The following is a 63,204-nucleotide window of genomic DNA, read 5'->3' as shown; positions in this document are numbered from 1 at the left end:
GTATTGAGGTGCCTAAAAGTATTCTGGACTAAAATACTTTTTTTGTGTGTGGCCCTCAACTGCATATTTATGAATATCTTTTTTTTTTTTTTTTTTAAATTTCACACTCCTGTGCTTTTGAAAGGGTCTGTTTGAAATCTACAAAACTGCAAACAAAACACTCAGATACAGCAACTTTTGTGTCATCACCAAATGGAACAAGCAGAAATAAAAACAAGTGGCTATTTCTTTTCCCTCCTGTGCATATATTAAAACTTTATTGGTTCTCCAATGGCATATTTTAGGTGTGCTGGTGGCAGTATGATCACAGCAGCCGCTAAAGGTGATGTGAGGATTAAAGGAACTGGGCTGATCAGAGTTACCTCCTCATTATTAGGACCATAATTCCTTGTTACTCTGCTGAAACACCCTAGTGTGTTTCTCCAAATCTCCTATGTGGGACTATAACAGACAGGGGCGTAGCACAAAATTCTGGACCCTGTACATAAGCATTCTCTTTATGGACCCCTCCCCACATCAATGGCTGTTCATTTTAGTATCTTTGTGGGCCTTCCTCACACAAGGGCCCTGTATACTATATATGTATAATCACCTTTTCCCTTCCAGTCCGATGCCACTGTAACAGTATCTACAGAGCTAGCAGTGTCTGTGATATGGACTCAGCTTGACTTGGTGTGACTTACAAAAACAAGCGACAGGCTTTGAAATCGGAGTGAACTATCCATTTCAGACCCTCAGATGCAAGTCTGCCTTGATGACTGCAATGCTTTTTTCTAAAGGAATATGTTTCTAATCCAATTCCTCAGCACTTCTTGCAGTGTTAAACGAGACTTGGAGCAGCATGAGACAGCAATTCAGGCGATGTCCTAGGAGGGATGCTTAACACAGAGGATGAATAGACACTCCGTTGTCAGAAAGCATCAGGAGAGAAGGGAGACCTTTGAGTCTATGCAAATTATCAACCCATCTGAATGTAAAGCCAACAGACCAGAACACTAGAAAAAGGATGTTCACTATCAAAGTGTCACACATTAAAAGTGGATGAAAGTAAGGGAGAAAGAAAGGAAGGAAGGAGGAAGGAGGCTGCTTTGCTTTACTGCCATGTGAAGTGTGACTGACTTTAGCTCGTTTGTGTCTGGTTTTGGTGTGTTAAAATAAAAGCCAGTCTCATAATCCTAACTTTGTCACAGCTCGCAGTCCAGTACGCAGAACCAAGACCCCCTGCCTGTACGGCACACATGGGATGCATTTAGAAATGCCTTTCACACAGGGAGCTCACTTTAATGTAAAGGGCCATGGGTCTGTGAAGCTTCAACCAGCACACTGAAAACAGATCTGCTCAGCTCAACTCAACTGGAGCTTATTTGCACTCAACAGCCGTAACTTAAACATGGTGCAAGGTGTTTTGAAAGATGAGAGGTGTTTAACACTAGAAACGCCCGGCCAATGTTAACTGATTCCTGTTTTTGAAGATTAGGGCTGCATCCAGAAAGTGACTTTTCTGAGGCCAATTTAATGTATGAATCAATGTAAAATATCCAAAATCAGGCATTAAATTATTTTGATGTATGTTTACCTCTTTCATGTGACATCTTGTTCATCTTTTTTAGTATTAAAAGTTAGTGTTTGCAATGTTTTTCAGAGCATCCTTGGATTTCTGTGTATGCACAACATGTGAAATTAATGGATTTGAATAAGAACACATTCACAAAAAGGTTTTGCACATTTGTTGACGTAGCTATTGACAAGCGAGCCTAACGTCAAAACAGCTAATGTGTTTTCACCTCGTTTGTCATATTCTGGTTCATCCACATTCATCACAGTTTGCGTGACACGCTGGAAGTGCCTGCTTTGTGAGCACACAGTAGAAATAATTGCACTGTTATTGGCTACCTGACACATGTAGCTACAGCCAAGCAGACACGGTTCGTTTAGATTTTATTTAGAACAAACAAACTCTGCTTACATCCGAAAAGGAAGTATTGTAAAAGCCCCGACTAGTATTCATAACCTGGAATTTAAATAACACACAGATTCATCAACACTGCATAATTATTCAATAATAATCATCAGAGGCTTTTGCAACCCAAAGTTTCACACATACGATATATTCAATAACACATGAAAACTCATTGGGAACCATGTGTTGCAGTGTGGTGTAGTCTAATGTAATGTAGTGGGTATACTGTACTGTATATATTGGCCAGAATCTGCCTTTGGGGGAGGGTGGGCCATATCATAGTGGGGGGTCTGGGTGTCCTCCCCAGGGAAGTTTTGAGCATCAACGACTTAATTTCCTGTATTCAGATACACTTTTATGCACCAATTTATGGTGGAAATACCTTTATTTTGCCTAAGAAAAACACAGATGACAATTCAAAATATATATTTAATGGAAAGTATGTTGTTGCGTGTCATTGGGCATTTTTAAGTGGGTATATGGAAATCCTTTCTTAGTGGGTATACTGTGTATACCTGCGTATCACGTAGACTACACCACTGATGTGTTGTTTTTGATGCTTCTAACAGAACTCTTATAGTAAATAATGCATTAGTAAACCACTAATATAATAATATTTAATATAATCAAATTTGAATAGCATTAAAATAAATTTAATTTCCCAAATCTGGGTGTGTTGTGATGTGGAAGCTTCAGTAATGAATGTGTTAATGCAAATGTGTTATTTCAATTATAAACTCTTTTCTTCAAATTATTTTTGGTGATATTTAGAATTTGCAATTTGAATATTTAATATATAATATTTAAAAATATGTGATTTTTTGTGGGAAGTATTGGGCTGTGTAGTGTTATTATCAGAGTCAAACTTTTAAACTAGCAATAATAATAATTTAATCATCATAATCACATCATAATCTGTCATAATTACTTAACAAATGAATAATTACCTTACTACAGCTTTAAAGCTTGAGGCTGTCTGCATCTGTGCAAAGACTACAAACACTTCAATTCTCTTTTTTCTACAATTGTGGTTGCACAGCTACTGCTGTTTTACTTCCCTCTCTCTCATATATATATATATATATATATATATATATATATATATATATATATATATATATATATATATATAAGGGTGCTCCCACCATAAAGACATGCATGCTAGGGAAGTCCTGCCATTTGCTCTTGATGTAGGCACTGGCATTACAACTGGAGTTGGCCCCCGGGCGCTGGACCATGACTGCCCACTGCTCCTAATTAGTTAGGATGGGTTAAATGTAGAGGACACATTCCTTGTATGTGTAAATGTACTTGGCAAATAACACTTTTATATATTATAAAGTTTGGTATATTGATCAGCTGTGAGGGCCATATTTCTAAATGCGTTACTTAAACTAAAACTAAAACAAGTGAAGTGAAAACTCCCAGAATAATAAAAAAACTGAACTGAATTCTGAAGACTCTAAAGGCATTTATGTGGAAGGTCTGCTTCACAGATTTAACATATTAAGCCAGTCTTTTACTCTCCACTGCATGAAGGGTCAAATATTCACTCTGGGAATCATATGCTGTATCTGATTATAAAGTATTGAAAAAGTAGACGCAATATGTGCAAGAGATGTCAAGTGACATTTTGCCAATTGGTGGAGATTTTAACATCCTTGTCCTTGATCTTGTTACTGTTAAGAGCTCTTTTTTTGCAGAACTATATAATCCAGCACACACAGCTGAGACATTACCTTGAGTAAATAACACTCAATGCTGCTTACAGATATGTCGGAAGCAATGGCACCCAACAGAAAAAAACACTTTTTCCTGTTCTCAGAGCTTCTGCTTCCTCATGCTAGAAAATGTTTTTTGTCCAGAGCTGTGAGAGTGAGAGGTCAGGAGATTTCAAACTGTGATTTCCTGATGCAAAAAGGTTTTAGAAGTTGACACATGTTATGGGCAGAAATGACAACTAAATATTAGATTAGTGAGCTGGAAAGATCACTGGAGCTTAAGTTTTCACACCTTTGAAATCTCGAACTGGCTCTGCCCATCATTAACATAATATCTTGGTGAAAACAGACAAAACAACAGCCAAAGTTTAAGAAATCTCTTGAATGACTCAATTTAACAAAAATACAGCATCTTAACTAGATTTTGCTAGTCTGGAATAAGACATTTAAGAGACAGTTTTAGTGCTGGTTGCTTCATATTCTTCACAATCCGTGCATGTTTTTTGCTAAAATGTACACGATGAAAGCTTCTAAGGAGAGAATGCCCAAAGAAAGCCAGCTTGGCCTCATATCACTTCACTTCCCAAAGGATTGTGGATGCTGTGACTTCAATAAAACAAAAATAAAAAGGCAACAAATGAATTCAAAATGTTGAAAGACATTTTTCTCAAGGACCTTGAGTCATTCATTTTCTTAAGTTTTCAGAAGGACACTTCCTGCAGCAGGGATGCCCGGATGCCGTCACCTCAGTTCACCTTGTTGAAATACACAGTTCAGGATTCACAATGTCACTACTGATCAATGTGTTGATTACATCTTAAGAAACTCTTAACTGTGAAAAACATCCTTCCGATATTTAAGGAGAGGCTCGTGAACATGTGTCCATGACAACTTCTCTCAGCGGACCACTAAAAAGAAAAGAGAAACATGTTACAGTACCCTGCAGTGATTTAAAACTACCAGACCAAAATCTACCTATGCATTCAAAATTTAATTTAATAATATATAATAATTTATTTTTCATAACCCTTAAAATATGTTGACATGTGAGTGTGCCCTTAAACAATCCACCCCCACACCTCTCTCTCTCTTTATTAAAGTAAAATATAAGCATTGTTTGCTTCTTTTAATAGTCAGAGTTTTGTATTTCTGAAGATGTAATCAACACCGGCAATCCAAGCCTTAAATATTCAGCCGAGGTCCAAGTAAATATAGGCTAACTTGTGGAAAGGAAGAACCTGCTGTTAAAATTTGATACAGTGTAATTACAGTGTCATTGGTGGAAAAGGAGATCGGCAATATGGATATGCATGAAGGATTGTTTTATTTTTAGTCAGACAGATAATTAAAAACTAAATTTGTCGTCCCAGAAATTGTTTATGATCACAGTCGCCCCAGAAAGCTTCGGAGGAAGCTTTGACGTGGGATTTTCATGATCTCCTAAATGTATATAGCAACATCTGTCCGTAATTACGAAGTTTTATTTTCGAGGGCGAGTTCACTTCCAGCTTTAGTACATTGACGCACAGCAGGCGTCTTCAAAACATCAACATTGTCAAGTTCAAAGAAATTCAGAACATATAATAAACGTTTGACTGTTCAAGCATCGTCTGGAATCAAAGATACAACAAACTCGATATCACACTATTACATAAAAGCTTTGGGTTGTGCATGTTTCTGCCATACAGTTTTTACACACCTAAAATGGAAGTGGACACAGGCTCACTTTATTGCTGCTGCTTTTTAAGTCATTTTCCTTTAACATTGGTCTAAAAGTATCCCCCCCACACTTTTCGCTGATTTCAGTACGCTTACTTCATCATTCACAATGGAAAAAAGAATGAAAACATGGGCTTTGAAAATGTCTCAGTGAAGGTCAAAAATCAAAGTCAGCTCATAGCATGCCTCAACACTGAAAAACATGTCATCAGAAGAGATCATACACCATGAAATAGACGCATTAGCCCTATTATCCAGGAAATTGCCTTTCTGGCTTCACAAGAGGTTATTGCCTTACATACATGAAAAATGCATTTTAAACCTTATCAGGATGTACACTTTTACATTTAAAAAGCAAAAAAATGTCCTCTTGCTCCATTTTCTACCTCAGTTCTGTGTTTACTGTAAATAAATACAATTACTTTAAGGTTGATGTATTGGCAATAATGCTTTAGGGTCTATTAATGCCGGGAGTCTATTGGAGTTTTATCAGGCTTTGGCTGCCCATAGATACAAACTCAGCTCAATATTCTCTAAGTTACTCACATTACAATGGCATCTTGCACCACAAGGTCATTTCAAGTCCCTGATGTCTCCTTATCTCCACACCCATGTGTATTACACTGGATGTGTGTGTTCCGCAAATAAGAGTTGTGTGTGTGTGTGTGTGTTGGTACAGAGACATTCGGTTACATAAAACATCAATACTTTCAAAAGTTAAATGACGATCGACTGGAAGTGTTTAAATGCAATCGTATTTATTTTTGTTGTCCTGCCGCGTAAAAAAAAAAAGAAGGGCTCAGATTGCAGTTGGCTCTTCACAGAAGAAGCTACATTCTTCACTAAAATGTGAAAGCAGAACAATCAAAACTAATTCCTGCTTGTACATGATTGAAAAAGTCTGCATCACTAAAAACATTTAACACATCTTCAAACTGCAGTTTTATCACCCATTTAGAAAATTAACATAAAAAAACAAATGGCATGACTGGTGTGATTAACAGCATGAGGAAAAATATAACAAGTGCCAACAATGTAGTTTTCTTTTAAGATGTAATAAACTGTTTAATTAATTAAACAATTATTTAATTTTTCCGAGCTCAAGTCACTCAAATTCTGTGGGGGAATAATTATGTAACTATAAATATATAAAACTTAATTTCAATGAAAAATACACACCTACATTATGTCTAATTTCAATTAAAAAAAAAAATGAATTGTTTATTCATCATGATATTTTGTCTTAATCTATGACATTCAATTACAGCAATTTCTTTAAAATACTATTTGGCCAAAGAAAAAATTAAAAATCAAATCAAATCATTTAACTAAATTGTAGCAGAGCATATTGAAAATTCCAGTCCATACATATAGACATCCAGAATATAAATCATTGTTTGTGTATGCCAAATAAGTATTTTTGCACTTAAATATCAGAGATCAGTTCTTACCAAAATATTGAATTATGCAGTTAATATATCTCATTTTGCAGAATATATTAACTATCCAGTAAAACCTAAAATCAAGGATCCTGCTTAAAAAAAGGACAACAAAAGGAACAAAAAGCTTGTGTGCATATCTGCACACCTGGTTGGTCACCAGAAGCATCGACCAATCAGCCTCCTCAGTGGTCCGCAGCATGTTCAGTGGAGTGAGGCGAGCTGATGCTCTCGGTTTACCCATAAACCCCTCTGTTCAGTGCTTTATTCTGAAGCAGAGAGAGGCGTGGGGAGGCAGAACAACAGGGGGTCCAATCAGAGGACAAACTCAGGTCCCATTATTACCAAACAGCACCACAATCTAAATGTCCAGTTTCTGAGTTTATGGCCAACCCAGTCCAACTCCAGTTAAACCAGTATAATCCCAGTAGGGGGCGCAGCAGCCCTGCTTGACTATTCCAGAACATTCCCCATTTCCTCCTAAAACTACTTTATTTCCGAAATCTAATTAGTTAAAAAAGTTTGACAAGACTAAAAATGTGTCAGTAACTTATGTCTAACCATGTACAGAAAAAAGTCACCAGCTAACTGATTGACCTCCAACCTGAGCCACTCGGTACAGTAGTACATGTTTATTTGGCCACTTTTTAAACAGAAGGCAGTTTTTCGTAAATACACAAAAACACAATGAGTAGAAAATGAGAAACGGAACGAGAAACAGAAATGAAAAAGTGAGAAAACTTGGTTGGAACAATTCCTGACAGACTCATTGTTCTTCTGGCAGTGGGATATGAGTCTTATGATTCAGCCTTGCTCTATGTGTAATATTCTGAAGAAAATAACAAAGAAATGAATCACTGAGATTCGGCTTCTCGGTCCCTGAGTCACTGTGGCCCCGTTCTGGATCAGACACACTGATTCTTTCTGGAATTTGACAGGTAAACCAGCCACAAGGTAATATCTGTCATATACAGTAGCTTAGCATAGATTGCATTATGTCATTCACTGTCTGAGCGTAGACTGCATTGTGTACTTGAAAGTCTGAGTAATATCTCCCGGTCCGGGGGAAACCGGGCGTGAGGTCAGCGCAGCGGTGAAGAGGGACAAGGAAGTCAGGTGGTCAATAGGAGGAGGACGAGGATGAGGAGGAGTGGAGGTGAAGCTGTCCTCAGTGAGCAGGCACTACTTTCTGGTACAGTTTCTGAAAGAGAGAAGGAAACTTTAGGAATTAAATAATTTGTATGTATGAAAAGCACTATATGGCCAAAAGTATGTGGACACTATTGTGACTTTTGGTCTGGACCATTTTTTCACAGCTTGGGCTCAGCTGCGCCTTAATTCCAATTTATGAAAAACTTAATGTTATAGCATATTATAGGCAATGCGTGCTCCTAACTTTGTGACAACAGTTGGTGGTAGATCCTTGAGTGCGAGCCAGGCCTTATCGCCCTATATCACTGATGCTCTAGTGGCTGAATAGGAGAAAAAACCTGCAGCCAGGTTCCAAAAATCGTGTAGAAAAATGTCCCAGAAGAGAGACGGATGTTACGAAAGCACATTCATGGCCATTGTTCTGGAATGAGATTTTCAGCGATCACATATACTGTAGGTGTAACGTATTGGTGTCCACATAGTTTGGCCATGCAGAGACTCATTTCTATGGCTGATCAATCAAAATTGAGCTTTATGTACGTTCTCATTTTCATATTTTCATACAGATAATGCACCATACTCTTGTTATTACAGATTTTTTGCAAATAAATCACATTTGAACTTGAACTTGAGTGAGGCAGAAATATCACATATGCAATTGTGCATATGTAACCAACACATTATAAAGATGCGATGCCTAAGATTAATAATACATTGGGTTTAATGTTGCTTCTCACCTTGTATTTGTTTTGAACCCTCTGATGCTGTAATAGGAGAGAGAGGAAAGAAGATTAAAATAAAGTTGAGGCGAAGAAACAAGTTGCTGATTAGTCATTTTCGTATGCTTAACTTTCTCAATAAAGCTACTGCTTTGTGGAACAAAAGGAGCAAGAAACAGACAAATGACCAGGGTAAGGTATTTACCATTACTCAAAGCCTTACGCCATGAAAAATGTGTACTGACTAGCTGCTCAACCCTAAATATGTCCTCTATGCAAATTCTCTTAAAGGTCGGATAAAAAAAGCGCTTGAGAAGCATGGCAACAGGAAAAGATAGTGTTATGTAAATTAGGAGGAGTAAGAATGATCGAGATTATACAGAGAGGATACAGGAAATGAAAAAGAAGGAGGAAAAAACACACGAAAATTCAAAATGACAGAGCGAAACCAAGATGTGGACAGAAGATGAAAGGAAGAGCAGCGGAGACCCGAGTGAGAAAGTATGGCAAAAAAAAAAGGTTGAAGAGAAAAGATTGAAACAAGGTCAGACAGGGAGAAAAGGGAGGGAGAGAAAGAGATGGGATGGGGGGGGGGGTGTTTGTGTCTGGGCGTCACTTTCTCAGCAGGGGTTGGACTAAAAGGAAATAATGGAGGGAATGATGGAGGGATGGTTAGGATGAAGGGATAGGGAGGGGTGGGAGAGCTGGTAAAAAGAAGAGGAAAAGCGACATAAAAAAACTAAATACAGATGTTGAGACTAAAAAGCGGAAATGGTTAAAACCCCTTACAAAAAGGAACGGAAAGGTCAGAAAACTGGGATGAGGCTGTATAATTGCAGCCATTATTAAATCGATCTACGGCCTTGAACCCACGTCTGACACTGCAACCCCAAAGAGACACCCACACACACACCCACACACACACACACACACACAAAAACTACCACCTATCCACATCCCACAGAGAGTGACTGAGATTATGAGAGAAGAAATGGGACACAGCTTATCGGCTGTATCATCACACAGTGGAGGATTTATTAAATGAGGGTGTTTCCATCTCGTACCTACAGGTCTCTGCAGCAACATGTCACTTCGACAGACATGAGACACTAAATGACTCCCAGTTCTGTACAACTAACGAACATCTAGGGGTTAACGAAGCATTAAATAGCATGCTGGGTCTGGGCCTCTGGTTGAGTCGGTGTGTATGTGTGTGCACATGCCTGTCTATGTAACTGTAATTGTGAGTGTTTGAAGGGGAAAAAAATCTAAGCAAACAGAAGAGAATAATAGTCAAACATTTCAGGCTTTAAATAGCGCTGCCGCACTTACACAAAATAGAATAAAAATCATCATCATTGTGTTTATTAATTGAAAAACGTAACATTTCTGCCATCAACACATTTTAATACAATTAAACAACAAAAGATTATTTCTTATTTATATTACTTAGCTGTCCTTTCATGGTTCAATTTTGTTGAAAAAACTGAAGCATAAATTTCTTTTTATAAAAAATATTTTTTTTTAAATCAATTAGCAAAACTTACAAAATTACTTCTTCTTTAGTGAGTTTTTTATGGATTTATTTGCAGATATTTCAGATGGTGTAGACATAAAGCTATAAGGAATAATTATCTTATGATAAGTATTAATATGTTTTAAATCAAACTTATAATTTATTTGGGTAGAGGAAAAACACTTCACTGAAAAGTAGTGTGTATGTGTGTGTGTGTGTGTGTGTGTGTGTGTGTGTGTGTGTGTAACACTCTGCCGCACTTCGAAACTAAAATGTTAAACGCCTATTGTTTACCCGGCTGTGTGTGATATGTGTGTTTTGATCTGACTTTAATCACATAATTTGCGCAAAAGTTGAACATCAAGGACCACTAGTTTGTGTCAACATCATAATTTTGGTCATGGTGAGCGCCGCCACAAAATGGCGACCATGGTGGCATGACTGCAAGAACTGTGCTGTCTCTGCACTGCAGTCAGAAACATGCAGCATGTTTAACTGTACATGTACAACCATGGCTAAATGTGTGAGTGTGTGTGCGTGCGTGTGCATGCCAGTGTATGTGTGTGTGTGTGTGTGTGTGTGTGTGTGTGTCGCCAGTCGGCAGAATAGCCCACTGCAGAGACAGACACTGTTCCACCATCCCACTTCTCATGCCGCCATTTTACACACGCAGGAGCTAATGCAACTATAACTGTAGTGCTTCACTAAAAAAAAAAAAAATAGCTAAAGCGAAAAAACAACGAACGAAAAAACGCAAATCGCTTAAAGTGGTTAAAGTCAAATTCTGAGAATCGAGTTTGGGATCCGAGAGAGCGCGGATGGGCAAGCGGTGTGTGTGCGTCTGTGTTCGAGTTGTCCTTGTGTGTATCGAGTTCAGAGGGTACAAAGGTATTTGGGAGAGAGTGGAGGGGGTAAAGGAGGGCAGCGATGTAAGACATTTCTTAAAAAAAAAAAAAAAAAAAAAAAAAAAAAAAAGAGAAAGAAAGTGGGGAAAATGGTGAAGCTCTGCAAACTGAAATGAATGCAATGGACTGCTCACAGCGGGAGAACGACGGGAAGAGAGACGGGGGAGAGAACGAGAATCAATTAGAAGGAGAGGGAAGTTGGTCTATAATGGTTTCTCACAGTAGGACGGCGGCAAAAAGAGAAAGGCGGAGAGGCAAAGCGACAAGGAGAAGAAGAGACATAAACACAACAGGAGGAGTTTGGAGGGAGAAGTATGGAGTGAGAGGCAAAGCGAGCCGGTGAAATATGCAATAGAGGGCTGCAGGGCGCCCGAGATTTCACAACACCAGTACGCTGATGCCAATTCAGAGCCTTGTTTCTGATGCAACACAGGCTCAAACACCTTTCAGCAAAGCACTTTTTCTGGCGTGATTCGTGACAGCGTTGTGTTCAAATAAACATCATCACACACATCACTACGCCAAAAACATAACCAAAACTTAAACAAAGCCAAATCATGCTTTACAATGCTGCAAGCAGACAGCCAGGATGAGGAAACATCACACACACACACACACACACACACACACACACACACACACACACACACACACAGGAGGTTATTAGGAGCTTCCTGCGTCACTGAAGCTGTCCTGGGTGGTTGGTTGTGTTTTTGGGTTAAATTAAGGCGATAAACACACACATTTACACACTGGAGAGGAGACCGAGGGACTGGCGAGTGGTTGCTGACCTTGCAGCAATGACAGCGTACCTGACGGACCCTCTCACTGTCATCACTCTGTCCTTCAGACCAGTGTGAGGCAGGTGTGTGTGTGTGTGTGTGTGTGTGTGTGTGCGCGCTCGCTGATAATTAATTCAAACACCCACAACAGGGCATCCCCGCATAGAAATACCGTTTAATCACATTCTTTCTGGAAGGAAAAAAAAAAGTTTGGGGAGAGAAGAAGGGAGGGAGGTGCACGGTTTGAAGTTTAGATAAGAGATAAGATGTAGCTGAAGGACAAGAGGCTGCCATCACCGAGGGACACACACACACACACACACACACACACACACACACACACACACACACACGTAAGGTGCACCCTGTTGCCATGCTACCTGTCAGATTAAAGGGAACCTGAGGGTATGTAAGGTGTTGCCACAGGGAACAACACAACAGCTGTGGTAAACCACCACTAATGGACAGTCAAAGAGAGAGAGAGAGAGAGAGAGAGAGAGAGAGAGAGAGAGAGAGAGAGAGAGAGAGAGAGAGAGAGAGAGAGAGAGAGACACCCTCAAACTCTCCTTCATCTCCTCTCTCATCCATCTCATTTGCTCTTCTCTCTCTGGCCTCATGTATTCTCATCCCAACGCACTCGCCGCACAGCATGCCCACAACAGAGATGGAGCGGCGCAACGGTGAGGAGTCTGAATAACTGTGTGGTAGATATGGAGATACAACAAAGAGATAGAGAAGACACAGGAAAGGTGCAGGAGGTGGGGGTGAGGAGGAATTGGGTGGAGGGGTGGGGCGGAGTCCAGGGGGAGGGAGGAGGAAGTGTAAGAGACTGCCATGGATGGTGCCTAGATTAGTTTTGCTCCAGTAGCGAAAGATCATAAAAAATGAGGAAGGGTGGAGAGAGCTGAGGAGACAGAGAGAAGGGGAGGATTAGTGCCACTTCAGGAATGACAGAAGACTAGAAAGAAAGAGCGGGAGGTTGGAGTGGAAGGGGGGGCAGTGGAAGACAAGGAGAGAGAAATCCTGACATTTAGTCGGGATTAGTTTTGGTTAAAGAACAGGATGAGAGAGAGAGAGAGTGAGAGAGAGAGAATTAATAATGGAAACAGGAGATGGAAGTATGTGTATCTTTGTGGGTGGAAGTCTTTCTAATGTAAAGTCAAGTGTGTGTGCATGTGTCTCCCAGCATGCTTAATCCAGGTGATTCCAAATATTTGATTATTTCCGGCTCAGATAGGCTGGATCAAAAGACTACATTAGCAGTTTCTCAGTGAACAACTATCCATGGTATTTTTAATTAATGACAGCAGGATAATTAACATGTTAAAAAAAGTCATCAGCCTTCACTCTGGTAATAAGGCAGAAAATTACTCCCCGTCTCGCGCCGGAACAGGGATGGCATTTAAGAATTCATTTGAGACGGATGGGCCTCTTTTTATTCCGGCTTTTAATATATTTTTTTACCGTACACCAAAATGACACAAATTTAATCAAGGCGGCGCCGTTGGGAGGTATTCGTTAGACGGCACATAGGGATTTAGTGAACGGGTCTCACACACATGCAGAGACAAGCAACCTTGCGAACAGCTTTCATGGAAAATGAAAAGTGTGTGTTGGTTCAGCCTGGGACAGCACGACAAACCCCCTGCAGATAGCACTGGGATGGGAACTGGGACAGACGTCTCAGACACGCATATGAGCTAGCTCGCTCACACACACACACACACACACACACACACACACACACACACACACACACACACATTCCCACAGTGACTGGGCAACATTCCCAACCGGAATGGGCAGCTCACTGGACTGGAAGACTAACATTACTCCAGGCGTGCTCTGGATTAGATCAACTCTGGGAATTTCACACTGGGACAGAGAGATGGAGAGTGGGAGAATGAGGGAGATAAGGGGGGGGGGGGAATAGGAGAACAAGGAGAGGGGACTAATGCTTAAAAAAAACCTCAATTCAATTTGGTTTAAAAACAAATGTGGAGTGGAGAGTGGAGTAAATCTCATTTTACAAGGTTAAAGATAATGCAAGATTCTGAGGGGTAAAGATGAATTTCCTTGATAAAAGTAGAGAATTAGAGCATTACAGTTATTCAGAAAGAGAGGGGAAATAGCAGTGCGGATGCGGAGCAGTCTAAACACCTTGCACTGGTAGTGGAGATGAGAGAGGCAGAGAGAGGAGTCTCTTGGTGTACAAAGGGGGAGCATGAAAGGAAGAACAGATAAAAAGAGGAGTGTACTCACTGGGCTCACAGCACACGGTGACACGCAACTTCATACATGGCAGAGGAGGGCCTTCCTCTGCGGGTAGTGCTAGAAAGAACAACAAGAGAGAGACAGAGATTTAAATATGCTGCTACCTATTAAACACAACAAGCGGTTTGTATTCAAAATGCTAATGCGTCAAATAAAAGACATTTGCATAATGCCGGATGAAATCTTTCCATTATATCTATTCTTTCAGAACTCTTGTTATGTTTGAAGAAATAATATGACAAAAAAGCTAAAGAGCAGCGACCACCATACCAACACCTCATAAAACACATGATATCAATATAAAGAATCACACCATCTGCCTGTGTCACAGAGACACAGGCACACTTATTTGCACAACTAAATAAAAACAATAAAATACGCGATTGAGAGTGCAACCATAAAAAAACCGCAACTACTCCAATATGAATACTGATTACGACTCATGTGGCAAACATCAGCTGTATTACCTGTCAGTCTAACATTGCTTTAACGAAACAAATCAGTCTGGAATCTGTAGTTAAAGAGCTTTATATTTGAATTATTCACAAACAGCTGCTAACTCAACAGGGACCCAACACACAAGCTGAGTATATGATCACTAACAGTCTGTCTCACTTTGTATCTATTTCAACTGATAAGTTACAGCACAGAATAGCAGTGGGACCATGTTATAGGGCACTATCTACGGTGGCTGAGAGAGCTCAACTCACACAGACAAAACATCTTCACCATGTTGATAGCACATATGTCAGATTAAGAAAAAAAATGCTGCAAATAAACGAAACATAAGCAAAGAGAGGAGCACTTTCACCAAAATACAGAACGTACAAGCAAATACAGAAATGCTGCAAGTCGTACGCAACACATCAAATGTGAGTTTCAACACTGCACTGCACACTTTCCAGGGGAAACTAAAAACTGACGAACATGCCACGACGTGCGATTTTCTTCAGATCACCACTCGTCAGTGAAGTTGGAAGATGAGCTTTTTTCGGAGTTTTGTCCTTTGGACGTTAACTTCAAGTCCCCCTCCATTCAAAAATGACTTTTGCTTATTGCTGCTTCACTTGTGTTGATGAGCGTCATTGTGCAGAATGATATATGTGCTGAGTTTGACACTAGACGGCTTTTCACGTTCATCTGCTGAAGGGGGAACATTTCTCTGTTCTCACCTTAAATCTCAGTTCAAGACGTGTCCGTACGAGCAGGATTTTATGACATCACTACTAGTTTGAAAGCAAATCATGGTCCAGCATGCAACTGACACAAGTGTGATGTAGAAACTTGAAACCTCCAGGGCACATACACTTAGATATTAAGAGACATCTTGTATCTGGTAAACATTTCATATGAACAATATTTGCATATTCATAATTAGATTCTATAATTTTATAAATCTGAGAGAAGTAATAGAAAAAAAATCAAAAGTTTATTGAACTTTTTTGTGTTGAAAAACTATATTAGAAAAATTATTATTCAAAGCAGAGTATTCTTATATGTATTAAAACATGTCTTGAGGGGTTATTTAAGATTTGTTTTTGTCAAACGTCTATTTCTAAGCTAAATATTTATTTTAGTTTCAACAATGTGATTGCAAAAATTTGTGTTTGACTAAATTACTAGTGCATGCATTCTTTAGTTTTAGGTGTCCCCTGGAAACGTTGCTATCCCCTCAAATGGTTCCATGTTAGGAGCAGCTGACGGTCAGAGGATGTCAAGGTGTTTCCTGTTTGTGGGGATCCAGACATGGAGAAGCAGCGGGCGTTGGTCAGCAGGTCAGGCAGAGAGCCGGAGACAGTGGGCTGTCAGTGTCATAGTCTGTGGGAGCCGTAGAGAGGAGCTCAGCCCAGCTCAGACTGAGCCAGCTAATGCCATTAGTGTTTCTAATACTATTGTACTGTTCTCCCAGGCTAATGCCATTATACTGTCTCCAGTGCCGGGGGCCCATTCAGCACACAGATCCCAGAGCCAGACATTTGGACTAACTTTACGCCTTATCTTTGATGTGGACAAAACACACACAATCACTCTGAGCCCGATGTGGCCCGACCGGGGTGGGGGGGCAACCATTGTTGCTTTTCTCTGAACTGGCCTGAACAACCACAATAGCCCAGTGTGTGAGTGTGTGTACATATATACATGTGTGCGTTAGCGTGTGTGTGCGTGTGTGTGTGTGTGTGTGTGTGTGTGTGTGTGTGTGTGTGTGTGTGTGTGTGTGTGTGTGTGTGTGTGTGTGTAAGCACTCTCTCATGCCCTCACAATGCCCCATTGTCCCTTGGACCGCAACAGTAATTTATGTAAAGATTCCTCTTTTTCTTCATCCCATCCATCCCTTTTCTCCGTGGCTTTTGTTGCTCTCCCTTTTCTCTCTCCAGTGTGGATTCCTCTCATCCGGCCTCTCTTGTCCCCCCCCCCCTCCTCCCCAACCTCACTCCCTGTACTGTCAGACTGTGTCCATCTTTTGCTCTCTCTCTCTCTCTGTCACTCCTCCACGCTTCTCTGCCTGCCTTTTATTTCCCCCACCTCACTGTCGTCCCATATTGATCTTCATTTCTTCCTCCTACACTTTGCAGTCCCTCTGTCTCTTTGTTGTCACCCTTCCATACCATGCATTCACTTGACTCTTTCATTGGCTGACTTGTTTCATGTCCTCCCCTCTTGGTTGGACTGACACCAGAAGTTGTAAAAAGTAAGGAAAAAAAATGATTTTACAGCCACTAAGCCATCTTCTGTGTCTCTCCCTCCCTTTTCTCCCTCCAATGGTTTGAAATAAATAAGTGAGGGGAGAGGAGCACAGGAGAGTGAAATGGGGAAAGAAGAAACCATCACTAAAATTGTGTAACAGCCTAAAGGTTTAAGAAAATATCAAATTAATTTAATTCAGCATGAATTTATGGAATACATTAATGCTATAAGCTGCAGTTTGCCGACACGCAAAGCCTCATAAAAACACATTTGCTAAAGTTGCCCTCAAACTTTTTATCCCTTAAAAATTAAGGGCAGCCTGGCCACCACAATTCCTCCAACACAGGTGTCTATGCACAGCCTGAATTAAAGCATCAAATATTAACATATCTTTGGGCTGTTTTACTTGGCTTCCAGCGTGTGGAGCCTTAAGCAACAAATTTCTTACAAGACAGTAAGTGAAAAAATACTTTGCATATTAAAAACAGATACTGTACCTTTTAGCCATGTATTGAACCTCAATTCTTTTTGAGAAATTATAGTAAATGAATCTGCAAGTATAAATTCATATTATCAAAAAGAAGTCCTGATGAAGCAGATTATCTGAGTCTTTAGTGTTTAAGTCCTTGGGAGGACAGAATGTTACACGATACTAGCGGTTTTCAAAGCTTGAACTTTGAGTTTTGCTCATTGAGTCACGAATATTTCATGTTACAGTGAAATACTTGGGCGTAAAAATATTTTTAAGCAAAAATTCCAAACATCACCTCGTTCCAACTTCTTAATTGTAAGTATATGCCACTTTACTTCGCCTTAAGTGATAATAAACTGAAAATCTCTGGGTATTTGACCATTGGTTGGACAGACAACCAACTTAAAAGGTGTCGTTTTGGTACCGATATAAAGTATTTCAAATGATAACCAGTCCTACCTGTAACCCACTTGAATCTCTGAATTCACACACCCCCCCACACACACTATTTTATTTATTATACACACATTATTTTATGTCATATGCCAAAGGAATTTTCGAGGGGAATATTCTGTTAGGCCCCTTTGCATCTTTTCCTGCTGTTCCTCCTCTCTCACTCTCCTCATCATCTTTCCCTCTTCTCTCTCTCTCTCTTGTACAGTAGTGTCAGTAGCCTCTTAATCCTGTTATCTCCACATATACAGGCTGACACCAAGCCACTCGCCAGAGCTGTAATCAACTACCCTACACACACACACACACACACACACACACACACACACACACACACACACACACACACTATACTCACAGCTGTAGTAGTAGTGGCGCCCTGGCAGAAACTCAAACCCCAGCGAGAAGGGGGTGAACCTTTGGATCTTCTCAGAGAAGCGCACTGGTCCAAACGGAGCGTAGGGGGTGTTACACTCCCACCTCTTGATGGCCCCTCTGGTCTCCACGCAGCCCTGGAAAGAAACCTCTCCCACCAGGTAGAGGGCCAGTGTCTCCGGCTGCCCGGGACCCTGGGTCCCCTTGTCGGGGTAGTGTGGGCAGTAAATGTCCAGGTAGTCATTCAGATTCACCTGGATGGACAGATCTCCTGCTGTTAACCTGGAAGACAGAATGATGGCGACATTAATATTTCACGTTAACAATTACACAGAGAAATACATGACTGAAGGGGAAAGAGAGGTGATTAAACACAGACAGAGAGAGAAAGAGAGAAGACAGATGACAGGTATTTCATAATTCCTTTGTGCCTGGAGGAATGTGGATAGTCACAGCAGACGGATGGTTCATCAATATTACACAAAACGATTACACAGGGTGATAAAGCAAAGTTTTGCATGTCTTAAAGAATGTTTTACAATTTGATATATCACACTGATACGACTGCATTTTACTTCCAGGCCAGCAAGGGAGCCGTGTTGAGTGACAGATAGCGTGAACAACAATCTCTCATATGCTAATTAAGACCAATGAGGGGAGTTCGGTGCAAAATACACTCGACTCCCTCTGCTTTCCACTCTCCTACTACACAGCACAGATATACACAGGAGTGTGCAAACTAATGCGGACATGCACGCGCATGCACAACCACGTCTTCAGTCAAGGTTGACTGGCTTTAGGCATAACAACAACTCTGGACAAGACAGCATCATTAGAACCGAAGAGCTGCATAATGCATGCTCCTTTAGACCGCAGATTCTGACTTCCTGTCAGCTACAGTATAAAGAGGTACCCGTGTACAAACTAATATGGAGGAAGAGAAGAAGAAAAATTGAGGTTGAGGAAGTCGATGTAGGACAAAGTAAGTGAGGTGAATTCAACATGAAGAAATCATAAGACTTTGTAAGAATCATAACAGCATGAAAAGACAAAGCAGGGGACATAAATGACGAGAGATATGTCAAATGACAAATGGAGGGAAGGAATGCGAGTTATTGAGTGACATTGTGATGAGGCCCAGAGGAAGACAGATGGAGACTGATGAAAAGAGAGCTGTTGAGACAAGTTGGAGCAGATAAATGGAACACAAAAGAAGAGGAAAGTTAGAAGAACAGGTAAAAAAAAAAAGTGGAGTAAAGAGAAAAGAAAGTAAAGTGTTTTAATTAGCGACCCCAGAGTGTTTGAGTGCAGACACACAGAGAGGAGAACAACGGAGTGGAAGAAAAAGAGGAGACGGACTTTAATTGGTCTCCTCTTCACATGGAGCGCAGGAGAAAAGAATGAGGGGCAGAATGTGGCTTGGGCAGAAGGTTCAGGTCCATCAGTGGGAGTCTTTATAGAGGGGTGACAGAGCGGAGGAGAGAGGAAGGGAGTGCTGGGAGTCAGTGAAGAGGAACATAGAAAGGAAAAAAGAGCACGGAATGGGGAGGGGAGGATGGCGGTAGACGACGGAGTAGTCTTAAGTTAAGTAGGCGGACAGAGAGGAGACCAAAATAATAAATGAGAGAGAGAGAGAGGAGGAGGAGACAGAGATGATGAAAAGAACTGAAATGAAACAGATAGACATGACAGGAAGCAGGAGACTGAGATGGTCCAGCAAATCTGCAGAGGGTGTCAAAGATGGATGGAGCATAGAGAGCAGAAAGGACAAGAGCATATGGCGCGACTAAAAAACTGAAATAGAAATCAGCGTTTTTTGTTAACTTTGAACCCAAAAGTGGGCGCAGTGGTGCATATTTCTGAATGAGATAATGGAGCAGAAAAGTGTGTGTCGTGGTGGTGGATGCAGGTAAGACCCTGGAGGCAGGTCTCACCAAAAGTTGCTTCCTGCTCAATAGCTATCGTGCAGAATTGGCGATCTATCAACGCGACAGGACACCATTGATCTAGATGCTTTGCTCAGGACACACACACACTCTCCTCTGATCAATATCCTCTCTGTAAATGTCGTGTGTGCGTGTGTGTGTGTGTGTGTGTGTGTGGACACGTCCCAATAGCTCTATTACCTGTGTATGCTAATTACAGCCGAACAAAAGAACTTAATTGTCTGGTTAAGGGAACACAAACACACATTAAGCCAGTGTAAGAGCGCACACACACACACACACACACACACTCTTTGCACTATGCTTTCTGAAGCTTGTTCGAGACAGAGAAATGTTTACTTAGGTGCACCAGCTGTGGAAGTGTGTGTGTGTGCGTGTGTGTGTGTGTGTGTGTGCACACGGGTGTGTGTGCATATGTGCAATGTGTATGTAATAATAGACGTGTGCTGTGTCAACATGCTGCACCCTGCACCCCCTGCTATACATGTCATTCACCTCAAGCTTCTTCTGCACTGCTCAGGTCCTGTTTCCCTCTCACCCACCCCCCAATCAGCACTCCTCCTCACCCCCTCCCTCTCCTCGATCTCCTCCCTACTTTCCCTCCTATTTCTGACTCCTCTCTATCCTACATTACCCCCTCTTCCTCCCACAAGCCTCCAACCTTGGCCTGCGCCATATGCACGCCAGCAATTACAGAGACGGCGTGCTCTACTGATGTCAAACTGTCAGCCCTCTTTCTATCCTCTTCCCTTCCTTCCTCCCTGTTCCTTCTCTCTGGCCCTGGTAGGCTTGGGTATGCCCTAATTACACTTACAGCATCCTCCACTCCTGCCAGCCACCATGCAGCAGAGTGGTGACAGCACAGGGGAATCATGGTAGCACCGAAGGGCTGTGGGTGTAAAAGAACAGAGTGCTAGAGCAGCCAATCAGCAGGAGAATCCTCTGGAAGTGAAGGAGAGGATTGGTTTGGTCCAGTGCTGGAGCAGAGGGTGAGGGCAATTGAAGCAGTGAATGAATGAATGAATGAACACACACACACACACACACACACACACACACACACACACACACACACACACACACACACAACTTCACTAGAATAAAACATGCACTATCCCTGAGGGTGAGCAGTGACACCCTTCTGAGAAATGGTGCAAGCTCTTGGTTGATAAAGAAAACTCCCACAGAGGAGCCGAATCAAAAGTAACATGCTAGGCTCTTCAATGGAGTACTTGAAAAGGCTAACATTTATCCTTTTTATAATTGCAGGATATGACATTCAAAATGCAAAAATTAAACATAACCGATGTCCTACCAATCTGTGTCTATGTTAGTGTGTGTGCACACAGAAGCATATTTACACGTGTATGTGAGTGTGTCTGTGTGTGTGTGTGTGTGTGTGTGTGTGTGTGTGTGTGCACGAGCAGTTATAATGAAATGCAGGGGGTTGACTGTGGCAGAGACCTTTGATCCTTTAATATGAGAGAATAATTAAAGGAGCAACAATCCCACAACACGGCTTCAGGAATACAGAGCAGATACTCGATTGAGCACAGCAGCATCGTACTATGCATACTGAATACACTTGGGCACTTAACGCATGTACTGCACATAAACATGAGGGCTACAAATATTCTACTACAGTATAAGGAAAATGCTAATAACATGCTTACACTGTACTATACATCCCAAATGAATGGTTACTGTATATACTGTAGTTTTAATAAACACTTTCATGCTTGTGAGGGAACGATAACAAGGCCACAGGAAAAGTCAGTTGGTTCCTTGTAGTGACGACAGGAGGCTGAAAGGCTTGGTGGAGCCTCAGTTCTTCTGTGGTCAATCACAGCAGGCTGATCGCTACCTCTGGTCACTATGCTGACTGGGCACAGCACGCTGTGGTCACTGTGCCTTGGTTGGGCATAGCATGACACAGCTTCAGCCTCTATGGTGGGTGCTGTAGTAATACTTCTGGTGAAATGGGAGGGGTTTTGGTGCTCTCTAGGAGAAAGATTTTGTGAAAAGGTATTGTTTATTTTAGTTTTGGTGTCGCAGATGGGTGGGATTTACTGCATGATGAAAGATGAGTAGATGTGTCAGGTGAGTCATGGGTGTTTGTGTTTAGGGCCAAAATCTATTCATTTAAATGGAACTGCTGAGACTTAGTAAATCTCTGCAGAGCTTTTGTGTTTAATTCTAGTGAACTTTAACAGAAAATGTTGCACTGCTGAACAACTGCAAACTGTCTAGCTACTGCTAACCTTTAGGGGGAGGGAGAACCGGAGTAGCTTTGTTGCACCATGGAACTTTATACAACTCTGCTCTGCCAGACTATAAACTCTTCCATAAACTGCATTGTTTGCAGTTGGTTTAACTTATTTTCCATTAGCAACCAAGATAACTGGCCAGCAAGCTAGCTTGGTGGGCTATAGTGGCTATTTGCTACACCTCACCAGCCACAGTAGCTTGCCTACTAGCCCTGCTTACTATGTCACCAGCCTTTCAGCCCCACCTGTTTTGGGGAGACTTACTAATGATTTCTGCTGTGCCACTTTCTGGTGACATCCGGTAACTAAATCACAAAGAATTACGTGCAAACAACTTCTTCTCAACACAGGTCTGACTGGAGAGGGACTGAAGAAAAATTTACACACATAAACACCAATGAATTCTAATGTTGGCAGGTGAATAAGACCAGACTTCGGAAGCCTTTCATAGGGAAAGACAGTGCTGTACTGTGGGGAATAATTGATGGAAAGTGTGAGGGGAGTTCATGACAAAAAGAGCCCAAAGACAGTACAGGAGGAAAGGGGGAACAAAGCACAACTAAAGAGAGAGAGAGAGCATTCTTTCCTTGAGGTCTCCAAAGCTTCAGTGACCTCATGCTCCACAGGCTATCTTATCTTCAGAGGAAGACACAAAAAAAAGGAATCATACACCTGTAGTGCTTCACCCATGAGTCAGAGAACGAGAGGCAAAGAGAGAGACTTCATCTACTTGATATTGCACCATTTCCAAGAAACCTTTTCTGTTCCTCATTTCCTCACTGCTACTGGATCTTTCTCTGCACAGATGTAAAACATAGCAGAATCCCCCCACACACACACACACACCTCCTCGTTATGAGCTGTGCCCCCCTCCAGACAAAGCCATGCTGTTTTCCAGGCCCTAAACACCAATGTTGTGTCTAACCTGGTGCTTACTCCCCTCAACGCGCACAAACAAGGACTTCACCCCCTACCTATGACCATCTGGGGCCCCCCACCACCCCGCCTGCCCAGCTGGCCAGAAAAAAATCCTTTTACCACCCTCCTTCAACCTCACACTCTCAACACTCTACAGACCCCGCCTCTTTAAATTTGGTGTCATCAAACTGTGGCCAAAGATGGTGATCAACCGCCCCTCATCGAGAGGAAAGAGGGACTTAACGGGAACAAGCTGTTGCTCTTATCTGCTCTTTCCTGTTTGGTATGCCTACGTGAGTGTGTGTGTGTGTGTGTGTGTGTGTGTGTGTGTGTGTGTTTCCTTCAAGGTCAGCAGGAAGTGTTTCTCCCCGCTACACCAGACCTTATGCTTATTTTCTATGACTCCTAATCTCCAAATGTGGACGGTATGTTAACTTCCCTTCTTCTTTTTACTCTCTTCCTTCTCTAGCCACTTAAGTGTGTGGTTTTTCTTTCCATGCAAGTTCTGAGCACACACACACACACACACACACACACACACACACACACACACACACACACACACACACACACACACACACACACACAATATGCATTAAGATCTGATTGGTTTATGGCCTCTGCTAAACAATTCCCCAGGGGGAAGCCCTGTACCATCAGAAAAAACCTAATGCCTCTGCCCTCATAAGGGTAAAAGGATAAGAGCACACACACATTGCACAGCATCATATTAATATGAATTTGGTGCATAAGCGATGGCCATGAGTGTATGTGTATAGCCTAGATGAAGTGATTGGTTGCACCTTTCTTGCCCTGCAGGCTCCATTAAATGACCAGGAGAAACTGGGCATTCAAACTGTGTGGATCAGCAGGCTGCCTCCTGGACCCACAAACGGACACACCTGCTGCTTCAGGCCCTGAGGGATTCTCTGCCTCAGGTAAAGACGGACCCTATTTTCTGCCTGTTACGGCATAGGTCCTCCTCTGTGTGTGTATGTGTGTCCATTCTGTGGGACTCAGCAGCACAACAGGATGCATAGCTACGGCCGTCAAGAGCTGAGGAAAATTGCATGATCCGGGCCCACAGGACCAATCAGTATGGAAACCAATCCATCGGAACCATTTTGATACGGCTGCAGGTCTGCAGAAACCATCATCCCCCTTTGTGGCAGAGCTCTGTCATGCATAGGCACCGCTCTCCATGTGTGGTCTAGTCTGATCCTAAAATAAGCTTTCCAGCGACTTTTCTGGAGGTATGAAATTACTGTCCACAATATAAATGGACAAGAGTGCAGACACACAGTCTATGGCTCGTTTTTCTTTTCGCCCAAAAACGACCAAAAACACTGTAAATGTTGCCTCACTCACTATGCCCTCCCGCAGCTTTAAGTGTTCTGACTTGAGTCCCTCACCTGCTCTGTATGGAGGTGGCCACACTCGTAAGGAGTGTGAGGGGAAAAAAGGGCACAAGAAGAAGAGTTTCAGCTCTCACGCAGAGAAGAGTGACGGGGAAAGCGTGCGGCAAAAGAAATGCGCATGGGCGAGAGCAGAGTGCACGTAAGGCGTGCGGTGTGCGAGGGGGTAAATAAGGTCAGACGTGCCGTTGCCAGGACAACAACCAATCCCAAACTGGGATTGGTGCCAAGCCAATGCCCCACCCATCCATCCTTCGCTCCATCCGTCTTTTTTTCTGCATCCCTCTGTCGGACAGCCTAAACCTCAGAGTAATGAGTGCTCTCCATGTTCCTGCAGTCTAAATGGAGCTGCAGTGTAAATACAGGGCTGATCTGTACAGGTGCCAGGCTCGGATACATAAACCTGAATATAGCTACAGTACCTCACCGCTCAGACACTGACAGGATGGACAGAAGAAGACAGGGACAGCGATGATGGGTGGACACAAAAAGCCATGATTCAAACTATTTATGAAATCTATCAAAGTGTATTGCTACAACGTGGCAGCTGGGCTGATCCACTGTGTCAACATCATTTGTCTCATGTTTATGTTCCAACTTTGCTGTTTGGGCCCTTCAGTTTTGCACACAGTGTCAGAGCAGATAAGTCTAGCTAAATAAAGAGTGTTGATAAATGAATGTTTACTTTGAAGTAAATAACACACAAAGGTCGGTCATATTGGGTTCATGCCAAAGTGGCAGGTGGTGTATAGCTGAGAGGGAACTGGGCGATCTTTTTTCTAATGATTTAAAAAAAAAAATAGGCTACAATGAATATTTCATTACAAAAACCAGACAATTTATACATACTGATGTCAATCATATACTGTTTCTGTTGGTTTAAAGCTGAAACACTGCTAACAGAATTATTATTCTGTCGACAGAAAACAAAAATTCTCCAGTTACTGCCACTCAAATATGAAGATTTTCAGCTTTTCTCCGTTAAATCTCATTATACTGTCGATTGAATATCTTAGGGATTTAAGCTGATAAAATGTTACGATAATTAAATTATAAAAACTTAAACTTAACTTATACTTAACTTATCTTGGGCTTTGGGAAAATGTTCACCATTTTAAATACTATAATAAAAATGAGTTTCAACCCTACATACTCTGATCCTCTTTTTAGTGTAGCTTGTTTGTCTTTGTATCTTGTTGAGAGTTTTGAGGGTTTTTTTTATGATGTTGGTGGTTTTAAGATGATTTGACCACTTTGCAGCTGTCAGTTGCTTTACAAACTCATACTAAAGTGCGGCTTGCCAGACTTCTTTTATACGCAACAAATGTGCTAATTGGCATTCAACCAAATACGACCCATATTTGTAGCAGTGTTTGTAATAATGATACATTAAGTGCTTTTTCCATGAGACACATAATACAGCACCTAATAAACTGTTTTAATATAACCCTTTATAGTTTTGTCTCAATTTCTTAAAAATATTATTATATGTTCTTTTCCTTTTTTTCCTACAGAGTCCCCTCGTCTTAGCAGTATACATTCTACACCCTCATCTATTATATTAACTATACTTAACTACACTTATCTGTGTCTCAGGTCTGTCAGCAGGGCCCACCTGTGTAAGTGGGTTAAGGAGGACATGCGAGCAACACCCCTTAAACACAAACACACACACACACACACACACAATAGTGAAAAGGGCGTTCGCAAAGCAAATACACTCAGCCAATTAATCAGACTTGGCTTTGAAAATCCATCATTTAATAAGTGGGTCAAACTTCTGATGCCGTAGACACTCTTTCCCATTCTTGCACTCTGTTTTTGTCTCTCTCCATGATGTGAAGGTCAATGCTGGATAGGCAACATAGACTATTCATCCCAGGTGTGTATTCCCTCTCGCTTTCTCTCTGTGTCTGATTATTTGCTGGTTGTTAGTGGAGGAATGGCCAGTTAGCAAGTCTTGAGCTGTCCTTCAGTCAGTCAGACACACACACACGTCAAGAAAACTTGCCCTAATATAGCTAACATGGCTGAATTATTTAAACAGAGGGAAGAAAAAGATGGAGAGAAAGAGATTGGAGAGGCACAAGAGTTAAGGAGTAAATAGGGTAAGCTGGCCGCTTCCCGTCCCTCTGACTCCTGCTGAAACTATTTAAAAACTTATATACTTGGTTTCACTCCCATCTGCTTTCTTTCACCCCATCTTCAGCAGGTCTTATTTCCTCCCCCTGTCAGCGTACCTACACCTTCTCGACCTCTCCTCCCTCCACTGCTTCTTCCACCACCATTTCACCCACTTCGCCCTCCCCTCTCCGTCTTTCTCTCTGTTTATCTAAGCACTTTCACGGTCACTGCTTTGGAATCCCAGGAGTCTAAACTGGCCCCCCCTCCCTCGCAGCCTATCCATGCTTCTCTCTCCCTCTCCATCTTTCTCCGTCACAACGGTTAAGATTCATATCGCTCTGTGCATTGGGGGCATGGAAGGTCCCCCATATCCCCCTCAAGGCAGCCAGCTTTGTCCTGTTCTAGTCACGCACAGCCACCCACCCACCCACCCACCCGGCCCCGCACTCACACACATGAACAAGTATTTGGACCAGAGGTAGGACACTCACACTGATGCCTAATAACAATCAGCTCAAAAAAAGACTAGAAATAACATTATTGAAACATTTTAACAAAATCTGTCCACTGACTTCAAGGCTACGGAACGTGTTATTTATGAAATCAATACAGCATAATCAGCTCCACTACATTAGCTTATCCATTGCTTTGCAGTGTGTGAAATTAAATTCATGCTTTCAACATTTGGGCTTCTATAACTGGCCGCCATTCTCTGCCTCAAGGCCGGAAGCTCCTGAATTTCTTAGAAAGGCCAGTTAAGTTTCACAACACCGATGAAGGGTTTAGACACAATAAGAGGAAAGGGGAGGGGGTAGAGGAGGAAGTGGTGAGGGTCAAGAGGAGAGGTGCAGATGGCGGTCTGACATAGTGCTAACAACAACCTTACAGTGGACTGGGATTAAATGATTAATTTGGGATTAAAGATGACTGGCCACTACTTTAAGTAATGAATCACAAAGACCCGAAAGATTGACACACACGAGGTACAGTGCGGGAGAGGGTTTTTTCTTCATAGGAACACAAAGGCCACTGTAAATCAGTTGCAAAGTAAGCAAAATACCACAAAAACCCCACTTGTTAAGATATTCAGTATCTACCTTTGATGAAGAACAACACCGCTCCGAACAATTTGCTGTTCTGAAAAGAAATCCATCAGGGAACCTCCGTAAATGTAAAAAATGTAGTGAGTAAGGCATTTTTTGACTTCCATGACTAGGCATTTGTCAATGGGTATATTTTGGGGGACACAGATTAATTCCACAATCATAAAACATGCAGCGTTTCCAGTGTTTTGAGAAGCACGCTGTGTACAAGAACTCCATTTCCAACTGAATAGGAGAGCAATGAGATTCATGAGTTCTCCTGCTACAAGGCCACAGCTATGGAGATTTGGGACAAGGCTATTTACCCCTCTTCCATTCAGCACAACAGCACCACCACTACTCTGGATGCTCTCAGACTGTGAATTACAGCCATCTGATCAATTCTGATGAATATAACAAAACATACTTTTGGACATTGGCAAAGAGCCATTCATCAAAAAATGAAATCATTAAATGAATATTTAAAAAATAAACTTAAACACAATTTAATCAACTTAGCCACAAGGAAAGGTAGGTTTACTGTTTGTACAGAACGTCCCTACTCTGCATACTAACGTGTCAGCAGCCTGTCAGTGTAGTAGATGGTACGAGCTACCTTAGCATTCCACAAAAGCAATAGCATATGCGCCATACTGCGCTCATCTAGCTGCACAACTGCAGGTTGATCAAAGAACTAATTCAAAAAAAAAAGTCCACAGTCCTTGAACTCATAAATAAAAGATTTGATTGGAACAAAATGTTGAAGAAAAAAAAAAAGAGGAGGAAGGGCAGAAAAAACAACAAGGAAGCAGAGAGAAAAAAATAGCAGTCAAGAGTACCAGGAGACAGAATCAAGCTGCACATTACTGCACACCCGGAGATCATGTGGTACTGGTTATTGCTACAAAAATAACATCCAAATATGCTGGCACACACTCGCACGCAAAAACCATATCTTATCATCTTACTGTAAGCCTAAGAAAAATCTGTGCGCAGGCATGTTTGAAAAAGCATATGATACCACATACCATTCATATTTTGTACTTTTTACTAGGGTAAAGAGACTCTACTGTAATTTTTATAACATGCATTACACACACACAATATGCTTAGTCAACACACACACACACACACACACACACACACACACACACACACACACACACACACACACACACACCAGACAGCAGTGTCAGTTCTAAATGGGTGTGATTCCTACTCGGGCTCTCCCCAGAGTCCGAGCAGCCGTGTGCGAGTGTGTATGCAGGCAGGGCGATGGTACTATTGGTAGAGTGTGTGTGTGTCTTTGTACCACACCTGTATACGAGTCTGCGTCACAAAGCGTGCGCGTGTGTGAGCCCCTGTGTGTGTGTTGGTATGGAGGGAGGGGAGGAGAGGAGGGGGGGGGGGGGTTGCTTCTCACGCCTGCTTGTGACAGTGATAGTAATTCCTGCTGACATCCTTTCTTCCATCTCTCCCTCTCTCCCTCTCACCTCATCCCTCCATCCCTTGGGGCCTTCCCGAATGGTTTAGGGAGTGGAAATCTGTTGACTCTTTCCTTACCATCTTTTCCTTAACGCATTCTCCATCCCTCGCTCCCACCACTGCAGGACTAATGTTTTTACAATCTCTGGGGGCTGAGGAGAAAAAGGAAGCAGAGAGGGAGTGTGTATATTCATATGTGGTGTGTTTGTGTGTGTTTGTGGTATGTGTATGCCAGCCCAAAAAGAAACAAAGAAGAGGAATGTGTGTGTGTGTGTGTGTGTGTGTGTGTGTGTGTGTGTGTGTGTGTGTGTGTGTGTGTTTCACATCACTGGGGGCTGGAAAGTAGGCAGTGCTGCCATACTTCTGGGAGGCAATGGCAAAATAATATTAGTCTTTGTTCCACCATGGAAAAGTCTCCCAAAAATCATACAGTAGATTCAAAATATCATCACATTTGTCATCTCCTCTGGAAATCACAAAGCACAGGATGAAAGGTGTTTTTTTTTTAGAAACTGGGAATATAGCTGACAGAAAGTGTTATTTGAAGCTCTTTTAGTAAGTATTTTTATGTAAGTGTCTCTTTATTGTGTCTAGATAAAGTGGAATGGAGCTGTGCTTTCTAGCAGGTTTATTAGTCCATAAAGCTTGTTCTGGTGTGAAGACGGTCTCTTCTATCTCTACTCTACGGCTTCTGGATGCACACCATCTCAAGTCAAGACACACTGTGCTGCAGCGAGCAAATGACATTGCAACCTACATGCTAGCTCACAAGAAAGGAGGATTTATAAGAAGAGATAATTAATACATACTAAATCAATAAATAGAATCTGCATGATTGATTACATTTAAAAGCAAAATGCTTTTTATTCTTCATAATGCTTTTCCATTGCAGAATGCCAACTCCCATTATTGTTATTATAGAGGTACGTCATGCACATTTACAATAACACAATAAGAACAATACTTTTTCAACACCAAATCTTAGAACTTACTTCTCTATAGTTTTTACATTGAAACAATTGTGAAAAGAAAACACGTTCCTTGAGTTGTTACCCACTGACATACTGCATCAGAAATGCATATTAAACACGTCTAAAATTGTACAAGTATGTCATTCACATGGACACCTACTTTAGCACCATGTCCAAATTTGTGGCTTGTAAAACACTAATCACATTTTCAAAGATTTATGACAACATTTTTGAGGGTTTTGCTTAAAAAAAAAGGTAGAAAATTGATGTTCTTTTCTTCCTGGCTGCCAACGGCAGGACTCATGTAGTGACCAAAACTGAAGTAATTAATACCGGAAGACCTGTATCAATATTCATCATAAGTTCATATAAACAAAAGAATTAACTGTGTTTCTTCACAGGATTCATTAGGTTTGTTGAGTAAAATAGACATTGGCATGTCTCTCTGTTCTTGGAGATAAAGGAAAACTGCAGCAACTATTGGTTGAGCACCTTTGAAGACTTGCGGTATGATGGCATGTCTCAGTGTCCTCCTGGCAGCGAGGACCCTGTATGGTACAACAATCCACGTTCCTGCTACAGCCTTTTGCTCTGCCTGGGTCAATACTAATTCAATTTCTGTCTCAGGGAATTCCCAGGTTGCCTCTTGGCAGGATTTCTGAGCTGAGTGGAAGAGCATTGTGTGAGGTTATATGTACTTGAGAGTGTGTGTGTCTGCCTGTCTTGTGTGCATGTGTGTGTGTGTGTGTGTGTGTGTGTGTGTGTGTGTGTGTGTGTGTGTGTGTGTGTGTGTGTAATTCAAAAATGCACGTACTGGCTAAACAACCAGCAGATTGTGTGATTTTGGTCAAGCTTAAGTCAACAGTGTTTCCCACATTTTGAGTTTACATATTCTCACGCCACAATTTAATTGCTGTTTTGTATGTCACAGAAATACACAGTTGGCCTGACATCTACAACAATGCCAGGTCATTGTGTGCCATGAATGAATGAATGATTGAATGAATGCGCTCCCACTCTGTGCTCACCAACAGCGCTTAACCACCATAACCTCCCTCTTCACACCCATACAGCACAGCAGCCATTTTGTGCCAAAGCCAGGCTTTGCTGTGCCAACCGAGCGGCAGACATCGCTGAACCTCATTTCATTCCACAGCTGTTCCACGCCAATGGAAACCTTTCTACAATGCAACTTATTACAGCTTAATGCAACCTAATATTGATGTATGTGTGTACACAGAGAAACAGGGCAGCATAGGGAGAGAAATTGGGAAAGAGATGGGTCCATATGCAGTCTGGTGATAATGCGAGGAGCCGGCGATAATATCTGGGTGTTAAATTGGTATCGATTGACTAAATATCCTGACCAGGAGGAGAGAGCCGCCGTCCTTTCATGCTTGTACACAATGTCTGCTCCGACGGCTCCAAGCCACACTGTGACTATCTGATCCATTTAAATACAGACATCCTCACCGCTAGGCCTCTGCCTAAACCTCATTTTCAACACAGTGTGCTTGAATCTTCCTCTGTGTGTGCGTGTGTGTGTGTGTGTGTGTGTGTGTGTGTGTGTGTGTGTGTGTGTGTGTGTGTGTGTGTGTGTGTGTGTGTGTGCTTTCAATTCAGTTGCAAAGATTATTTTTGTTGTGCAACTTTTATGTTGGTTTCACTCTTGGGTATAACATAACAAAATATGTTATATATATAAAAATGGAGGATTACTGATTTCACACAGATATACACAGTTAGTAGTCACCAGTAAAGATTCACTTGACACAAAGTGATCCCACGTGACACTTTAGAGCAAAAAAAACGTGGCTGCACAATACTCTTATCTGCACGCCCCACCTTTAAAAAACTAAGCATCCAAAGGCAATAACATGCCTTTTCCCTCCAACACTTTAGTCACACCTAAAATCAACTAACAAGTGGAAACAAAACAATGACCTATTTAGACGGGACGCCGGCACAGCGGTTGGTAAATGTTCCCACAGCTGCTCACCGCTGGCCGGAATTGAGAGTTTTTCCATTCAAAGCCACTTTCACTACTTGCTGTGAACAGAAGAGAAATCTCGGAAACTAGTAAAAAACACAAATCATGTGCGAGATCACAAATGAATCAAAACATATGTGTGCTTTAATAAGGCTGGGCATCCTGGTGCATTTCTGGGTTTTGTTTTTCCAGAACACACACACACACACACACACACACACACAGATGAAGAAGTTTAAATGTACACAAAGTTAACTCATCCACAGTTCACCTCCAGATAATACACTCAATACCACAAACAGACAAACAAAGCACATTTACAGAGACAGATAAGGTACACAATCAGACTAACAAACACAACTCTGGAGCTACACAGAGCACAGCAGCGAGTGAGACAATAGGCATTGACACAGAAAGACAGAAAAGGAGGGAGATATTGATACAGTTAGATGACAGATGAGGGGAGAGAGAGAGAGAGAGAGAGAGAGAGAGAGAGAGAGAGAGAGAGAGAGAGAGAGAGAGAGAGAGAGAGAGAGAGAGAGAGAGAGAGAGAGAGAGTTTTGTTAGCAGGACAGGGAATAAAGTGGTAATTACCTCACTGTGGGTTTGTTGATTATAGTTCAGCCAGGTTCTCCATGTTAATCATTTACCAGGGGAAGACAGAGATTAGTACAGAGACAGACACAGTGAGGAGAGATAGCAGGCAGTACGAGAAATACAGTCATTTGCACGCACACCACTCACACACACACAATATAAAAAAAAGAAATTAAAAAAAATCTAGAAGTGCAATCATCTCCTCTGACAAGACACAATTACAAGCACTGTCATGTCTGCTCGTCCACAGATCAGATGTGTGTGTGTGAGAAGGTATGGTATGCAGAATGTGATTTACTTTGGTATTTAAACTAGATCCTTCATGAGTGCACACAAAAGGGAAATGATGCATAAACAGAGCAGAAATTACACAGAAGACTTATGAGGGCTGCTTTCAATAAAGATACAGAAAACCAATACAAATATTCATCTCCTCACGCACCGTTTAAACATGCTTCACTGGCTTAGAGCTCGCCCTGAGCTTTTGTCAGAATAGGGGAGAGAGACACAGACAGGAGGAAAGAGAGAGAGAGAGTGAGAGAGAGAGCGAGAGTTCAGAGGGGTCTGGTGTTGTAAATGCTTTAAGGTCTGTGTCTAAACTTGCAGAGTGACTTCCAGTGTGAGCAAGAGATAAGGATACAGGTAAGAAAAAATGGTTATAATATTACTGTATTGCCGTATCTCTCTATGTAAAGGGTAAAACACTTTACCTCCAATTGAAACCCAGCTAATCCAATGCTCTGCTGGAAAGTAAAGACGAGGAGTCTGGAAACAAGAGTTTGAGCTGTGATCTAGAGAAACTGTTGCAACAAGTTTTTCCTCCGACCTGCCATGTCGGATAAGAGGGCAAGCAATAGTAGAGGCGTGAGCCAAGACCAAGGGTAAGTCAGAGGACAGGGAAATGGACTAGCTCATGTATGGCTCTGGTTTGGGTGACATTTATTCTTGTTATAGATGTATGAACAGCTCATTTATAGATGGCAAAAGCCTCCTTCAAACCATATTTTGCAACAACAAAAAGGGAATTCAATCCTTAAAGTTTTGGTACTCTGAGTAAACTTCCTGACAGATCCTGAGTGAATTTATGAAGATGAATGTAGCACAAAAGGCAGACATTTTTGTATCAGCAAATAGGCTGGTCAACAGCTTTTAAAGCACACCATGGCACAGAGGAGGGGGCTGAATACGCCAATAAACTAGTCTGAGCTTGCTACACAGGGGACAACTGAGGTATACTGTCAGCAGACTCAAGCTTAGAACACCGTGGTTATATTTTACCAACCTTTTAACTGCTCTAGGAAGTACAAGATAATTTCTCCTCTAATAAAGAACTATCGCTCTGAGAGAAACACCATGATAAAACCAAGAACGCTCGTAAACGCTGTTCACAAAATCATAAAAGAGGCCAGGGTATCTTGATTCCTTGATGTTCGACGCTGACCCTGCAGTCAGTCTATCACTTCCATTTCAGAGCTCCATTTTTCAATCTGGAGGGGGCTAAATGTGTGCTAGTTAAAGTGCTTCGCAGAGCCTTTGTTACACTCACATTAGCCAGCGAAGAGCAGAGCAACAAAGCCCTTCAGTCTCCACTTCACTGCCCCAGCTTCATTAAAATCATAAATCTAGATGTCGAAGTAAAGGTGATGGCCAGAGAATGTCTTCTGTCATCTGTATTATAGAGGGGCCTGTTTGCTCGCCAGCTACAGTTATGTTATATATGAGCCAAGCATTAATGTAATGTCTGTAGGCTAACGGCAGCTAGCTCCTCTTGAGTTGTTTTTCCAGTGAATTTCCTACATCAACAATACATCCATCCATCCATCTTCAACCGCTTATCAGGGGTCAGGTAGTGGGGGCAGAAGCTCCAGCAGTTCACAAACAACAAATTCTGCCAATATGTTCCAATAAATTTAAGATGTATTTAAAATCTTTATTAATTGATTTTGGAAACACAACATCGACATATTAGCTTGTAAAGTTGTGGTGTTAGCAAACACATGCCTATTTACAGACCTAGCAGACACAGACCAACATTAGCATTTCAAGATTTTGGCAAGCTGGGGAATGTACAGTATAAGTCCAAACTTCACTCACCAATATTTGCCCTGTTTTGTTCTTCACCAACTTCTGAGAGAAATATCTGGCTCTTTAGCAGCTAAATGCTCTAGTAGCTCCTAACTGCCGTTTGGTGATGACCAAGTAGCTTAAAGTGGCTTTATCAGAGCTATTTCGCTATAAGCAACTGTGATGAAAGCAGTGAAACTGAATGAAAACAGTGCTTGGCTCTTAAACTAAAGCAATGAGCTGAAAGATGCTAAAACGCTCCGTGGAGCTAAAAGGGAACTCTCCGTGTGGTCATCATTATGAAAGACTCCTTTTACATTACATATAGTCATCTGGTCTATTTTTAATATAACAATACTGATTGGAGCTGCTTTAAGAAATGAGCCAGCAGCTCAACACTTAAGAATATAATAATAGCTGAACTATGACAACATTGTGGACAAATAAACAACAAATCCAAATGTGGTTATTTTGTGATCTAGAGTCCCTGTGTAGCATGAGTGCAGTCCTGGACCCTACAGTGCAGCGTCATGCCAACAAAAGCATCTCTCTTCAGTCCCAATGCTCCTTTTCCATTGCCAGGCTGCATTTAAAGGCCTCTGGACAACCTGGCTGGCTGGTAGCTAATAGAAAATATGGTATGGGAAAATGACTGAAGCTCAACTAATCACACCGGCAATATCCATCACTGGGCAGGAGTGAGTCATGAGAGATAAAGGGGGTGAAGGAGGAGGAGGGGGGAGTGCAGACGAAAAAATGAAAAGGAGAGTGGGATGTAACAAGGGAGGTAATGAAGAGTGAGGAGAGGAGAGGAGGAGAGAGAAAGAGAGTCCTAGCAGTACACCCAGGGGATTCTGGACCGGGTGCAACATCACGGCTCCGCTGATAGCTTTGTGATTGGGTGGTGTTGCTGATGAGAGTGATTCTCTGCCACAGTGGGTTTCCCTCCGCCGTGATGCTGATGGCATTGTGATTGTGTGGTGTTGCAGCCAACTGTGTGGCCCTGCCACAGACTGCGACCATTCATGCCTGAATCCCTGGGGAACAAGAAGGTGCTTCCTAATCCTCACAGTCTTCCTCCCCACCACATTTCTGTTGGAACCCAATTACAGGACTGGGTTTTACCCGCCTGGACACACTGGACACAACCTTGGCTGACTCAGTACAGGATGATCTGACAAAGGAGCCCTTGGGGAAATTATCTGTCTCAGGAGTCATATCTCTGTACATTTGTGCATCCACAAATGTAAAATACACGACAAAACAGTCACTGAAAAAGTGGTCTCTGTGGCCAACGGCTATTAGCTAAAAAGGTCATTCATCTGAAAGAGTGTTTGGGGAATCAGGCCTTACGGAGAGCGAGAGTCTCTAAATAGGCGGGTGAGAAAGCATGTTATTTTGGGCAGTAACCCTACTGGCCCTGCAGGTCTCCCACCTCAACCCTTCAATTATCCAGACTGGAACACCTGGATCAGCAGGTGAGCCTCACTCTGCTTTGCTAATGGCCCCAATCAACTCTTTACTCACACAAACACACACACCTTCCCATTATCCAACTACATATTCGCTTATGCACAGCAGCACTTTAGACTTTAATATACACCTGTGTCCTCCGAATACTATCTAGGACACTATTTAGAACAAACACTTAGGAAGAAACCCTTACCTATGGCATTCTATAAGTAGAATAATAACTAACTCCAAAAGGCAGTGTACAGGTGAACGCCAGAGTTAGAGTGTAGTAATTATGATAAAGATAGCTGCAGGAAGAAGGTGAGATCAGGCCACTCTGGCTCCCCACCGTTTAGGGTTCTTCATTTAACTAAAATAGCTTATAGCTTTTAGCTTTTGGGTTAGTGCAGGTTTTAGGTAATCAAACCGGCTCCTCTTCAGTAGCCTACACAAGGATGTGATGTGCCGCATAGCAGAGATTCTTTAAACCAACACAACTCTGACTCATTTAATAGGAATTATTGTGGTCGTTGTGCAATAGCATGGCTGTGCAAGTTTAGACCAGCTCTATGCAAAGTAGGTCAAAATGAACCAAATTTTGCTCTTCATATTAAACCTTCATTTGGGCCGCAGTGAGATGGATCGCAGAGAACAATATTATTCTCATTTAGTAGCTAGGCTACTGGAAAGGAGCATCTTTCAGCGCACAGTGTTTTCTCACCTTGTGTTTGTAGAATTCCAATACACGATGTGTCTTTTGGCCACAGCAGCTGAGATCAAGTTAAAGAAGAAAATCGTGGCTTTCCAAGCAGGCAGAGCTCCCGGTGTCCCCATCCTGGCGGCTGCGGGGGCCGCGGAGAGGCTCTGCACCGGCGGGGAGTGGCGTGCAAATCAGGTGAGGAGACCCGGCCGAGAGGGGAGCTCGGTGAAAAACTTCCCCAAGCAAGCTTCAACAACTCATGAACAAACGTCTACGTTATGTGCTGCTGCAGTTTCGCCTGATGCATTAAGGTAAACTGATTAAAGTCGCTCAACCCCCCCACCCCCCCACAAAAAAACAGGTTAAATCACAGGCTGAAGAGTGGGAGGTGTGCACTTCCACAGGGAAACGTTCTTGGGAGTTTCTCCGTAGCCCGCATGGTGGCTTTGAACTCTTGATGTCTTTCCTGAAAAGTAATAAAAGATAGGCCTACTAAACCTGAGATTAAAGGTCGTTAACAGGATATCAATTGAAAATGCCAGCTGGTTTGGCAGCAACAGGCTGAGCGGAGCGCTGGAAGGGCGGATCCGCTGAGCTGAGGGCGGTGCCGGGGAAACTTTGGGCCAATCAGTGGACTAGGGTGTGGTGATGTAGCCTATGATACTATGTAGTGCAAGGTCAAATCCTTGAGAGGTGCGCCGACTGGTGTGGGGAAACAGTCTGTCACAGTTCCAGTTTTGGGACCCTCTGTCTTCTTTTCTCCCCCCTGACATGAGTCATGACTCACCTGGAGCTGAATAGTTAAACCTATGTCATGTAGTGTGACAAGACACAACTTAGAGATAGCTGTCAGACCGTGTTGACACAGCACACGTCTATCATTACATACACATTGCACATATGCACACACACACACACACACACACACACACACACACACACACACACACACATTTGAATGCTTTTATTTGGATCTACAAGGCATCGCAAGAACATACAAGATCCAAATACTATGAGAAGTGTTATTGATAAGGTGACAGATCTACATGGACACATACTTTACAAGTCTTTCATTCTCAACACATTAAGGGTAAACAAAACATCTTCGTCTCCATATCTGCATGCTCCCTATGATGGCTGAAACAGAGCAAAATTTTGCAAGTCTTTTTGCCTCCTTTTTTTGCAGCCCCCCTAGCTGCATCCCCCTGACCACATTCTTATGGACATGTCCCAGACTGTAAATCCTTCTGGTCCGGAGCGCGTCTTTAAACGCGCTCTTTACTGTTGTTATAAGACACATTGTCAAAAGTACTAGCCAAAAGTCAGCCATATCAAAATACACTTCTCTGCATCAACGGGTGTTGCTGTTAAAGAATCATACAGGTTTACACTCCGGTGCTGCCGTGCACCACCTGTGACCTGCCGCCATCTTGGACACACACACACATACACACACACACACACACACACACACGCACGCATTGTTTTCCTGACAGAGATGAAGAAGCTTAAATGTACACAAAGTTAACTCATCCACAGTTTACCTCCAGATAATACACTCAATACCACAAACAGACAAACAAAGCACATTTACAGAGACAGATAAGGTACACAATCAGACTAACAAACACAACTCTGGATCTACACAGAGCACAGCAGCAAGTGAGACAATAGGCATTGACACAGAAAGACAGAAAAGGAGGGAGATATATAGATATATATATATATATAGAGAGAGAGAGAGAGAGAGAGAGAGAGAGAGAGAGAGAGAGAGAGAGAGAGAGAGAGAGAAAGAGAGTGTGTGTGTGTGTGTGTGTGTGTGTGTGTGTGTGTGTGTGCGTGCGCGCACGTGCGTGCTGATAAGTACAACTGGTTGTTGTCAGCCGCCCCAGGGGAGGGTGTTGTGACAGTAATCACTACGCCTCCATGGGCGAAAGCCACTGGTGGTCCTCTCTAATTATCTGATTCTCTTAAATTTGTGTGTGTGTGTGTGTGTGTGTGTGTGTGTGTGTGTGTGTGTGTGTGTGTGTGTGAGATTACTATTGTTCCATCACTCATCCAGACAAAGTTACAATGATAGCTTTTTGTTACTAGCTGCAACTGCACGTTTGGCTATTTCCTTCCTGCAGGACCCCCTCCCTTCTCTGGCTTTCTCTATCTTTTATCCTGTGTGTGTATGTGTGTGTGTGTGTGTGTGTGGTAAGTGTAGGCTACATGTGCATGTGGCACTAGGACTCATTAGCTCACTTCCTGGAGGTCCTGATCATTAATTTCCCATGATGCCTCAGTGCTCCTGTGTGGCTAATTTGTCCCTAGTGAGCCAGCGCTCCCTCAGCAATAGTGGAGTGGGCTAGGGAGGAGTAACTCACTCTGCAGGAATCTCTCTCGCTCTCGTTTTGATTGATCTATAGGACCAGACAGAGCTAACACATTTTGCAAGAGTGCCAGAGGTTAATACTGCTTTGTGAAAATTCATTTCATTCTCCTCCTTTTGCTCTGAAAAACTTTCTAACTTTCAATTTGGAGTTGTCTTCAGAACAGAACAGTTTATGTATTCAGTGGCCCTGCAGCTAATTCTTTTGTCTCAGACTATAAATTGACCAGTTTCCCCCTTGACTCAGATTAGATTGGAGAGAAAAGTGGTCTCATTTACCTCATGGGAGCACCAATTGAAATCTACAGTTATTTTGCACTAAATTGAGAGCCGTGTTGATTGCGAAGCCGAGGGATTTTGCACGTACTAATGGCCGCTTTAACTAAACAGGCAGAAAAAGAAATCGTAGCACTAACTTTACAGCTTCTCTTCACCCTCAAACCTTCTCTGTCTCCTCCTCCTCTTTAATGTTTCAATTCCTGTGTGTCTGCTATTCATCATTATCAGCACTCTTTCCAAAATCTTTACCCTCTTTTTTCTTCAATCTCTATCTATCATCCGTCCTAATCTTCCCTCTCATTGATCTTCTCATTACTGGTCAATATGTTTTTTTCCACCACATCTCCCAACACAGTTTATCTCAGCAAACATTTTCTGTTATCCCATAGAGTTTGTCCTTTACTCCGCTATTCATGTAAGATTCCTTTGACCCTAATTCGTATTTCTCTATTGCATTGGTTATCTATGACTAAATATGCAACAATTTATACAACATATTTATACATGTTTAGTTTGTCTAAAAACATCTGAAACGCTAAGTCAGGACTGTGGGTGTTTGATCAGATTTGATTGGCAGTTGCCTGGCAACAGAAGCAAACAGCCCCACAACTGTCATCACGTTTTTATTAAAATATTCCTAAACTTTAATTGGTGCACACAAGAATGTGACATTACAGAACATTTCTTGTGAAATAGCCAAAACTGTTCTTTGGCAGGAAATTGTGTGTTTACATAAGACCTCACACCTCAAGAGGAAATAGTTTTCCAGGGCCTTTTGAACCAACTTGGATCAAGCTAAAGATGATTCACGAATATGTCAACTTGAAGTCCAAGCCTATATTGATTTTCATGTTGAAAGTTAGAAATCCCTGTCATTGCTGCAGGTGTGAACTAGTTTTAAGTGTCATTTGTATTAGTTTGTGTGCATATTTTCAAGACTGTTTGTGTAATAAAATCTGGGTGAAGAGGTTTAAGAAGTGGTCAGCTGTTTTTTTGTCCATGTGCATGCACAGATACAGAAGGTGACAAACATAAGAAAAGACCAAAAAGAAAATAAGCATCCTAGTAAGGTGTTGGGCTCCCACAAGCCTCCAGAACGACTTCAATGATTGAGGAATGAACACCATTCTCCCATAAGATTCCCTCAATTGGTGTTTTGATGATGGTGGTGTGCTGTCTAATGTGTCGGCCCAAAAATCTCCCATAGGTGTTCAGTTGGGTTGAGATCTGGTGCAAAGGCCATATCACACGATTCATATCATTTTTATATTCATTAAACTATTCAGTGACCCCTTCAAGTGCCCTGTATGGAATAATGTGCATTCAGTGGCTCATTTATTCAGGTTTGTCACCCATTTGACATTTTTTAATTGAATTATCACCTATTATTTTATGTCATATGCCAAAGGAATTTTCAGAATTCGAGGGGAATATTCTGTTAGGCCCCTTTGCATCTTTTCCTTTTCCTGCTGTTCCTCCTCTCTCACTCTCCTCATCATCTTTCCCTCTTCTCTCTCTCTCTCTCTTTTGTACAGTAGTGTCAGTAGCCTCTTAATCCTGTTATCTCCACATATACAGGCTGACACCAAGCCACTCGCCAGAGCTGTAATCAACTACCCTACACACACACACACACACACACACACACACTTGCTTTTTCTTAAACACTCACACAGCATGAACACACTCCTCTCCCTATATCACTCTGTCTCTCTTTCTTTCACACACACGGAGTGGGACTGGCCCCATTCTCCGTCTCCTCTGTAATCCCGCTATTTTTGCTCTCTTACTATTTTGATCGGCCATATGCCTGCATGTTTTATGCACATCTAGGCCTGTCTATCACACATCATTCGAGAACTAGTGCTTCCCATAAGATATCTTGTCTCCGCCTGTCACTCTCCCCTCTCCTCACTTTTACTCTACTTTCTTCTTCTTTTCCTGAATTTCATTCTGTGGTCCCTGTAACATTAATAATTATCTGCACTTAATCAGAGAGTTGTTAATTTCTTTTATTTGGCTTAATGATCAGCCAAGATTATTAAGTTATTTTGATCTCACTGCCCCAAAACACTCACTTACAAAAGAAGCCTTTTCATAACTTTCTCTTTTCCTTTATCTTTGCCATTTTGTACTTTCTGGAGCTGCTAATTTTCCCTGCCTTTCCTCTGCACGCCTACTACACTTAACCATGCCAATTTTATGTCATCACATTACTTGTGTGTATTTTTCATCTTCACCTTTTCCTTTTTGTAAAAGTACATTGTGTGCGGCTTTTTTCTTGTGTGTACCGCCACTATTTTCCTCCCCTTCTCTCGCTGCGTCTCAGTTCCGTAATTGCAGCTCTGGACTCAAGCAGCGATGGTAAATGCTTTTCTATTCCCCTCTCTCCATCACTCCCCCTCAATCTCCATCTTTCTCTTTTTCTCACCAAGCAAATTACATCTTGGTTACTATAGAGACGTGTTTATTGAATGCTTTTCGTCGCAGTTTCTCACTTCCCCCCTTAGCCCCTTTGCCTTTTCGTCCTCTCTTTTTTCCTCAGCTCCACCTGTCTTTCTCTGTGTTCACTATTTTCTCTCACTCCTGTGTATTGATGGTCATCTGTCTTTTCCCATAATTTCATTTCTCTCTTTTGATGTCCGAGGAGCCACTTCAACTTCTTCGGTGACTAAGAGTTGCAATTTGTAAAGAAAAGATAAGCATTGAGTATGTCGGATCGATTTTCAATGCCGTTGTCAGGGCTATTGTAGTCGCCATGTATTACATGTAAGCAGATAAAGAAGGCAAGATCTCTTCTACAGCATGTGCTATCCATTACTATTGACTGTGTAAGTGGCCCTCACTGAATGCAACACTCTTGAGATGTGAGCAATCCTGTCTCTTCTTTTTCCTCATCATCACAGACACAGTGTCCAATCTGCTTTTCTGTCTTTCTCTATTGGCTTTTTCTATTTTTCTGTTCAACATCTCTCAAAGCTGCTGAGCCTGTTCTCCATATGTTCCCTCTCACCTCCCCCCTTCTCTATCTTTGATGGAGGTGGGAATCAAACTTCAATACTCTTTTGGTACTGATGGAAGCATTGAGTATAGGAAACTGGCATGTACGCAAAGCTGGCTTTGCCTGTTTGCACAATTTCTCTCCTTAGCTTTTTCTTTGATCAGACAGTTACCTACTTAATGTGACACTATGTAACTTTTGCTAAAGAGGAGCCATTGTGGCCATGCTGAAAAGTAGTGGAACAGTAGCACAAAATGACTCAGTGATGTCAGGTCACAGTGATATTAGTCTATATCCTTGACGTTCCACTTCCGGGATTGTTCCATAGCTGCCAGAAAAGCCGCCCAATTTCACTCATTTAGGCCGGATATCCGTTGCCGAGGGCTTCCTTTGTGTTGGCATTTTAAACTCCGGTCGATTTTTGGTTAACCTTTTCTCAGATCTCTGCAAGGTAAATCCAGACAGCTAGCTATATGTGAGTTTTCTGTTGCATGACTAAAACAACTTTTAAACGTATACATGTTCCACCAAAACAAGTTCCTTCCGAGCATATTTTGCAGCGGCACCACTGCTTTTCTCTGGTGCTTAGCACCGCCCAAGACTATTGTGATTGGTTTAAAGAAATGCCAATAAACCAGAGCACGTTTTCATCCCATCCCTGAATGCTATGTAGAGTAGCCAGACTCTCCTCCAGCGTGCTTTGGAGGAGGGTCTGGCAAAGCCAGACTACAGTGATATCGATGTAAAGTTGTAAAGTGTGCATTTCATTTCTTATAAACTCAACTTTTAATTTGTACGAGAAAGGATGTGTTATTTATTCCTTCAAAAGTTACATAAAAGTATAAAGTATGTTCACACATGAAATAATTTGACTGGTTGTCATGGGCTCGCTGCAGGCTGCAATACACCGTACAGATACAAGAGTAAGATACAAATAGACACAACTACACAAAGACATCAAACAACAAAAACGTTTTGTATTATGTCCCGGAAAGTAGGTCACATAATGAAAACTGACCCATCTGCAAACTCTATCCACTGATGATGAAGTTGGAATGTCCAGAAAAAGTTGGCAATTGGATCTTGAGCTATTTGTTTTCTTTTTGTTAAACTATTATTTCCAGTGTCAAGAACCAACGTTATCAATAAATATACAGTATCTATCTACAGGTTAATGTGTAACTGAAAACTGTATAATATACATTGGATTATTTCACAAAGCCTATTTTTTTCTGAAAACATGAAAAGTTGACATTTTGGAGATACATGGGACAGTGATGATATACCGTTGTAGTATATAGTATATCACACAGGGTTGTAGTCTTGTTGGTAATGCAGTGCAAAGAATGTTTTAAGACGGCATGTAATAAGTTACATTGACCTCATGTACAGAGGTGGTTTATGTATTTCTACTGATGGACAAAGTATGTACAGAATTATATAGTAGGAAAAGCACAGGTGTTTTTTGCACAATGTGTGTTTTTGCACAATGACTCTTTAATGCTCATATAAAGTGTATGATATGTATGCAGTAAGGTATTACAGGGTGCTTTTGTGGCTTCTTGGGTTTAGACATTTAAGATTTTGGCTTTTGGTAAATGGAAAAAAGGTTTTGTAGAAGAACATTTTTATATTCCTCAATGTGAGGTATCAAAAAAAGTTAAAGTGTCATCTCGGCACTATCACAAACTTCCCCAGTCCTTGTCTTGTGTGTATCCCACTCTAATCCTCATTCTGTTTCCATAATGTTCCTCTTTCTTTCCTGTCACCTACTTTCTGTCTCACCTGCCCCCCCTCGCAGCATTTGTGGATGATTAGTAGAGTCAGATGGAAGCAAGAAGAGGACACGCGGCCCGCTCTGCATATTCATCTGTCCTTCTGTTCCTTCTATACATATATCATCCCCTCTCTGCGGTCTCTCTCTGCTCTCTGTCCACTTTCTCTCCGTCCTCCCTGCATGCCAGCAGCCATCCTCTCCCCCCGAACACCTTCACAATTTATCCTCTCCTCTCCCTTTCTGTCCCCTACTATACTGCGTCTCCCTCCGCTCCTCCTGTCCATTCCAGATGGACTGAGTGAACCCTCTGTGGTAAAATTAACTTTGAGATGATCGAGGCTATGGCTGTTTGCGCATGCAGTTTGATATTCTGCCAAAAATGTAGTGTAGGTTATGTCTTGATCTATTTACTGCCAAGACACTCCACTTTTGTGACTTGCAACTTCTCTAATTACGCTCTGGTGTCTAGTAAGAAACAATTCTTCCTAGTGCCAAAAAAGAGATTTCCATTTAAATACAGCCAAGCAGGAGGCAGCAGGGCAGTCTACTGGTTGAAGTGACTGTCCCATTACAACACATCGAGGTTTGAACCCCATCAAAGTGCCTTTGAGGAGGACACAAATCCCTCACCTCCTCAGTCATGTGGCTCTAAATGAGATAAGAGAATAATTGAATAGCAGCTGTGTGCTTTGACGGGAGAGGCCAACACATACCCGCAATTGTCATTTTGTCTGTTTTTATAAATGCTTGCTTTAGATACCAATATAGAAAAGCCAAAATGGTGACAGCTTTGATGTAAAGTCATAATAGTACATATATCATATCTATGTTTTCCAGTTTGTATCCAGTCTGTAATCTCTTGACTGTCAGTGTGTGTTTTTGTGGGCAGCGAGCGATCTGATGGGGATTTGGCAGACATGCTTATGTGGTAGGAACTAAAAGCAAGTTAATTGTTCCCTGAGGAAACGTTCAAACAGGCCGGACCACTTAGAATTATGAGCTGAAGATAAAAACGCAGATTTTCTTTTTTTCCCCCCCTCTGTCAATGACTTTTTTCCTCATCAACGATTTTTCCTCTGAGTTATTACTGCGGAATCGGACACTAGCTGTGTGTGTGTGTGTGTGTGTGTGTGTGTGTGTGTGTGTGTGTGTGTGTGTGTGTGGATCTGGGTGTCATAAAAATAAAAATGCCTCCTTTCTGCTGTTCTTACATCACAATGTTTGACAGGTTTACAATGAATACTTGCAAAAATGTAATTAAATGGGTACTGCACGCATGGTTTACAATAATCCCACTTCATGCACTGTAATTAACTCTGTATACACTTAACTTAATTGCTGTAGGAGACATGCTGTAAACGAACAAACAATATACTCAGCCTATAGCTAAGAAGACTACATATATTACCTTGATCAGATAGATTTACCTCCAATGCAGACACAGAAAACTAAATGAACAAGAGCGTAAAGTTTCTGTTCACAGGTTTTGTGACTCCCACATGTTTGTTTTCCCCTGCTGGTTTGTGATTTGAATTATTAATTGCTAGTTATTGTCTTATTGCTGGATGTGTATCTGTCTGCTGTGGCGTTCTTCCCCTCCTCAGAAGATGGGTGAAAGTGATATCTTCTAATGATTACCCTCTCATTCTCCCCTCACCCCCTCTCCCTCGCTGTCTTTCAGTAAATGAGTGAAAGTGATATGGTTCTCTAATGACCAGTGTGAATAATCGCCATCTAAATAAAGGCTCTGTTTGGTGCTAGAAATCTCCCAGTCTGTCTCTCACTAGCTTTCTCATTCTCTCTGGCCCATTGGCTGATGAACATACTTCTCCAGCCTTGTCTCTCTCTCTCTGTTGATTTCACACCTCTATCTGTACTTTTTCTTATTATCAAGAGGGAGTGCTGTCCCTCTTTCATCATTGTTCTTCTGGTTAAAGTTTTTTTTTTTTTTTGTTCCGATGCTTCCCTTTACCATTAAACAGATGGTCCGTCTTTTATGTGCTGGTTAGTTTTCACATTCCCAGTCCATTACAGCTGTTGGGTGTGTACGTGCATGTATTTTTTTCTCTCTACAGATCACAGAGGAGCTCAAATTGACATCCATTCCGGCTGCACGTTTAGCTTTTATATCCTCAGCCGAAGTGAACAGTGAGAGGAACCGGAAGACATGAAAGAGTAGGAGAGTGCCGTGGAGATAAAAGAAAAGCACTAGAAAAACCTTGCTGTCTGTCCGCACGTTTATTTTGTGCTTACTAAAGTTCTTCTTCTCGCACTTTCTCTCTCTCTTCGTCCGGGTGAGTAGGAGCTGAGTTATTAAAACGCCAACCTTTCCAACAAGAGGCAATAAATCAAACTAAATATCCAGGGGAGGGAGGGAGGGAGGGAGAGAGAGAGAGAGAGAGAGAGAGAGAGAGAGAGAGAGAGAGAGAGAGAGAGAGAGAGAGAGAGAGAGAGAGAGAGAGAGAGAGAGAGAGAGAGAGAGAGAGAGAGAGAGAGAGAGAGAGAGAGAGGAAATGAAAAATAGGGAATGGATAAGTCTAGGAGGGGGATTTGATGAGCTGAAGGCTTGGGAAAGAGGGAGAGGAGACGCAATGAGAGAGCGGTATTATAAATTGATGTAGGGGATGAGAGGAGAAGAAAGTAGCGAGGAAAATAATGAGTCTCGTCTCATCCGGCCAGTCTGATGCCTGCCCTTGCCTCATTCACTTTGATAACAGACAGACAGGCTGGCCAATCAGGGTTAATTCAACATCAATCAGTCAGTCAGTGGGCGACTGATTTTCAAGGAACTATAAATGTTTTATCCGAAAACTGAAAAAATAACAACTGAGTAATGGTGACAAAAGAGTTGGTGAATGGATGGATGTCAGGCCTTACAGCGTGATGATGATGAACAGATGATCAGTGAGGAGCTGGATAGCCTCAGCATAACCCTCACACCATCTGGACCAGGAACATTTTAGCCAAAGGAAAATAAAAGTACATTAACTCGTGGACATCTACTCCAAAAAACTCCAAAAATAAAACACTGGACAGTGGACACAGCTAGACCTGGCAACCCAGAGAAAACAAATGCTAAGTCCTAAATCCATACACTTATAGTATATGGTATGTACGTAGTACTATATATAAATTTTTACAGTATACTTTTTTTGCTGTGAGTATATCAGAAACATACATTGCCATTTTATACCAACAGGAAGTAATGCATTTTGCAATCCAACTATAACTTTGGAATCACACTGCCAGTTTACCTTTTAAAAAAGAAACCAAAATGTTTTTACAAAGATTTAATACTTTTTTGTTGTTTGTTTTATAAGATCTTTCTGAAGCTGTCTCACCACTCTCCTGTGCATCAACAGCAACATCACACTCAACAATCTGGCATTTTTCAGTGTCCATACCTGCTTAGAATTAGTATATATTATGGACTTGGGACATGGCTTTATTGTGTCAGTTTTGCCAACAACAAATAGTAGAGATGGAGCAACACTTCCAGCTACACTTCAGCCTACGTAAAGACATGAGAGCTAACTTCTTTACCAAAAATAAAACGCCAAGAGTTTGACACTTCCAAACCAAACCAAAATTTAATGTTAAGTTCTGAAATAACTAACTTTGTCATAGAATCAGCAAAATACTTCAAAGCATGTCACAGCCTGAAGAACAATCAGCATCATAAAAAACTGCCTCCTCCCTTTGACTGTTTTCCTCTATTGTTCTCAACATACACTGCCATTACATTCAATTAAATAATACATCTCATCCTATCAAATATACTCTTCTAGTATATGCTCACAATGATTTTCTTTTCTTTCAGTATACTGTGTAGTATATTGTTCTATTGTTGTATAGTAGAGCTGGAACGATTAGTCGATTAATAGATTTTTGGAAACAGCCGTTGTCAAAACAGTCTCACAACAAGGTCCATTTAGTAGCTTTTCTTGAGCTTTCGGTCGTATCACAGGATTTTCGTTAGCAGATGGAGTTTACTCAGTTGTCATTGAATTGTAGATGTTCAAAAACATTTTAAACTTAAAAGTTGAGATCTAAAGATTATCTGATGCTAAAGAAAGAATCTATTAGTCGATCTGCAGAAAATGAACGGCCAACAATATAAATAAAGGATAAATTGTTAATTGTTCTTGTTTCATATCACTGTAAATTTTATTGAAAGGGGACATTTTGCTAGACATTTTTCACAATTTTCTGACATTTTATAGACTAAACAATAAATCAAAAACATAATTGATAGCATTATGCATAATACAAATAATTAGTTGCAGCCCACAAAAATACAAAGCAGTTGTATTCCGAATCATTATACTTAGAGTGCATTGTACACCTTGTACAACATGATCATGGCAATAAAGCAGCTTTGAATTAGAGACGGCGGTATAGAGGAGACACAGGACAGAGGAGGCCGTTTGAGTGTGACATTGAGAGGGCTGCAAGGTTAAGTGGTTAAATGGTTTAGGCCCTCTTAAGTGGCAGTTTTTTCCTCCTTCATCCTGTGCTCCCTCTTTTTACCCCATTCGTCTTTAAATGCCTAATTTGAGAGGAGATACATCAATCATAACTCAGACACACTCAGAAGCATACACACACACAATCATTATTCCTATCCACATGCTGTAAATTACGTAGTGTCCTGTGTTTGTGTGTGTGTGTGTGTGTGTGTGTGTGTGTGTGTGTGTGTGTGTTTAGAGATTCAGGAGACTTCCAGGGTAATAGAGAGATTCAGGGAGCGTGAAAGAGAGATGGAGCAATAAAGAGTAACACTCTTGTTCTCTCTCCTCCATCTTTTCCCCCACTGGACCATGAGATGGGCTGTATTTCACTACATGCATTTTTAAATAGAAAAAGGCATTATTATTTGCCAAGTCTGAGAATAATTATGTAATTTTTAACAAACGTTCTCTAAGGACAGTGTTTTGTATTTTGAAAGTGTTTGACTTTATAATGTATAAAAAAACAAATTCTCCCTGCTGAGAGCTAATTTAAGGCACTGTTATAAAAAAAAGAACCCAGCTGATCAAGACTAGGTTGGTCATCTGAAAACTTTCGGAAGTCACAGATTTGACAGCTTGTCTCCTTTATTAAATTAGACTTCAGTCACAAGGAATACTATCTACCTGACTAATCCAAGGTATAACACCTACTCTGAGAAACTGGCTTAATAAAATATTATCTTTTAACTGAATGCCTGAGTAGTCATCTCTCTTTTTGAAATCCTGAGGAATTAAAATCAGACAAAACGTTCACCACTTATACCCTTCAGTTAGAGAGTTGGCCTTCTGTTTGTATGTTTAGACTTCAGTGTCTGAGGCAAGACTTGACCCTTAGAAACGCACTTGAAAGACGGTGGCATCATCCTTCTGCTGTAAGCATGGAAAACAACTGTGAGCGCACAAAAACAACATGATGAATAATGGAAAAGCAAACAGAGAGAACATTAGCCTGATACTACGGTTAGGCTATTGTTTGCTCTTCTATCAATTTTTGAAGTTGTATTTTTCTGTGTTTAAAATGCAAAAATCCCATATTTTGATTCAGTATTTTTGCCATCAGAATCTTAATTTACTAGGTAGCATTATATTTTACATTTGACTGTGTATATCTCTGGGCTTTTCTCTTCAGCATGTACATGTGTGCCTCTTCATGCTCGAGGATCTGAAAGTGATGTGGGAGAGGGCCCTATATTTATTGAATGGACTTAGTTCAGCTCTGTACTTAGAGTGCGTGCACACACACACACACACACACACACACACACACACACACACACACGCACACACACACACACACACACACACACACACACACACACACACACACACACACACACACACACACACTACCATGTCATCCACAGGAGGTAACTAACTACTAATTGAATCACGTATTACATTTCCTGGAGGATTAGTTTAGCCGGAGAGACTGGGGACTGCATTGGGCTGCAAGACAGTTGGTGTTTGTGCATCTGTTTGTATACTGTGTATTCATTGGGGTGGAGAACCTACATATCAATTATTCATCTTGTGTGCTGCTCAATCAGATACTCAGGAATCCATCTCTCCCTCTTTCTCACCTGCAGGGATTATAGGAGGTGCAGTGATGGGACACACTGGTTTCACAGTAAATTAGCATGCTGCTGTTGTGCTGGCCAGGAGGTATGTGCCACAATGGTTACTGATGGAATGCAGGAGACGCTCATAATACTGGTTTGTACTGGGTGATCTGCTGTTGCAATAGAGACCCACACTGACTGTGGATAACTGAAGGAATTTCAACCTCCATGACCTCGGAGGGGGCACATAAATAATAAAACTAACCCATGAAGGGTATTGCAAACTGCCAAGGAAGTATTGAACAATAATGCAAGCTTTGTTAGCTGATAAAAAAAAAAAGATTTAGGATCATCAGAATGTGGTTTTAGTTTTAGAACAGGATCTTGCTAAGTGGGGCCAACAGATGAAAATTCCTCATGCAAGTGACGCTCAAACACATATACTTTACACCAGTAGCGGAGTGGCAATCAGGAGAGTCGGGACTTTTCCTGGTGGGCCGGTAGTGTTTCGAGGCCAAGAGGGCCGGTCTGATAATAGGTATACATTGCAAGTTCTTAGCAACACCATCTGGCGGCCTGGTGTGCGGCCGCTGCCCGCTGGTCAAACTGTGCAGCCTCTGCTCAACCCGTACGGCGGGCCGCAGCAGCCTCTTATTTCAATACAAACACAGGCTAATCAGAAAGCACTAACGAAGTGCAGGTCACAACCATGTCTAGGATTTTCAGAAATATAGGGGGATCAGTGAGCGGCCCCTCCCCAAATGGCATAGGCCTAGCCCTGGTCGGACTATGACGTAAAGCCATTGAACACCTCTTTTTTTCCTCGTCATGTTTGGAAGTCTATCAGTAACATTAACAGACTGTGTGTGAGTCTAATGATGGAAAGCCAAAAAAGAAAAGGGAAAGGTGGCGCTGAGAAGGTTAGACTCAAAAGGAAAAAAAGGGATTGTGTTGCTGTGCTGTGTGTTGTTCCTTCATTCATGGTGCTCTGAGCTAAATGCTCACAACAGAATTCTGACATTCTAACAATGACAATGCTAACATGCTGATGTTTAGCAGGTATGTTTAACATGTTCACCATTACTGCTGTTTAGTGTGTAAGCATGCTAACATTAGCTTATTAGCAGTAATAAAGTACCGCCGTGGCTGATAGGAGTGTCCTTAGTTTTAAAGGTATTCAGTCATAAACCAAAAGAAAAAGAAAGAAAAAAGCACTAGATGAAGAGTCAGTGGATCAAAGTGATTACTAATCCTCATCTAGGGACCATAAATATCTGTACCAAATGTTGGCACTCCATCCAATAGTTCATTAAAAAACAAAAATGGCAAACTTATGGTGATGCTAGAGGAGTATACATTATTTGAGAACCATAACATAACTAAACCATCTAGTAGATGTTAAGATATTTCACCAAATTAGTGAAAACTTTGACCTGCTGGCACTAGGGGAAAAGGATCACCAAAGTCATTAGAATGTATCCTATAGGGACCTTGAATTTATAGCAAATGTCCAACACTCAAGATATTTCACTCTGAACCACAATTGTCAAACTCATAGTGGCGCTATTGAAAAAGTCAGGGTCATCAAAAAGTCATTAAGGATTCTTCCCCTGAGGACTATGAACATCTGTACTAAATGTCATGGCAATCCATACAAACATTGATAAGATATTTCAGTCTGAACCAAAGTGGCAGACCGACCGACAGACTGACAGACTGACATTCCTTGAGCCATGCCGCTAACGTGGCTAAAAATTATAGACAAATCTTTAACGTCTAGGAAGAATACTTCAAATTGCTTGTTTCTGAAATTCTTCCTCTGTGTAACCTTTGAATCAGCCTGACATCACTTACATTTCTCCAGTGTTTTGGTAGCTTCTGTTTTGTTTATGTTGTTGTAAGTGTAGCTGGTTCATTCCCATGCTATACAGGTGTTTTGGGGTCATCTAGACATGATAGGCAGGTACACAGCAGCTTGTTAGTAGTACGTTGTGACCTTTGTCCTGAGTGTGGAGCTGCAAACTGTTGGGAGTTCTCCATTCTGTCTGTCTGTGACCCCGCAGCAAGACCTTCACACAAAATTCAGGCCTGGGTCAAAGGTCAGGGAGCAAGAAGTAAATGTAAATGTTGACTGCTTTTACCTCACCACTGCTGTTGGTTAAACAGATTAAAGTAGCACCTCGCTCACTCACAGAAAATCAGTATCTTCTACTGTAATTCTTTTTTTTTTTGGGGGGGGGCATTTTAGGCCTTTATTTATAGGACAGCTGAATACATGAAAGGGGAGAGAGAGAGGGATAATGACATGCAGCAAAGGGCCACAAGTTGGAGTCAAACCCACGGCCGCTGCGTTGAAGAGTAAACCTCTGTTTATGGACGCACGCCCTACCAGGTGAGCTACCCAGGAACCCTTCTACTGTAATTGTTTCGCTTTCATGTAGTATTAAACTACAGATCACTTGTTGAGTCCAACATGGCAGAACAAGGTGTGTGAGTGTCTCTGTGTATTTGACAAGATGCATACATTTACTGCAAAGCCCCACCCTTAGCTTGTGGTCTTTGCCTTTGTCAGGGACAACACAGTGAGTTTTTCTGTCCTTTGCATTACGAGAGAAATAACATGTTCTTCTTTCTATTGTGTAGATTTAAGGTTTTAAACAGTAGTCTTTCAGTGTGTGACATTTTTAAATCCAGAGGTGATCTCCTATAGTGATGCAAAATGTTTAGCTAATTGTTACTACACTTGGATGTTTGAGCTTCACTGTGCAGAAGAATGAACGGGCTGAGTTTAACACCAGAAGGGATTTTCATGTTCATCTGCTGAAAGTTTCTCCGTGCTCACCTTAAATCTCAGTTTAACACGTGTGCGTACCAGCAGGATTGTGTGACATCACAACTGGTTTGGAAGTCAGAGTGAAACACAAGTTTGATGTGGAAGCATGAAGGCTCCAGCACATACACTTATAATGAACTTTCAGTGAAGTTGTAGGAGACATCGCTTCCCCCTAATTTTCTGTCGTCTCTCTACTTTCAACTCCCCAAAAGAGGAGCAGTACCCCCAACATAAAAATAAAAATAAGATAACTAAATCAGTAAACCACAGCTGGCTGTAAGATAGAAAATCAATGTAAACATGTACATAATGTGAGTAAATCTGTTGATATTGGGCTAAACTTGTAAAATCAGTAAATACTTGACTCATTTAAGGACATTATTGCACTCACTTGCATTGTGACCACACAATGCGTATGGTATTATTTTGCTTCATGCTGTGTATGTGTATGTCTACAAATGCCAGAAACAAGAACTGGCATGGACCACCCTGAGCTCCATTATCCCTCATTATTCCCACCATTCCTGTAGTCTCATGAGGGGCCTGGGATGCAGACGACAACAGTGATAGGCTGATCTGCTCTTCAGTAAGAGCAGGAAATGAGGGATGAGCCAGAGGAGGACAGTGACATGATAAAGAGGACAAGAATAGTGCTCAGAGCCTCTGTGTAAAAAACAGAGAGAAGAGGAGAGAACGCAAGATAAGAAGAGGTAAGTGGTTTACAGTGCTGTGTATACTGTAAGTAGGAGGAGTGGAGCAGGAGCAGCAAGACTAGTGGAGGCATTGACTGGCTTGGCAAAACAATAAAAATAGTGCTGACATGGTACAGTTAATGTGTGTGTGTGTTTGTCAGCACATATACAGGGAAGTGGGAGAGGGAGAGTGGTGATGAAATCCTTCCCGGAGCAGTGATAAAAACAGAAGTAATGATGTGACAACAAAGAATAGAAGTCAAAGTGGAGGAAAGGGAGAGCACAGGTTGCTTGGATTACAATTCCAGATGTTGAATCGCACCTATTTAGTTAACTGCTGACGGGATTGATGGGGGAAAATTGAGAAGGGAAAGAGAAGATGGAGGGAGGAAAGCGTGTGATGAAAAGTGGCAGAGGAGGACCGGAGACAGTGGCGGGGGGCATGTGAGGAGAATCGTGAGAGGAAATATCGTTGCCATGCAAAAGAAAGAGCAGTGGAGAACAGAGGCAAAGAAGGAGGGAGAAAAGAGGGATGGAGGGTTGCGATGATGGATGTGCTGCTCTCGTTTCGTGCCCCCTAACGAAGACTCTAATTAGTGTTTGTGTAATTCCACACTGTCTCCTCCGCCTGCTCATCTTAATTAACTACATTCATCTTCCCCTCCCTCCATCCATCCCTTTCTCTCGCCCTCCCTCCCTCTGCCCTCCTAAAATAACATACTGACTGTCTGAACCCCACCTGGACCAGACCTGCTTTTACTTACTCACTATCTCTCTTTCCCTCCCTCTCCTCCCTGCCACTCGCTTTTACTCCCCCTTTCTCTCCATCCTTTCACTGTATTCATCTGATGTCTCTCTCCCTCCCTGTTTTTTTTCCACCTCACCTTGAAAAAACTCTCTAGTCCTCTTCTTTTTTTGCTCTGTCTCTCTTGCAGCTGACTGTGTTAGTGCTTGCCCGGCGTAAAAGCCTGCCCACCCCTGAGAGTCTCCAGAGCCATGTATTGTGACAGCTCATTTAGTCATTCTGGTCATTAATTTCATCAATAGGCTCAAGAAGTAGCAGCGACACCACCAGAAATACTTGGCAACTCCAAGTTAGTCATACATTAAAGCCAAGTGACATTCCCCTCCGACCAAAACAGCAAGCCAATAAATTCAGCAGTAACTCTAAAACAAATTGAGGATGACACGAGGCAAACAAAACAAGGAAACCGGGGAAAAGGCGCCACACAAATTATTTCACTGAATATGGGTGTACTTCAGCTATATGAGGACCATTGGGTTTAGGCGAGAGTTACAAAAGTGTTTGAATGGCAGTCAGAGGAGGAGGAGAGATGGAGGGGGCTGTGTGAAGTGCATTTACAGATGAAGATGACAGGGCTGTTGATGACTGGTCTGTATTGTGTTATTGTAGCGAGCTGCAGATGGATCGGAGTACCTGCCATCACTTAGCCCCACAGTCTGAAATGACTTTCCTGCTTTCAGCCTTTCAGCAGTCAGTCAGTGTGACAAAGGACTGCTGGGAGTCAGAGCCTCAGTTTCACAGCACCCTATCTCTGCACAAACACACACGTGTGCATGCACACATGCATACACAGTCGTAAATATTCTGCCCACATGGCTACCCATACACATAAACCCAATCAGACGAGCTGCAGAGGAGGGCCCTTAGCACTCACTGTTGTACAGATCAGGTGCCATTCTAAGTCGGTACAAGAGAAAACAACATTTTATTTATGTCTTGTGTTCTATATATGTGTGTGTGTGTGTGTTAACATGTTTGTGTATATGTGCTGATGCTCTGGACACAGCATTAAGCTCCAGTTTGCTGAGAGCAGCAGAAATGTTTTTTTTATCCTCTTTGGCATGGACACCAAAGACCCACACACCATCAAAACCCAGAATGCATTTTACCCTTTACATTTGCTGGTTGCCTGTGCTGGCCCAGATAGCCATCATACTGCCCAAATGGAGAAAACACAAATGCTCAACCTACACCCACACACATGCTACATTGATAGCAATTACAAGCCAATCGGTCCCACCTCCTGCTGAGGGTCAGAGGTTAATCTATCAGGGTTTCACTTGACAGAACTTCCTCGCAGCGGCCGAGCAAAAGGAAGAGAGAGAGAGGCCGAGAGCAACGGGCAAATAGAGATAGAGCGAGGAAGGAGGAAGCCAGGAGCAATAGGGCGACAGAGATAGCAGTGGAGACAGAAATAAGGGGATTGAGATAGAATGACAAAGAGGAGGCTACTGTAAAGGCAAGAGAGAAAAAAATGGAGAAATAGAGAAAGAAAGAAGAGTGAGCAACAGATACAGGCGTTGAGGACACCGACTGTCTACAAATCATGCCCAAAATGGGCAATAATCTCCCCATTGGCTTTCAGCTTCCTTCACAGATGTGATGTCACCATAAGAAGCTCCAAGGAGCCATCCTTGAGGGTGGAAGAGTGCCTTTAGGCATTGATCTCGGATCAGCTTAGCCACTGGAATACCTAACCTTTAACAATAAAAGGAAAATGCAAATCTGACCTTAGATGACAGTGTAAGTTAAACCTTTTTAACTCTCCTAATCTCGGTGCCCACTGGGCTTGGCGTCACCTGTGCTGCTGCTGCTGCTGCTGCTGCGGCTGATGAAATGTAGATGTTACAAAGAACGTGTGGCAGCTGGCTTTTTCAACCTGCACCTGTTCCTTTTTCCATGTGTGTCTGTCTGTGTACCAATAGGGGAGGGGTGTTCTTGTGTATGTGTTTATCCCTCCGTGTGCATACCTGCTGTATTCAGTGTTTCTGTGCTGTCTGCAGAAGTACACACGCGGGTGCTAATACAGTGCCAAGACTTGTGATATATGAGGCTTCAGGAACATTTGTCTAAATAGCCCCAAAGCCCAACCACTCTTACAAGCTTGCAGCAGTGCACATACTTGCTTGTAGACAGACAGACAGACAGACAGACAGACAGACACACACACACACACACACACACACACACACACACACACACAAACACACACACACTTACATTCTTGCCACTCTTGACGTAATTTGTACAAATGGATAACAGAAGAAAGAGAACAACATGAATAAACAAGTATAGAAACATAAAAACGCTTACAGGTTTGCTGCATAATACAATTAAGCAATCAACATTCTATCATGCAATAAAATACAAGAATAGCTAAAACAGATTTTGGGTCAATATAGCAAGAGTAAAAAATCATATTGACTTCATTCCGTGATGAACTTCTGATGGAAGTAGTCACGTCCAGGGTGACAATGCTGACATTTAGGTAATGATTGGTTACAGTCAATGTACAAGTCATACAGCAGTGAAGAGCTAATACAATATTTTATATTTAGTTGATTAGACATAATGTAGAATATTTTCTAGAAATAAGATGCACATTTTGTTAATTTTGTTAATGTTAACACTAAGTTCTATTCGTCTTTAAGTTAAATTGGATTTTATTTTGCAACTGTAAAGTTGTTGTTTTTCATAGTAAATATGAAGTTGTTTGCAAACCGTCTGTCTAATTGGTTATTTGTATTCCTGTGTGTCATTCAGTTAGATCTGTTTGTTTAAGTCAGTTTTGTTTTTCTGTGCCAAGTGGCTTTTTGCAGCTCATAGTTGCCCAACACCTAAGACAATTGATGTTGTTTTTTCCCCTTTAACATGCCACCCATGTCTACATGAGTGGTGCATATGGTGTGATCTATCACAGTTTCTCTTCTGAGCATAATTACATAATGGAGAGGACTCTTTCCTTCTGTGAAACAAATTGTATTACTGGTATTGCAGTGGTAAATTAAAAGTATGAGCTATGATATAACTACAAAATGATGTCAGCCATTTTGAGTAGGTGAATAATCACCTCAGTGCCCAAAATAACTGTGTGCTAATTTCTTTCAAAAAATGCTGTCAATCATTTATCTCTTCAATATGTTGTATTTATGCACTAAAAATAAAGATAAATATTATTTAAAAAAAACGATGTGAAAACTCACAATACCATTAAGAATGTAAGTCAATTGTTCGTTACTTTTTAGCACAGTATACATCCCAAGTTATTAATGCGACCCAACTTCTTCCTCATTTTCTTTCCTCTTCAACCACTGTAAATTCATCTCTCCCTTCACTGATGCGCTCTATCTGATTTATGTCAAGATCTGGTTAGAAAATGCAGAGTAAGTGAATGCAGGTCTTTGTGTGTGAGTGTGATAGTGGGAGAGTGGGAAGGGTGGGAATTTTGTGTCATTCTCTGTGTGCGATATAGTCAGATATTTCTATCAATGCAATTGTTAAAATGTCTTAGCTGGAGATTACACTTCCCTACAGGGCTGCACAGCCTGAATCAATTACAAAATACATTTATTTATCCAGAGAGAGACATAAAACGTCATCCCAACGCTTTAATAGCAAATGATGGAGGCAGAGGGAGAGTTGACTCATCACCTTGAATGTGGATTTGTATGTGTGAAGTGTCTTCTTAAACCATCTAAACTTTTCCTTACTTTTTTCGTTTCATTTTTCAAACAAATTGCTCATGTGCTTTCCTCAGCATCAATCAACAGTGGTTCCCTGCGTTAAAAATAATGTCTGAGATGGGAAACTCAGTAGATTCCAGATTTTCTTGATCAGTGCCGGTCTCCTCTCGTTGAAATTTGGGATCATCCTCTCGCAGCTGACACTGACTTCTGAAGTTAAATAAATAAAATCATTTCTCCATGGTAATTTTCGTCAAACCTGCCAAATGCAGCCTAAATATTTGACATGGAAAGAGAGAAGATCAGTGAGAAGTGAGATCAAAGGGGGGGGGGGGGAAGGAGGGTGTGTGTGTGTGAATGCGTGTGAGATTGTGTGAGTGTGTGCTGGGATGGTGCAAGTAGTGACGAAATGTACTCTGCAGTGATATTTTCAACACCATCAAATTCCGCTCCATCTCCTCCACACATGGGAGTAATCTAAACTCGAAGCAACGTTAGTGTGTGTGTGTGTGTGTGTGTGTGTGTGTGTGTGTGTGTGTGTGTGTGTGTGTGTGTGTGTGTTTGTGTGTGTGTATGTGTGTGTGCAAGCGTCCGTGTGTGCATGTTGGTCTGCAGCCAGGAGCAACTATTCTTCATATTTCTGTCACTTCTTCTTCTCTCTCATCTTCCTCTGTCTCCAAAACAACACACACACACACACACACACACAAAACGATTGTATTTGTCTTTATCAGTCTCTCCATTTTCTTCGCCTTCCTTGTGTTCGGTCTCCTTCCTTCAATATTTCATGCTGTTGAGAGCGCATCTATTCTGAGCTCTCTCTCTCTCTCTCTCTCTCTCTCTCTCTCTCTCTCTCTCTCTCTCTCTCTCTCTATACACACCCTCTCCTCCTTCTCTTCCTCCATCCCTCCCGTCTTCTTAAAAAAAATTCTCTCTCTCTACACATCATTCTTGCTGTCCTCTCCCTCCTTCTGTGCCTCTATAAATCTCTCTCTCCCCCTCACTCTCTATATCTCATTGCACTCGTAATGTTCTGTGCCCCATCTAACTCTTTCTCCCAACTCTGACTTACATTCTCTTCCACCCTTTCATTTCCTTTTCCTCCCCCTCCCCTCTCCTCTCCTCCATCCCCTCTGCTGGCTCAGTTTGCGTGACTGTTCAAAAGTATCAGCTCCTCTTCTCCTTCCCTTAACCCCTGTCTCCTCTCTCCCCATTGGATTCCTCTCCAACCAAAACACAGAGAAAGCCCTGTTCTCTCTTTTTGCACCTATTTCGTTTCTTGCATCCCCTCCCCTCCTCCCTCCCCCCTCGCGGTTCTCCTTCTCCCATCCAATCTTAGCGGCACCTCTCCTCATCCTCCTCCCTCTTTTTTCCTCCTCTGATGCTCTGTCGTACTCAGCTCCATCTCCATCCCTCCCCCCCCCCCAGTCTCCTCCTTGCTCTTAGCCTGTACCAGTGTTGTTTTAGGCACAGCAGTGAAAGGTAAACAGAGAGATTGAAAATTCGTGTCAGTCAGTCGGGTGAGAGAGGGACAAGGAGGGAGGGAGAGCAGCAGAGGTGGCAAGGGAGTCAGAGGAGGCGGGGGGAGTGTCAGTACAATTTACTAACACAACAGTGAACAGCGAAGCAGGCCAAGACACAGAGCGAGCGGGAGGTGGAGTGAGAAAGAGACTCCCAGTTCAAGAATGCCATTGAAATGCAGCACACATACAAGTGTACAAAAAATATAAATTGACTGTATATTTACATGATGTTCGTGTACATGCAAGGGTCCTGCTGTATTAATATGTGCATTGTTTACTTCCTGGGGCCCCAGAGAGGGATGTGAGTCGTAAAGGGGCCTAATATCCAATTATCAGCGGTATGAGAAAGCTCCGATTAGATTTCGAGGTTGCAGAAAGGAGCACTTGACAGATGTGTTGTTGGCCGGCTCTGGGTTGGAAATGTCATAAGAACCTCTGTGTCACAACATGCAGTCAGCCCCGAGGTCGTTTCTCATAATAACCCCAATACAAAAGTAATCCAATAGCACTGCAACCCACGCCTGAAAAATCCAACCTGGATGATTAGAATTGACAGTGGTGTTTGCTGAAACAGAACATGTCAGCGTCTGTTTCAAAGAAACCAAACGGAAAAGTGAGAAGTGGATTTTTTTCTTATTCAAAAAAGTAGCAAATCTCAGCTTCCACTAGTGTTCAATTTCCAACTTTGTCTTCTTGCACTTGATTTACAGTTTCCTTTCAAATGTAGCCATACAATATATTTACAACCAGCCCCAGTCTTTGCCATACAGTCAATTGTCCACGCTCTATAGGCTGGAATTTAAAGAGTCAGTTCGCCTAAATGGCAAAAACACATTTCCTCACTTAATAAGGGGTATCTAGCCATGCAAATAGTTTAATTTGCACAGACATTTAAAGGAACATGCCGACTTATTGGGACTTTAGCTTATTCACCGTATCCCCCAGAGTTAGATAAGTCCGTACATACCCTTCTCATCTCCGTGCGTGTTGTAACTCTATCTGACGCACCCACTGCTAGCCTAGTTTAGCACAGATCCTGAAGGTAACCGGCTTCATCTAGCCTAACTGCTCCTGAGCATGTATATTTAATTGTACCAGGGGTGTGACGTTGCTGCTGTGATACTACACAATGCAGTGTAGCGATAAACAGAGATACAACACGGAGAGACTAAAGAGAAATGATTGACAGAGAAGCGAGGAGAGGAGGCAAAGGAGGAGTGCTCATTAAAAAGTTGCATCCCTACTGTAACGGAGAGAGATGGAGAGAGGCAGAGGCAGAAAAGACAGGTAGACCACCAGAGACAAAGCTAACAAAAGACAGAGGCAAAATAGCAGCGCCATGTATCAGGGATCGCAGAGTCAGTGGAGAAAGTTTGAATTGGAAATGGGAGAATAAGGTAAGGTGAAGAGGAAGAGGAGGAGAGAGAGAGAGACGGGGGGATTAAATGGACAGCTCATGAGAGAGGTGGAAGGACTCTAGAAGACAGAGGGATTCCCCGATGGCATCTCATCTCACTCTCTTTCTTGCTCTCCTTCTCCCTATTTCCCTCCTTTTTCTCCCAATAAATCATTCTGACTTCTCCTTAACCAACTCATTCCCAGCAGGCGGCAAGAAACCTGTAACAATCTTTCTCCTATCTGCTATCTCTCTCTTTTTCTCTCTCCCTCCTCCTGTCTCTTTCCCTGTCTGGCCTGTTCTTCTGTCGCTTTCTCTCTCTCTCTCTCTCTCTCTCTCTCTCTCTCTCTCTCTCTCTCTCGTTCTCTCTCTCGTTCTCTCTCTCGTTCTCTCCCACACACATTTCTTGCATGAAAATAACTAAATTATATTAATTGCTTTAATAGCCTACATTTTAGATGTGAAATTTCATTTATGGGATAATTTGCAAAATAAAACAGCAAGTCACTTCTGTTTGGTCAAAACTTAGATAAAGTCACTGTGAAGCCTACAGTAGCCTATATTATTCAGTTGGTATATTTTCTTTATGGTGGATCACGTGAGAGGACATGCGTGTGTGTGCGCGTGAGAATGCGTGTTAATGTGTTGCAGCTATAAGAGGATTGTACACGATAATAGTGCTATATTAGACGGACTTACAGTCTGGTGGATCCAAACAAGGAGGGGAGAATATAAGGGCGTGCGTGAGTTTATTGAAGTTTTTAGCCTTTGTTATAAAAGTGTGTGTGTGTGTGTGTGTGTGTTTGGCTGGGGAGGAGGAGGGGGTGTTAACGTTGAAAAATAGGCTGCATACGCTGCAGACGTATCTGGTAGATTCAAAGCTTTCTACTTTTACACTAGCAGTGGAGGTCGAATAGTTGACAAAAAACTTCAAGTCGCAGTGATGCCTGATGTGCTGCGACTCGGCCACAATATTGGAGGAATGCGCTTTGGTCGCTCGCAGTGGGTGGAGTTAGAAAGTGAACGAGCGCTGCCTACCAAACAGAGAGAGGAGAAGGAGGAGAGAGAGAAAAAGCAAAGAGACGGGTGGGCAGGCTGCTCACCGTAAACGATGGTTGTCGGATAGAGTCTTGAAGACCTAATGAAACTGGCTGGTTGAATTGTTTGCAGCGATTATAGAGCTCAGTAGCCCGGCGTGCTTTACATCTCTCGGATCCTTGGATGGAAAAACTGCAGCAGCACGCAGATACAGAGTTTAAAAAAGAAGAATAAGAGGACTTGCTTAAAACCTATAGCCTAGCCTATATTATTTTACTAGCGTTTTTTCACTCTTCATTTTCTTCCAGTAAGCCTTTTCACGTCAGCAGCAACTCTTTCGCAGCGGACAGGACCGTTTCATGTTCGGAGCAAGACCAACCTCCCACTTGGACCCAATACCGGCCTCCCGCACTCTTCTGACGGGCTCAGAAGCAGCAGTTCCCGGTGAGAAGAGAGGACCAGGCGCAGCTCAGTCATTAGGATTTCCTCCAGGATTTGTTGGGGAGGGAGGGGGTTCGCAGTCTGGTTTATGGGGGAAGGGGGGGACCTT

The 63,204-nt window shown here is 42.0% G+C and overlaps 2 protein-coding genes across 2 annotated transcripts in view; one reads left to right on the top strand and one right to left on the bottom strand.

Moving 5' to 3' along the window:
* Positions 1-6,712: 6,712 nt before the first annotated feature.
* On the bottom strand, positions 6,713-37,779 carry si:dkey-246i14.3 (ephrin-A4). Its single transcript, XM_031299312.2, has 5 exons — positions 37,205-37,779; positions 18,156-18,454; positions 14,176-14,244; positions 8,729-8,755; positions 6,713-8,040 (listed from the first exon to the last, which is right to left on the bottom strand). Exons 1-5 carry the CDS (start codon positions 37,315-37,317, stop codon positions 7,952-7,954), a joined length of 597 nt encoding a protein of 198 aa, XP_031155172.1. The 5' UTR covers positions 37,318-37,779; the 3' UTR covers positions 6,713-7,951.
* A 24,695-nt stretch (positions 37,780-62,474) lies between these two features.
* efna3b (ephrin-A3b) overlaps positions 62,475-63,204 on the top strand; it is a 60,351-nt gene continuing 59,621 nt past the window's right edge. Inside the window, exon 1 of the mRNA XM_031299314.2 lies at positions 62,475-63,098. The gene's annotated coding sequence lies outside the window, so the exon portion shown is untranslated. The remainder of the gene's footprint in view (positions 63,099-63,204) is intronic.

This window comes from Sander lucioperca, chromosome 10 (genome assembly GCF_008315115.2).
Source record: "Sander lucioperca isolate FBNREF2018 chromosome 10, SLUC_FBN_1.2, whole genome shotgun sequence".
In the NCBI taxonomy this organism is placed as follows: Eukaryota; Metazoa; Chordata; class Actinopteri; order Perciformes; family Percidae; genus Sander; species Sander lucioperca.
Note: the sequence above shows the minus strand (reverse complement) of the source record. Positions and strands in the feature narration are given on the sequence as shown.

Bases quoted from the DNA above. Each gene is read 5' to 3' on its own strand.
- si:dkey-246i14.3 (XM_031299312.2), bottom strand. From the start codon at position 37,317: ATGGGGACACCGGGAGCTCTGCCTGCTTGGAAAGCCACGATTTTCTTC. The intron at 14,245-18,155 runs GTGAGTATAGTG...TGTTCTTTCTAG, and splicing joins GCGCCACTACTACTACAGCT to CACTACCCGCAGAGGAAGGC. The intron at 8,756-14,175 runs GTGAGTACACTC...CTCCTATTACAG, and splicing joins CACCGTGTGCTGTGAGCCCA to CATCAGAGGGTTCAAAACAA.